Source organism: Leptosomus discolor, chromosome 11 (genome assembly GCF_034619465.1).
Source record: "Leptosomus discolor isolate bLepDis1 chromosome 11, bLepDis1.hap2, whole genome shotgun sequence".
NCBI classification, from domain to species: Eukaryota; Metazoa; Chordata; class Aves; order Leptosomiformes; family Leptosomidae; genus Leptosomus; species Leptosomus discolor.
In genome coordinates, this window is record NC_141401.1 from 22,217,973 (window position 1) to 22,273,404 (window position 55,432).

At 37.7% G+C, this 55,432-nt stretch overlaps 1 protein-coding gene across 2 annotated transcripts; it reads left to right on the top strand.

The window, feature by feature from the left end:
- Positions 1-9,685: 9,685 nt before the first annotated feature.
- On the top strand, positions 9,686-54,122 carry CGNL1 (cingulin like 1). 2 transcript variants are annotated; one of them, XM_086471652.1, is made up of 18 exons: positions 9,686-11,263; positions 11,802-11,896; positions 12,823-12,916; positions 13,948-14,049; positions 14,733-14,881; positions 15,408-15,555; positions 17,501-17,713; positions 33,307-33,513; positions 33,836-33,940; positions 40,898-41,050; positions 41,715-41,885; positions 43,848-44,009; positions 44,783-44,872; positions 49,454-49,537; positions 51,342-51,466; positions 52,043-52,151; positions 53,193-53,356; positions 53,984-54,122. In XM_086471652.1, the coding sequence occupies exons 1-18, from the start codon at positions 9,686-9,688 to the stop codon at positions 54,120-54,122; spliced, it is 3,888 nt and encodes a 1,295-aa protein (XP_086327778.1). The 2 variants fall into 2 exon arrangements, with proteins under 2 accessions (XP_086327778.1, XP_086327779.1); XM_086471653.1 differs by having other exon boundaries at positions 15,408-15,543.
- Positions 54,123-55,432: the final 1,310 nt, after the last annotated feature.

The following is a 55,432-nucleotide window of genomic DNA, read 5'->3' on the forward strand; positions in this document are numbered from 1 at the left end:
GTAAGTTTATCATAAAAATGAGGAAGAATTGAGTGTGGTCATATCACATGTATATAATTAACTCTGAGATAAGTATTTATAAAGTTTTGTTGTTTGCTTGCTTTTTCTATTTGAAGTTTGTAAATGTTAATTGTACTGCAATGGTGTCAGGATATTTAAAGTGCAAGTAGATAACCCCAGTAGATTGGATTCTGTGAGTGGCAAAAAAGAACTTGTGTATGTGTATATGAGCCTGTGTGGGAGATGAAACAGTGTAGTGGTACGAGTACACTGGTGCGGTTATCAATGTCCATATAAAGCAATGTAACTATTGATAAACAAGTATAACTCTTCATCTTCCTCCAGTGGCTTAACTGGTACTGCAGCGTACAGGACCTGGGGCTAGTTGAGGCAGACTGCATGGATTAGTTCCTTGGAACTGTATTTCCGATACAGGTGGACTTCTGTTTTGGTATACTTTGAATGTGCTTTTTGTCTCTGATTCCCTTTTGTTTGTGATTTGGTAAAATCTGGAAACTAATTACTTCAATAAAGAAAAAGAGCTTTTTAATAATGATATAAAGTATGTATCACAGTAGTAATAATTTAGAATATTACATGAGAAATTTGGTGTTTTCTTAATATTTTTATCATTAACAAAAATGAAAGCTTTGATTTCCACTCGGTAAGTAAGGTTAGTAGGTCATACCGTATTTCCACTGGGGATAGATTGTGTAAAATTGTGACAATATGAATTCATACGTAGCAGGTTAAGAAAATGGTCTAGATATTATGTTCTTGTCTTCAGTCAAACTGACGATTTATGAGACCCGAGGATCTGCCAAAAAGTCTTGTTGTTGACCTACAGCCATTGAAGTGGATTTTCCTTTTGCAAAACAACCAAACAAAACCTTCTTGTTGTCACACAGCTGAAGCATTTCACTGGTCTGTCACATACTTTCGTAGGACTAACAAGATGCTTTACATTGAGACAGCCAGACTTTCTCACACACACTTTTCAGCCAGAGGGAGTATGAACCAAGCTGTACAGTATCTTTTGCTCTAACTGCTGTTAATAGTTCTTTCTGCTGACAGTCTTTATTAAATGCAGTTCTTTTCCTGGCCTTGAAAGGGGGCCTATTCATATTCTGGTATATTGGCTGAGCATCTGAATGAGGTGGTTTAATATTTGGGCGGAACTGAAACTGAAATCCTTATCTCTGAGGCAGCAAATCCAAGACTCATCCACTTTTCTACACTGTGTTGCAGGAGAAAGTGACCAAATATGTGTAATCCGTGCTACCCTGAGCAGGACTGTTTGCTTCCACTGACAGCTCTGGAAGAAAAGTGTTATTTGGAATTTTTGTCCTGCAAGGGCTCTATTCAAGGTGGTGGATGTGATGTCGTAGAAAGTTTATAAATAGATTGTGCAGTTCGTTTATATGTAGTGGTTTTGGAAGAATATAAATCGCTAGCTTACTTTTTATGAAATTTGTAAGATTAATTCTGCCTATGATAATAGGTCAGCCCTGTCTTCGAGGCTGAAGAGATACCTTGATTTGGTCTTGTGTCTGTGTGATACCAAGCATAAGTCTTTTTGGTGTAACACTGGTATATGAAGTTCTGAATAATGCTTGCCATGTAGCTTAGGTTACCAGCAACTCAGGATTTTGTTTTCAAGTATAGAATTATTCACAGTCACTTTGATTCCGACAAGTAGGAAGAAGAGGTGGGACATGAAGCTTTTCGGATGCTTTTGAAGGGAATGAATATTTTAAAACTCAGTGCTCTGTTTTCCAGTTCTTCATTTATAGAAATTTTAGGTAGGTCTTTGATGCTGACATCAGAAAAGCTGAACAATAAGAAAATAAATCTCTATCAGGGTAGTTTATTTTTTTTCCCCACTGCTGCCTTCAGAGACTCTGCATATACTGAATTATGACATATTGTAGAAAATCCTCTGTATAGGCCTTTTGAAAATTTTGAATTTTGACCACTGGACAGGGAGTGGTAGTTCACAGACAGTACAAGGATGATAAGAAATCGCTGTGGAAGTTTTATTGTGGTCCATAACTGTCATAATTTTCTTTCTAGTAATTGCGAGGAGTGACTGCCAGATATCATACGAGTGTAATTTTATATAGACAAAAAATATACCTAAAGTAGGAAAAAAATCTTAAACAGGGGTAAGGAATCTACTGGGAAGATGGCAAACTTGTTTCAGACGTCTTTGTGTTGCTGGATATTGTCTGTTTGCTTTAAGTTAGTTTCACTGTCCCTTTTTACAGTCCCATATCTAGAACTTTTCTGCCTTCTGCTGTCCTGTAAGCAGTAGATCAAGTAAACTCAGCTACCCAAGAGCTATCTTCCACATAGACTGAAAAGGACAGCGACCCAGGCCCGTTTTCCTTTTGCAGAAGCCTCAGATTGTAGGTAGGATTGACAGTGATGAAGTTTCCCCTCATGCTTGCAAGGCATGTTTGTGAGATTGTGTTCCACCAAGTGTAAAAATATGACAGTTTTGGTGTTTCCATGAATTATCCTGTCTGCTTCCTTTTCTTTACCCTCACAGTATGTAAGTTTTCCTTCCTCTTCTCTCCTAAAGTTATTTCCTGTCCTTTTCCTACAACACTGTCATTTATTATTTACCTGGCACCCGCTTTGTCTTTGTGTGATACTGCTGGTACTTTCTGAATAGTCAGCTGCACAGATAATCCATTATTTAGCTTAGAGAGCAAGCTCAATGTTGTGTAAAGCTGGAGAACAAATTTTATAGTTCCTTCCTGGCATTTTGCTGTGCATGTGTGAAAAATCTGGAGTAAACATCCCTCTCTTTAAAAAAAGGCACTGATTCAATAATATGGGCATTGATTTGTGTGTGTGTGTAGAGGGTAAGAAAATTGGAAAATAAATTTCATGGAACAAGATGTAACTTGATAATTTAGCCTTTATTAGCTTGAAATTTTCAGAATTCTGAAAGTTCACTCCTCCAAAGAGAAACTAGTGTGGTATGCTATGCCCTAATCTTCCTTTAATGAAAACTCTTCAGCCGATTCAGTCTCAGGAGTCTCAGGATTACGATATTGGATGTGAGGGAGTTCCTGTTTTCCTGTCATCAGGGGAACCAAGGAGGAGTCCTGATGCCCCAGGAAAGGTGCAAAAGTCAGGTGTGTTTTATTCTTCCATATTCTTTCACGAGATATATGCAGAAGGAGCACACATGTAGTGTGAGGCCATACCTGTGGAGGGTCTGTGGCTCTTTAAGCAGGCCAGGGAATTTACCCGCTGGTGGGATAGTGTGTGTCCCCACATGCTGGTCCACCTCTCTGGCTGTATTGTGTATCTCAGGAGCCCTGACTGCCCAGTGCAGCTGGATGGGTCGCATGCTGGAAACTGAAAGCGTGCAGTGCTTTACGGCAAAGGTGGTACAGGCGTGCTTGGTGATGAGGCTCTATGGGGAGAAGGCAGCAGAGCAAGCTGCGTGTGCAGAGCGTGGCATCTAACAGGGTGGGGAAGGCGGGTTTGTTTGGGTTTTTTTGATAAATCTGTTTTGTCAGTTTGGCTAAAGAAGAGCTGAAATGATGAGTGGACACAATTCCGTGTCTTTGTGATGCTGTAATGTTAGGAAGGCTGCATGGCTGCTGAAGGGAGCAGCCATGTCTGGCACAGGAGTATGTTTCTCAAAGGCACTCTTTTCTGCTCCTGTTGGCAGGGAGAGCAGTTGGGATTCCAAATTACAGGAGTTTTCTTTTTTGTAAGGCAGGTCTCGCATAGCTCCTGGTAGCTAGCTTTAAAATAGCTGTGAAAGGAAGTGGTTTGGAGGCATTTAAAAAAAAATGGTTCTGACCTGTTAAACTTTCAGTATTCCTCTCCTGTGGTTCTTTGTAAAGTGTTGTATCGCTGCTGGAGAGCAAACTGCTACGGAAGAACACGCAGAGTATTGGATTTTCAGACACAAGAACCTCCGCGGACAAGTTCTCTTTATAAACAAAATCGTCATAGTTTCTATTTTTGGCAAAAATACGTTGTTCAGAAAAATGAAACCACTTCTGAGTAATGATAAAATATGGGATTTTCTTACCCACTGGAGGCCAGTATTTGAAATGAGTGTTTAAACACCTTTATGAAGGCTTATTTTAAAAAGAAATCCCCAAACTGAAAGGCCTGAACAGCTTTGAGTGCCAGTTTTGTTTGTTTGCAGAAATTTTTAAAGGTTTTTGTCCCTGAAAATGGAGTTAAAACACAAATTCAGTTTGGAATTTTGTGATTGCCTGAAGCAGTCCAAGGCCATGTTGCTGCCAAAATAGGTGATCCCATCATCCCCTGGTGCCTTTCTTGCTGATCTGATACAAAACGGCTCATTTTCTTTGCTGGATCAGTAAAGCTGTGTGGCTGCGTGGCTGTTGGCTCACCAAAGGAGGATTGTACAAGCTGGGATAACAGGGTTCTAGAACTGTTACTTTTGGGGATAGTGTGTTATGGCCTACATTTTTTAAGTCAGTTGGTAACATACAATGTTGAAGTGAAGTAAGCATCCTTGAAACCAACATATTTGGAACATTTAAAAGAGCTTGATCCTGTAGCCTGATGAAACTGGACTACACATGGTTTTCCTGGGACTTCAGAGTGAGGAAGGGCCTGGGTAGCTGCAAAGGCTTAGGCCTGAAGCTTGGTCTGTCCCTGGTAAACTTGTTACGTCAGTTTCTTTCAGCTCTTGACGGTTTTTGAGGAGATACTTGATTGAAAACTACTCTTCTGGTGAAATTTGAAACAAAATAACTTATTTGGGGCATACAGTGGGTACACTCCAGTGATATCTGTAAAACTTAGTGTGTTGCATAGTGGAGTGAATTTGCTTCGTTTGTGCCTGACCATGTTTTGTGGGTCTTTAATTCTGTGTTCTTTTGGACTTGCTTTAGATGATGACTGGATTTACTGAACTTGTTGATCAGTAAATTCAGCTGTTTAAGGTTATATGGTGTAACTACAGAAAATCAGGCTATTTCTTTTCTGGAGTGTTCACAAGTTTTCAGATGAAACTTTGCTGCTCAGTAAAATGTGGCTTGGTATGAACAGCAGCTGGAAGTTATCCAACAGGTGTCCATACACTGTCACTGTTCTAAACTGCAGCTGAATTTGTAATCTCTGAAGGACGTTGATGGTTGTATGTCCTTGACTATGTTATCTGTTGTTTTAGCAAGTAGAATCTATTTTCAGAATAAAGTAATTTATGAAGTAGTTGTTTCTTATATGCTGATTAATTTGTATATGCTGTTGTGATAATATTGCTTCACAAATAGGAGATAGGAACTGATTGTATAAAATAATGACAGTCTTCTACCTAATTAAGAATTTATGCAGCATCATTGCTTCTGTTTTCCAGAAGCTGTATTTTTAAAATCCTCTGAGACAAGACTGTATTATTTAAAATTCAAAGTATGTTTGGCAGAAAACCTGGGATTAGAATTTGTACCTCCCTCTATCTAAAAATAAAAGCTTCTGGTTTTTTTATAAGTAACTGCAAGGAAACCACAAGCAGCTCCACAAACAGGGAAAAACTCTTCCTAACTACTGTTAGAATATCTAACCTCTTTTTGTAAGCTTAAGAGTAAAGAAACTGTTCCGTCATAACATTTAAGGGCATCAGCAGCCTTAAAGAAGATTAAAACCGGACAGTTGTAGCTGTCAGGGCCTCCGCTGTATCAGAGGTCAGAATTCCCATCGTTAATAGCGTGAAACACAAGGGTGATTGTTTTTACCTGAGTGTGCCAGTCTGCAAATTTTTGGGGCCGAGGTATATCAGCAATCAGAGTTTTCAGTTGTTCTCGTTTTTGACATGGTGACGTCAGTCCAAGGAGTGGGGCAGACAGATGGAGGAGGAACAGCTTCAGTCATCTTACCTTAATCTGTTGCTGTAAGCCTGCCAAAGCCCGAGGTGCAGACTGTCCAGTGGGTGTGACAATTAATGTCGTTAGAGGGTTTAGGTTTTCTTCAGAAAGCCTGTGTGTGAGGAAAACCAGCAGCGCCTTTTTTAAAATGTGAAAATGTTTACAATACTACAAAACCAGTGTGTTTGTGTATTGTAAAATCACTTTTTTGGTATTATATCATTCATGGGACTATTATCCGCTGTGGCTTGACATCCTATAAAATAGGAACTCAAAGTAAAGCCTTCAGATATTTGAACAGTAGGGCTAGCTGTCTTATTTTCTTGTAGATGTAATGGCAATTTATAGATGTAACTTTTTTTTTCACAGTTCCAGAAAGATAAAATGTTTTATTTAAATAATTGTTGTTTTAGCACTTCGAATCTCCAAGTTTTTATCCTTTTGTACAGTAAAATTAAGTGGTTTATTAGTATAAGGCACGTGAAGAAGACATACGCTTATTTCTTTATAGCTTTATTAAATATATTAATGGATAATTTAAGGTAGATTGTTAACCTAAATACTGTTTTCACTATACATTAGGGGTTTTGGTGTTTTGTGGGTGCTTTTGAGGGGTTTGGGGTTTTTTATTTTATTTAATTTCTGGTTATTTAATATTTTTAGCAAGTTTGAAAGCACAGCTTTTGCAGTTGCTGGGAATTTGACAGACTGTAATTTCTTGCTTATCTATTCTTTATGCTGGTTGATTCGAATCCATGGGGTTTTTTAAGTTTTAGATTTACTTTTATTGACCCCTTTTCCTTGTGTTTGTTAATTGTTACCACTATTGGCAAATTCAGATGAACCCTGCTCTTTTTATAGGTTCGTTAATACATACAGCTTTAAATCATAGAGCCGTAGAATCATTTTGGTTGGAAAAGGCCTTTAAGATCATCAGGTCTAACCATTATCCTAACATTAACCTGAACATCCATATACTAAGTAATTTGTCTAAACTTATTGGTGGCATTTCTAATCTTGCTGGAATCACTAAGTGGAGAGCCTTTTTAAAGATGTTAACATACTCATCTACTGTGAGCGTGTGCTGCCAACTGTGTAAATCGTGGGTTTCTTTCGCTTACATGCTCCCATGCAAATAGGCCATGAGTGATTTTAGCTTAGAGTAGTATCAGCACACTGTATTCTGTAAACTAGATTTCTTTTTATAAAGTTAGAGTTCGGAATCATTTGTATTTCCTGAAAACATCAATTGAGACACTTCAAACACTGGCTTGCTTTTTAGAAGATACAGAATTTTGTGGCTTTTTTCACAGACTGTTTGGAGTCTCTATTAGTAATTTTCAGTTACAAAATCATGTCTTGTTAATGCTTTTTCCTTAGACAATCATGCAGATTTGATTTAGAAGTCTGAGCAACTTAATTTAATCATTTTTATTTTGCTAAAACTTGAAATTATTTAAATTTTTATTATTTTATTAGATATTTGTAGTAGTAACTTCAGATCAACATCAGGTAAAAGAACAGTAATATAAAAATGGAAAGCATAAAAGCTTCAAAATGCTTACTTTATTTGAAAACAACTTTTGAACTTTTAAAAATACTTTTTTTTTTGTTGCCTTGAGAAAACAAGGAACAGTTTTGAGACACGGATGAATGTAGCTGGACCCACTCAACAGTTTAAAGAACAGAGTGGAGAGCCTGGTTTCTCTTCTACCCCCAGCAACCATTCGTTACATTAGTGTGGTCTGGTTCCTTTAGGGTGTATATTCTAAGTTCTAACCCTGTACGGTGCTATTTCCTTTTCCTTCTTTGCTTTCACAGCCACCACCAGTGCAGCTCAGAAGCTGATTCCAGTGCCCTGGTCAAAAACCTCCTAAATCAAGGGAGATATCTCCATTGACTCTGGGTGATTAGAATCAGCTTCTGCTGTTTTTACTTTGTCATTTTTGTCTCAGCTTATACATTGAAACAGTGTAATTAAGGTGAGGTGTTATGAGTGTTCAGGAAAGGTAAAAATGTGTGGAGAAACACATAGAATGCAGCCCCAAGATAATGAACGGTGCTGGTCCTTGCTGTTTCCTTCCATTGTTCTTGCTCCTTCATTTTTCCACTTCCCTTAGCCTTTTCTGGCTCATCGTTGCTTTTCCCTTGTTCTGTTTCTCTTCCTACTCCAGGAGGTCTTAAATGGAGATCAAATTCATAGGGTCTGTTTACTTCCCTTTAGTAAATGAATTTAACCCCTGGATTTATTCTGGTCAATTTAACTAGTTCACCAAATCTTTCAGTATCTAAGGAAGACTTTGATGGTGAGAGTGCTTGTTTTCTTCATTAAAATAATCGCTTGATGTCTAGCATTGTATGTAGAGAAACATATGCTGATTCCTTCAAATGAAGTAAGCCTGCTGTTGAGGAGGAGCTGGAGTTGGTTTTTAGGGAGAGGAGGAGGTTTTTGTGGGGAGCTGTCCTGCTAGAAGGAAGAATTGGGTGGGAACTGGCATACTATGAATATTGAGCCAAATTTTTTAATTCACTGCCATGAAAAAATTAGAATTCTGCTGTCGATTACAATATCTGAGGGAGATGGTTCAGGCTGAGAAGCACAGGAGAGTGAAACAGAGGTTTGTTTTTCCATGAGACATCCTGTTGTTTCTGTTTCCTCTGGATGATTTTTTCACCATCATTTAGTGATCTTGGTTTTGTCAGGCTTTAGTGATTACTCAACTTTCCTGCTCAGTTCAAAAGTTTATTCCCTCCAGGTTTTGCAACGGTCTGACAGTCTTGTGTTCCGTTCTTTTATAGACACAGAGCTTACTGCCACTGCATTGCCTCTGCCACTAGGCAGTTGGCTTATAATATGCAACAGACAGGAGACTAAAAACTACCCACAAAACCAGCTCTTACAGAAAGAAAGAATGGTATTTCACATTAAAAGTACAGGTATTGTAAATGACAAACAATTGTAATTTATCGTTTTCTAGAACTGAAACAGTTCTGGCACGTACAGGCTGGAGTTGGCATTCCTGTTGTTTCTGAGAGAGGTACTATCAGCCTTGGAAATGTTAACAGTATTTTTCCATTTCTGTTTTTCAGCAAAGTATCTGTTTTAAAATAGCAACTGGAGTTTTCTGGAACAAGTTCACAATTGGAGGATTGTTAAATTAATCTGTAGGAAAGTTTATTCTTATGGAAGACAATAAGATAATAAATGAAAAAGTTCATTTTCAGATGTCTATAGAGTTGAAAACCAGGTACATAAAAGTGCAACTCAAAGGCATGAGTATATTGAGCTTCCTTGTAGTACCTTAGTTACCTAAACTCATAACCAAAAATGCCTGGTTGTGTTTTGCCCTCCTGGGCTTATGGTTAGATGTTAATATGGCTGATACTAATTGCTAGCTGTAAAATGATCATTGATTCGTGAAGGGTACAGTCTTTTCATAAATATGGTGGAGATACCCAAAATAAAAGCTGCTTTGACTCAAAAAATTGTACTAGAATTGCTTATATTTGAAGGAATTTGATTCCAAAGTGACTAGCACCACCTCTGTGTACATAATTTAAACTGTTGTTATTTCTTAACATTTTCAGTCGTAAAATAACATTTCATTGATCCAGAATCAGTCGGTCAGATATTTGTATCACGACGCATTCACTTTGGGCTTCATATAGCTTCTATATTGATTTCTCTGCATATTACTGTCAGTCTTCTTCGTCACCCTGAATGGTGGAATAAATTAATTAATAAAATAATCGAAAGTATTTAAAACAATGACATTTTTGTAATTTTTCTTCTATTCAGCTATAATCCTTTGATAATCATGGAGCCATATTTTGCTGGTTTCAAGCACATGCAGCAGGACTATGAAGTCACTCTTGAACTCGCAAGTGAAGAGCCTCAAAAACCGAGAAATGCACAGAATTCTAGGACGGGGTCTTATGGTGTTAGTATTAGAGTCCAGGGAATCGATGGACACCCTTACATAGTACTAAACAATACAGAAGGATGTTTATCAGAAAATCCTCCTCCTGGAAAAGAGCAGCAGGTCATTTCTCAAGCTGTAAGCAAGCCAGCCACTGACTCCAATGCTGCTTTTACGTTGGAGGACAAAACCAGTGACCACGCAAAGTTTCCTGGAACACAGCACGTGCAACCCTGCATGCCTAAAAGCCTAAAGATAACCAATCTGGATGAAAAGGAAAATGAAATATCAGATTTTAAAGATGGAACAATGAAATCCTCCAATTTGTTGAACTTTCAAAGACATCCTGAACTTCTACAGCCTTATGATCCTGAAAAAAATAGCTTGAACTTGAATAATTATCAATCTTCTGTGTGCAGTACATCTAAATCTTTTGCAGATGAAAAAACTGAAGTAAAGCCTTGGATTTCCTCATCTAAAGTAGTGTCCCTACAGAAAACAAATACATATCTTGCAGAGCCAACCAAAGCAAATGCAAAAAAGATACATTTGAACAGGTCAGTAGAAGACCAAAATAAGCAGCTGTTGGATTGTCCCAGTAACACCGTCAGCCCCAGCGAAGTGTGTGTTTCAGAATCATTTTCACCTGCAGGAGGATCCCCGTGTGTTAGTCCCACTGCTTATCCAGAGACAAGAAAACCGAGACCAGATGTTCTTCCCTTCCGCCGACAAGATTCAGCAGGGCCTGTGTTGGATGACTCACGAAGATCATCGTCCTCATCAGCTACTCCCACTTCCGCAAATTCCTTATACAGATTTTTACTAGATGACCAAGAGTATGCTATCTATGCAGACAATGTTAATCGGCATGAAAACAGAAGGTATATCCCATTTTTGCCTGGAACCGGTCGTGATATTGACACTGGTTCACTTCCAGGAGTAGATCAGCTAATTGAAAAGTTTGATAAGAAAGTTGATCCTCACAGAAGAGGTAGGTCAGGAAAAAGGAATAGAATTCATCCAGATGATCGTAAAAGATCGAGAAGTGTTGATAGTGCCTTGTCATTAGGACTTGATGCAAATTCAGGTTATTTAGGTGAATTCAGTAAGAGCTTGGGTAAGTCAACTGAGCACTTGCTGAAACCATCTAAAGTTTGCCTTCACAAGCAGTTATCTAGAGATCAAAAGTCAGCTTCCAAAGAGATAAAGATTTCTGCTCGAAGTATTGGAAAACTGCAAACGCCTGCTAAAGACACTCAGAACAGCAATTTCAATTCTTTGCAGTACCATAAACAAAATGGAGCTGATACAGAGAGCTTCACATTTAGGTCATCTACACTCCCAGGACAGAATAAGAAAGAGGAAGTTAGAACAGTAACTTCTACTTTGTTGTTGCCAAACCGGATCACAATTCCACCTGATTCAGGAGCCAAGATGATTTCTGTAAAAACATTTTCATCCGTCCCTAATATACAGGTAATTTTGAATTTGCTCTTTTAAGTTGTGATTTGCACTCTAGCGTACTAAAACTGTCATACTGTTGAATGCATGTTTTCTGCTCTTCATTAGAACAAACTCCCATCATGCAATACTTACACATGGGATAGGAGAATTGTTCTGGAGAAATGTAAATACAAAAATTATTCCTGTAGCTGCAGGTATAGAAAACATGGTTTGTAAACTGGCTTATTCTTTTATAGGTGAAGGAAGATGGTGGGGGCAAAGCAGCTTATTGTCAATGATGTTGTGATGATTCTTAAGCATAAATGCACAAAATCAGAATGATGAAATATATGCAACTCTATGCAAAGTTATGTTTTCTTTCTTTTGCTGTGGAGTACGCATTCTTCTTGCAGTAAGCCAAAACTCCAGTGGATCTTTATGAACTTTAGGACTACAGTACGTAGATGTTTTTGTAATAGAATAGAATGGAGAATTTCAATTTTACAGGTTGTATATACAACCCTTATAGGATTTTTTTTTTTTTTTTTGACATTTTATCTTGTCCTTTTAGGCAACTCCTGATCTCTTAAAAGGCCAGCAAGATCTTGCACAGCAAACTAATGAAGAGACTGCTAAACAGATACTTTACAATTACCTTAAGGAAGGGTTAGTAAACATAGTTAACTTTTGGAGAGGACACTGTATTTTCTCAATGTTTATTTTCTATTACATTTAAAATGTGAAACTGTAAAATCAAAGCTATAATTAAATGAAATATAAATATCTCTTTGATAATTCCGTATCTGTCTCAGCTGTGTCCTTTAAGGCATCACAGGATCTCAAAATACCCAGGCAGTCAGGACTTGCATAAGGTATTGTACAGGATTTGATTAAGTGTACTTGAAATTTGTGAATCGGAATACGTTTTGTGTTTTAAATGCTTCTGGAGTGATACTTCATGTGATATGGAGGTTCATGAAGAATTCAAATGGTACCTCATGGGAGTTTAAGCTGGTGGATTTTTTTAAACAGCAGCAAAAAAGTGTTATCTCTTAAAGTTTGACAGGAGCTCTCTTGTTGCTGTGCTTTTAATCCTTTGTCCACCCGTAACCTGTTTATTTGGTGATTTGTAATGATAACTTATTGAAAGATGAAGGAAGGAGAAATTAATTAAAGTATACATGATGCACTTAAATTTCTCTGCATTCCTGATGTCGCAGGTTCTGGGAGCTGTTGAAGTGTTATTTTATGGTGCAGTAGTCAGGACTTGAAAACCTAGTACTAATTATTTCTAATTTCAGTATGTTTGAATAATATACATGCTGAAATCTTGTCTTTCCACAGCTATAGTCTTGTAGAAGAGAGTTGCAATTAAAGAGTTAGGGTTTTTATTTACTTTTAGAAAACATTTGGAATATAAATTTTTAACAGCCTCTCTTTAAAGGGTTTAATGAAAGATAATTTCTGACTGGTTCATACTAGATTTTTTTTTTTTTATGGTGGTGATTTTAAATAGTTTGGACACTGCATTTGTTTTGGCGTTAACAAAATAGTACCTTTGATCATATTGTTGCTTACTGTCTGTGTTTTAGAAGTGCTGATAATGATGATGCAACAAAGAGGAAAGTCAACTTGGTTTTTGAGAAAATTCAGACTTTAAAGTCAAGAGCTGCTGGAAAGATGCAGGTAAACAGGTTTTTTTAAGTTGTTTTGGCTTGTTTCATAGTGATACAGTGTTCAAAGAGGGCTTTAAAAATTCAAATCCCCTCACTGACTCAAATTAGACCATTCTTGCAGTAGTATAGTTTAATTTTAATCATGCACGAGGTGACTTGCAGGAAATATGTTTGTTAACAATTAAAAAAGAATGTAAAGGACTCTACCATGAGAGTTTCTACATTTTCCTTGTACGTTTTAGAAGGAGAGAGATGCAAACATAACATGGACGTCAAAAGGTTGCTGGGTTGAAGAAAAAGCTAATACACATAGCTTTGAAAAACAGTGGTGCAGCATCTTCTCATTATAGTGATATAGACAGATATCTAAGTGGAGAGAGTATTTTAATTTGTAATTTAGAAAAGCAGTAATCTAAGACATTGTTTAAAACCCGTATTACAGTAATAGCATTTGACAGTCTGCCTACCGAAAAGTTTTTTGTTTCCTGCTATATGGAGCACTGTTTTTTCAGTTCTAAAGCAAAATGAGGAAATGCCCAGTTGTTGCAGTGATGGCACAAAAAGGGTTAAATGCTTACTTTTGATGATTATTTTAACATGGGCTATAATTAGTCAAAATGAAAATATAAAATGCATCTTAAGAAATTGCCAAAATCAGTGTTTGAAAATCTGTCTTGACATATGAGCATGGATCCCTTTGATGTCCATTTTGTGTAATTGGTGATATATCAGTCATATTTGGCCCCAAGTACTTGTGATTTAATTCATATGTTCCCTAATTTGAATCTTTCTTTAGGTTTGTACATTTTCTGTGTTATTGGCAACATGCCTTGAGCAATTACCAAGAAGTTTTATGAAAATTGAATCATGGTTCCTTTGAAAATATTAACTTGGCTTGACCCATATGAAAAGGCCCTGGTGAGCTCAGGCAGTTGATGCTACACTTTATTAGCCTTGCTTGTAGCTTTACTTTAGATTTTAAAAATCAATTGTCAAAGAACATCCTGGCTTTGTGGGAATAAACACACTATTTAATTGTAGGTTTCGGATTCTTCAGCTGAAGTAAAAGCATTAGTGGAACAAAAAGCAGAACTTGAAAGGAAAGTGGAAGAACTAGAGAAAAAACTGGATCTAGAAATTCGGGTATGGCACTTTTGTTACAAAGCTTTTGACTGTTTCAAATTACTTTTCTAAGTAAGTGACAACTGATCACCCACCTGAATTTTTTACTTCATGTTCATTTTAATCCAGATATACCTGTGCTTTTACAGAAGACTCTTTATTTTAAATGTAGTTGCTCATAGCATAGTTAACCTTTTTAAGAAATCTCTTTCTTCATAGTATGTGAGGAGTAGTTTGGAGCAGTGAATAAAAATGTTAGGCACGTGTGCGTAAAATTCTTTGGGTATCTGCAGAGGTAAATGTTAATCTGTTAACTGTGGTGAGACAGACATGGAGCGACAGACAAACTATTAGTCTTGTAGCTGCTGTTTATTAATTACAGCATTCTTTTTGAAGCGCTGAATTCAAAGTAATTAGGTACAGCCATGCTCTGGAGATGTGAGAACAACTTGGCTTCTTTCTGTTTGCATTTTGAGTCTATGATAAGATACTGATTAAATAGTACTGAGCAGACTTCACTTCCCACAGTTTTAATAAAAATCAAAAAGCAGTGCTTTGTGTGTTTTAAGAAACATTCCAAACTTTTAATATTGACAAATTAATAAGCACTTCTTCAAGTAAAAATTTTTAAATTCTTGAAACAGCCATTTATGTATTTATGCTTAGTCTATTATCTTGCTTAACTTTTGGTGTACAAAATTCAGAATCAGCAAAATTCCAAAGAAGAGAGAGATGCTACACGAGCAAGCCTGAAAGATCTTCAGTTGCAACTTGATGAAAGTATATGTGAAAGAGAAGCCTTAAAAAAGCAGCTGGAAGAAAACGAGAAGGAACTCAGGCAAAACCTGGAGGAGTGAGTTAATGCTAGAAAAGTTACTAATTTGGATTTGTACCTTTTCTTAAACCTTTTAGATTAAAAGTTCCTGTGGCTTCAGAACATGTTAATGGAGTTAGAGTAATGTTTGTTATTCTAGGAAATATTTCTACTGTTCAAGAGGCATGTTTTTAGAATATCTGGAAGGAAGCGAAAGATTGCTGAATTTAGAGTCTTCCTCTTAGTGCAAATTGCTTTTAATATTTCGTGGTCAAAATATATAGTTCAAGTCTTCAAAATACGGAACCACTTGAAGACTTTAGTCAAGAATATAGTACCGGGTTTAAAATAAAATACAACTTTCCACTTAAATATCTACTTAAGAGTTCTCATTTTTACCCCTCTGATGTTTCATTTTTCTGCCTCATTGTATCCTGTTCCCTTGTGGGGAACATGGAAATAAATAGTTGTATCTTTTTAGTACTTGAAAGAACAAAATAGTATTTCTACAAATTAAAAAATCCTGTCCGATTTTTTTTTTTTTTTTTTTTTTTTTCCTGATGAGGCTTTTTCAAGTGAAGATGGAGCAGGAGCAACACCAGACTGAGATCAGAGATCTCCAAGACCAGCTCTCCGAGATGCATGATGAACTGGATAATGCAAAACATACTGATGAAGGGGAAAAAGAGGTTCTGATTGAGGTTAGTTATAAAGTACTAGAAGGAGGATGACAGATATCAGAAGAATTGCATAAAAAGTGGGAACTGAGATACAGGTAGAAGAAATACACGTCTTAGCTTTTCCCATTCTGTCAGTCCAAAACAATATACCATTATTAGGTGACCTACAGTAACACGAAAAGGATGCAAAATATAAGTAGAGTTGTTTTATAGAATAGGATAAAAAAACCCCCATAATGGTTGAGGGACAGCCGAGTTACGCACTATTACCAGATAATCATCAGTCAGTTTTAACAATTAGATAGGATTTTGGGTCAGAACAGGGAAGATCAGTTTAAAGAAGGTGTACATATTAGCAAGGCCAGATGAGACTCAACTAAGAAAATTAAAAAAGCAGTTTCTAAATTATTGAGACTCTATTAATGGGACTGGGGAGAGAAGAGAAGGGATAGATTCTGAAGAGGAAGAAGAGACTTACTGTCACCTTGGGATGAAAGAGGAATTGGCTGTAGCCCTGGTTATAGCGATACACTGATGATGAGATAGAGAATACTGCTTATTAAATTTGTTGATAAGGGTGTGTAAGAGTATCAGCGCGTGATGGTTTAAAAGGAAGGCTGGAATTCATAATTATCTTAATACTTCGTAGTACCAAAACAGTTAACTTCTCTTAATACTAGTGCAAAGAACTAGCTTAAGAAATGGAAGCTAAATGTTAAAATGCATAATAGGGAGCAAAAGAGTAGACAATAGATCTCAGGAATATTAAAGGTGTTTGTATGCCAAGACATACTGAGTAGAATAACTGCCTTGTTTTGTATAGGTGAGCTGTGATTACTCTCTTAAATTACTGCCTTAAATCTCAAGCCCTGCAGTTGAAAGTTGTACGTAAGTAGGGGAATATCACCATCCGGTGATAGTACTGCAAAACATTACCTATGAAGAAGGACTGTAATCTGAAAGGAGGAGTGAGGGAAGAGCCAAAAGCACATCTTGTATAATGTTCCTATAAAGGAGACAGTGATCAATTTTTCTGTGTTGTGTGGGGGTAGAGTAGGAAGCGAGAGACTTTGGGGATAGAGTAAGAAGTGAGGGACTTAGCTGCAGAGACTTAAAGTAAGTGTTAGAAAAATTTTCTGTCGATATGGGTAATTCAACAGTGGAACGTGGCTATCTGGGACGGTAGTAGAATCCCTTTCATTGGGTGATGTGTGTCAGGAATGGTTTAGATGTACTGATCCTGCTCCAGTGCAGGGGAAGATTACATTCTTTTTGCAAGTGCAGTTATTCACAGCTTGAGAAATACCAAGTTAGATAATTCTTGAAGCTCTACGTTTTTGATTGTTGCTAATATTTTATTCTGTGTTTGTATACATGCGTGTGTGTATTTATTCTTCAGACTCACAGGCTACGCACTTCCTTCCCAACAATTTGGAGAGGGGAAATGACTTCTAGGGTGGACACGGTGAGAGGAGGAAGGGTGTAAAGGCATGGACTCAGTTGGGAAGCACTTGTTTTGTCTTCAGCACTTGCAGAAGCAACTTACTTTATTCTTTCCAGCAGAAAAGAGAACAAGGAATTATCGTTGGGTTCACTTCTCTTGCAGTGTGGGGAAAAAGGAGTTTTCTTTGTTCTTAGCTAACTCTTTGCTACAGAAGGTAGGACCGAGGGAGTTGTTAAATTGCAACCTTAGTTTGACTCCTGTTTTAGTTACAGAAAGCATAACATACGACATCAAAATCTTTTCACAGTTTTGCAGCATCAGATGTGTTGACCCATTATATGAAACATCAGCTATATGTGATGCTTCTAATAATCTTAGGGTTTAGTGAATTTTAACTTTCTATAAAAGCTGCAAAGAATACGTCAGTCATACGAAACAAAGTTGGCCTTGGGGAGCTTATATGCTTTCGTGCTCTGAAACAGAACATCCATTGGAGCTATTTGTCATGCAGTTGTGTTTAACTGTGTTCTTTAGGAGCTGATGCAACTGAAGCAGGATCTCGAAGAAGTATTAATAGCGAAAGATCAACAAGAAGAGATTTTGCGAAAGAGAGAGAGAGAGCTTACAGCTTTAAAAGGAGCACTAAAAGAAGAAGTATCTAGCCATGACGTGGAGATGGATAAACTTAAAGAGCAACACGACAAAGAACTGCTCAATCTACAACAGAGCCTGGAGAAAGCAACAGAGGTGAAATAAGTGATTACAATTAATCTTTACAGGGAAAAATCATACCTCTCACAGATGTCAGATGCTTTCAGATACTACTATTTTCTTGGCAAAATAAATAGATAAAGATTTGGGCTAAGAGATTGTTAGCTGCTGAGAATGAGTTTTATTTCACACACTTACATAATGTTTTGATTATTTGTCACAGCTGAAGTTGTGGCCCTTTCTTCGAGCAGTTTTTTACTACATTTGCTTCATTGCAAACTTTGAGAGAGACTAAATGGGAGTATAGTACAGAGGGCCATTTGCTTGTCTTGAATTAAATGGAATCCCTGGAACCTTGAGGATGCCCTGCAGAAAGCCAGCGTGCTTTGCCAGTGATGCTGTTGAAATCGTAGTTTTGGAGCTTCTGGCAGTTCTGTGCAGTTCTATTCCTGCCTTCAGCTCCTTGTGTCATGTCCTGTTTCCTGGTTACGGTCCCACCTTGTCCCTTCAACTCCTTCCTACTGGTTTTCTTTTTCTTTAGTTTTGTGTCCTTTTCAGTGATTGAGCTTATCTTGTCAGAATGGTCAAATGAGTGCTGGCGCAAGGGAAACAGCAGGGGCTGGGTGTCTGGAATCAGGCAGGAGGAAAACAGAACTGAAGGAGTTGCCTTTGCGAGGAGAATAGGAACGGTTTTCAGATGTGCTTATCTGTTACTGTTTCCAAAAGATGTCCTTTGTGAAGTTGGCTTTGCAGAGACAGCAGCTAGGAATTTACTGAAGGACTTTTTTGTAAGGGGACAATTCTCATAAAATTTTGAGTATTTTTTTTTTCGCAATGACAGTTATTTCTGTCTTTTCTGTATCCCCTTCCCTCATTTATTTCTGTCAAATATTAGAGAAAATTTCTACAGGCAAGCTGTGCTTGACCAGTGTAACTCAAAATTGTAGGCCCAGTTTTATGCTTAGAAATGTCCATGCTAATTTGTATCTTTTACTTAGACATCTTTGGTGTTAGGTGAGTTGCAGTTATCCTGTTGGTCGTGGCTGAAAACATAATGTAGAACTGAATTAAAATTAAGCTTGAGACTTGAAAGAAGTTTCCAAAGCTTTATATGCTTTATGAGCAAAAGAGGAGCACATATAGAAGATGCTGGATAGTGTATGGCTGAATTCTGATAAAGACTATTCTTTTAAAGGATTGTTTTAAATGTGCGATTTTCTTCAGTGGTTAGAAGAGTTTATACACACAGATTTGTTTATGCAGTTTAGGACTTCGACTTGAGATTGTTTGGCTTTGCTTAAATGTGTTGTTTCTTTTTGTTTACATCATCGTGAAGATATTTCACTCATCTGAGCTGCTTGAACTGAATTCTTTTTTTCTTTGAGAGAAAAGTAGAACATTTAAATTATCATTTTTTATTATACAGTAATTGTAGTGACAGCTTAACCTTAGTGAACCATCTTTCAAAGTTACTGCCTGGTAATTTACTGTATTTCAATTATGGAACTGTAATTACGGCTGACAAGAAATGAAAGAGTAGTCTGTTTGGCATAACAATAACATAGTCTGGGAAATGGCTCTATGACTGGGTTGCTGTGGCTTGGAAATAGTTATAAATAGCATTTATTTGCTTGCATGACAGAGTCTATCTAATAGCAAATTTAATAAGATGTTCAAAAGTGAAATTTAATTAGTTAATGTTGCTCTCAGCACCAGTTCTGCTCTTCTGATTTTACTTCAATTCATTTTAGTTGTTTTTGTTGTAAGTAAGACTTTTATCATGCTTAATTGGAAGTGTGGTGGTTTTAATTTTTTAATCTCGCTAGTATTAGTACCCTTAATGATTTTTTGCAGCATCTCTGTGCCTGCTGGCTGATGCTAGTTGTTGAGGTTGATATGTTCTCTATCAGAAAAGCATAACCAGCCTCTGCAGGGAGTTAGATGAGTGGTCTGCTGTGATCTTATGTATGATGTTCATTATTGGTTTTATAACTAATCTGGAATACTTAACAGTGTGTGTGAAAATCATGTTGTGTACAATTGAAGCTGCTTGACCTGTTAAATAATTTTATTATTTTTTTAATATTATTGCAAGCTGGAAAGATGTAAATCTTTCTAAAAAAGAAATTTACATCAGAGTAGTGGAAAGGGTCAGTCTATTGTATTTAATGAGGAAAACAGGTGTGTAAATCCTGTTAATAGTGGTTTACCATGCAGAAAATATGGATACTAATGTTTGATAGATCAGAGTATATTTGACTCTGTACGTACAAGGTTGTTAGTTCTTACGTTGCTTCTATCTCATCCCAATCACTACACTGAATAAAGGTGATTTGTGGTATGTGTTAGGCCAAAAAAAGAAGTTTTTGCAGGGAGAAAGGAAGTAATTTTTGTGCCAGTGCTAAATCAACAGAATTTTTCATCTGCAGGAGGTGTCAGGTTGGCAAGTAAGGTACAGTGCATTTAGTCTGTGTGGTTAGAGTGCCACATAGATCTACTTTGAAACCATGTTAGAAACAAATATCAAGGTTATCTGGTAGCAGAATAGAGCGGGGTTATTCACCATCTGTGATCCTGTTCTCATGCTTACTGATGTGGTGGTAAGTTTGGGGGTTTTTGGTTGTGGGTTTTTTTTTTAATAGAGATTTTTATATAAAGCCACAGATACTAAGATACTAGTTTTCTTTGCTGCAGTTTACCTTTTTAACTCATTTTTGTGTTATGTCTTTTGCTTGTGGTAGTCTTGAGATGGCTGTGATTGTTCTTAACTTTGTTGCTTCTTTATTAAGACTAAGACCAGACTATTTCCATTTAACAGTAGTAAAAGTTTTACTCTTCCATAACATACCTCTGTGGGGTAATAATTTCCTTTAATAATAAATGAAAATTTTAATGTCTTTCTAATTAAAAATTGATTCTCCATAACTGCAAGTGCTCAAGCAGAAATGAATATGAATCCTCTCATGGTTTTAATGTAGTAGAAAAATTTATATTATTTAATATGACCGTACAACACAACAGACCAGAATTGCACTACTTAACCATGAGTGCTCCATCACTGTAGATGAATTGCCACTGTTTCAGTAAAATTTGTAAATAGCTTTTGGAAGGTAATGCTATGGGTAAAAGGTTGTTGCAAATTGCAACTGATACTGTTCAAAGTCCTCTGAAGTTGTGTCAGCTTGGGAATGCAGTTCCAAACTGCACAGCGCTGTCAGGCTTGTGTCTGTTCGGAGAAGCAGTCTGCACAAATGTTGTTCAGAAAAAGCTGTAATCATCACATTATGAAGAGGCTTATCTGAGCCTGGCCTTCACTGATTTATTTGGAGTTTATCCTACTTCTGACCTTCTCCTCAAAATGATAAAACAGACACTCAGAAGCTGATTCATTTATCAACACATTTAAGAATGCAATGTAGCTTGTGGTCATGTGAGCTTTAACTGACATGTCTGTATTAAGACATGCGGTGTGATTAAAGAGGAGAAGGAATTTACTGGAGCCAGTGGTAGGAACAGGAAAAGACAGTGGTTACCTTCTGCACATTTTATGAACTAAAAGCATAGTCCTTTAAAATAAGAAAATAATATAAAATTTTGAGCATTGTAGATAAGAAGCAGTTCTGGTTTTGTTTTTCTCCATCTGTATGAAGTGATTGTGAATTTAGGGGAATCTAGCAGAGAGCTGTAAAAAACTTTGAAATGGAAGTGAATTATTGAATCTTTTTCTACCTAACTTGATGATATGATATTTCTTCTTCAAAGCTAATAAAAATCTCCCGCATAGAGGAAGCTTAACAAAAACTAGCTTAAGCATTATGAAATGATACTGATACATACTGCATATGCCTTTCTTGTAGAAATGGCTTGGCATGGGAAATATAACTAAATTTAATATATTCTGAGAACCTATTTTGAAATAATGCTGTACAAACACCAAACAGTGGTTCCCCAAGTTATATAGGGTAAAGCGAAAACATAACTGGTAGTGGAGCATCGCAGGCACTTCAGTACGTAAAGTGATAGACAAATTTGATGTATATAACTGTAAAATTATGGAAAAATATATGGGAAAAAAAAATCGGATCCCAACTACCTTGTACCACTCTAAGGTAGACAAAAAGCTGGATGTGAACCAGTAATGTGCGCTCGCAGCCCAGAAGGCCAGCCCTGTCCTGGGCTGCATCAAGAGCAGTGTGGCCAGCAGGGCAGGGGAGGTGATTCTCCCCCTCTACTCTGCTCTGGTGAGACCCCACCTGGAGTCCTCAGCACAAAAAAGACAGGGACCTGTTGGAGCAAGTCCCGAGGAGGCCACGAAGATGCTCAGGGGGCTGGAGCACCTCCCCTGTGAGGACAGGCTGAGAGAGTTGGGGTTGTTCAGCCTGGAGAGGAGAAGGCTCCAGGGAGACCTTACAGCGGCTTCCAGTGCTGAAAGGGGGCTGCAGGAGAGGTGGGGGCAATCGTTTTAGCAGGGCATGTTGCGATAAGACAAGGAGTAATGTTTTTAAACTGAAAGAGGGCAGATTTAGTCTAGATATAAGGAAGAAATTTTTTACAATGAGGGTGGTGAAACACTGGCACAGGCTGCCCAGAGGGGTGGCAGAAGCCCCATCCCCGGAAACGTTCAAGGTCAGGCTGGACGGGGCTCTGAGCAGCCTGATTCAGCTCAAGCTGTCCCTGCTCACTGCAGGGGGTTGGACTAGATGTCTTTTAACGGTCCCTTCCAGCCCAAACTGTTCTATGATTCTAAGGTGAAATCTTGGGGTTACAATAAATAGTTCTATAAAAACATTGTCTTGATAGCAGTAAAAGAAACAAATTATGTGATAGGAGTTACTTGGGCATAAGAACATCATTATGCCCTTATACACATACATCTGTAACTCGTCTGAATCTGCATCCTGAATGCTGTGTCTGAGTCTAGTCCGTTCACCTCAAACAAGATAGACAACAAATGGAAAAGATTTAGAGAAGATGAACCAGGATTTCAAATGCCACTGGTGGGATATTCCTTTCCTCAGCTTGCCTGAGGCAGCCTTTGCCATGTTGAAATAACCCTTCTTTCTGTTTCAGTGGTAGAAGCCAGTGGGAACTGATCTAAACTATATACAGAATAGTGGAGTGACTGGTCCAAGTCAATGTTTCTTCTTTCATGACCTGCCCCCGCCTCCCCTTTCATTTTGTGCCCTCATTTACCAGCCCTCTAAAAGCCTGGTATGTTTTTGACTGATTTCCAAGTGTGGTGCTACAAACACAGATGGAGTGGGGGAAAGAGAGGGAGGGTTCACAGACAGAAACCTGATGGTGGAAGGAAGATTGCAGGCACTCCTTAAAATAGGCATTGTTATTGGAAACACGTATTTTAGAACTGTGTATGGAAAATCTGGGAGACAGATTTTATTTGTTTTGCTGTAAGTGTCTGTTCTGTACATGGAAAGGAAGTTGTTTGGTGATAGCATCGTGCATGTTTTTAGGCACCCATTAAATGAAATGCCAAACAAATTATGGAATTTTAGCCGTGTTGTCCACAAGAAGAATAAACCTGCCTTTAAAGCACACTGAAGAGGTAACTTGGTGACTTTGTCTTCGGTGCTAAAGCAAGCTTTTTAAGTTCCAGCTCATCTGGTCTTTCATTTCCATGCAATTTACTCATCCATTTATTTAGTGGGGACATGTGTGTGTTTGGGTGCAGACAGCACCATGAAACTACAACTGAGTGGGTTTTATACTGTATGTATAGTCAAGAAAGCCTCTGAGCAAACTGTCCTGCAAAGTTCTATTTGAATTATATCTAACCATATCTAAACAAGACCAAAAAGAAAAAAAAATCTTGTTTTATCTGTAATAGTCATTTCACCATTGTGAACCTTATTCAGCCAGGACTATTTCAATTAGTCTGGGTTGGGAAGAGGAGTCGTTTGTGGGTTTTTTTTTTCTCTGGAAGTTGGCAAGAGCCTGTGCTGTCAGATACTTCTTTAATACCATCATGAGGATCTCTAATCCTTAGCAGCAGAAGACAGTATATGTATGTTCAGGAGGTTTGTCCTGTGAAAGTATATATGTTTGTGTGTGAAGTGTTTGACTAAGTGTATTCAGTAGGGTACAATGTGAACAGAGAACTAGTTAATATTTTACTCTAGTCTTTGCAACAACTTCTAACCTTGAAAAAACTGTTAGTATAAGCCAGTCTGAGTATGTCATGATACATAGCTAGGAGGAGAATATGACATTGCTATCGCTACTGGTAGAGAGGTTAATACTTTCCTGGCTCTGGATTTAATAACTGTGTAAATGTTAGGTCATGCCTATACTGGGAAATGTTCTTTAATGTGCTCTGTGTAAAACAAAAAAAGGGGGTGCAATCTTAATTTTAAGATGTAGGTATTTAGATCAGTGAAAACAGTCTTGCAAGAAAACAAGTCTTGTCTCTAAACTGCCACAAGTGAATAATCTTAAACCAGTTAATAGAATGGCTCTAGCTGAAATGGAAGCCAAGATAGTCTGATTTCCTTGTAAATTTGTGCACTTGTTTACTGAATAATCTCGTGAAGTACAGCTGAAGATTCAAGTTGGTTGCAGCATACTTCACCAAGAGATTAAAGCACACTGACCCTTTTAATAGGTAACTGATAATAGTTAACTTCCAAAGGCATAGCCATGTGTTAAAGTGGGCTAGGCCTCATTTTGAGATGTTGGCAAGAATTAATATAATCAAAAAAAGCAGTAAGTAAAGCTGTTTAGTCTCTTTTCCAGAAACTTGTGGGTTTTTTGTTTGGTTGGGGTGGTGCAGCGGGTGTTGGTAGCCTAACACTCTGTTTTGTTCTTAAGGAGCTTTCACATTCCTTTTTTAGAGGAATGAGATTTTATTATTCGTGCTATCCAGTGTTACTGTGTTATTCATCCCAGGGCTTCCAACTGCTTTAAGAAATAGTGTCTGAGGTTAGAAAAATCGCCTAAAGGTACACAGTGGGGAAAAATACCGGAACTACAAACAGAAATTAATACCTGTTATTTGCATTCATGAGCTTTAAAAACTAGATGACTATACCTGAATAATACTGATTTCAGAAGCTCTCTACTGAAGAGCTAATAAGGATTAGAATTAAAGGGCTGTCCCTATGATGAGACTCACTATGTTTGTCTTTTTTTCCTTGGGTGTCAGTCTTTGAATGTAGGTTGGTTTTGTTTTGGTTTTTCTTTCTTTGGAAATCACCTGCATGCTACCTGGGGATTTAAACTTGATTTGTTTATATACAATAGAATGGGATGTACTATCTCTATCACTGCTACACCCTCAGGATCATTTGAGGGAGATGGGTAGATAGGAGTCCCTGAAGTCACATGAAACTTTTTACATGTAGTTCAAGAATTCAAACAACTAGTCTGGCATCAACCTAAAAAGATGGCGCATGAGACTTTAGAGTTGGTTTCAGCAGGTAGTGTCTTCATTGGTACCCTAGGTGTCCACACCAGGAACAGAATGAAGTGATCAGCCACACCGTTCCCTTTTCTTCAGAAAGTTTTGGAAGAGTAGCCTGTGGCTAGCAGGTTGAGGGAGGTGATTGTCCCCCTCTACTCCGCTCTCATGAGACCCCACCTGGTGTATTGTGTCCAGCTCTTGGGGCCCCCAGCATAAGAGAGACATGGACCTGCTTGAGTGGGTCCAGGGGAGGGCCACAAACATGCTCAGGGGGCTGGAGCACACCTCCCCTATGAGGAGAAGCTGAGAGAGCTGGGGTTGTTCAGCCTGCAAAAGAGAACAGTATTGTGACTGTCAGTACTTAAAGGGGGCTGCAGGAAAGATGGGGAGGGACTCTTGATCAGGGGTGTGGTGACAGGACGAGGGGTAACGGTTTCCAACCGAAAGAGGGGAGATTGAGATGAGATGTTAGGAAGAAGTTCTGTCCTGTGAGGGTGGTGAGGCACTGGCAGGGGCTGCCCAGAGAGGCTGTGACTGCCCCCTCCCTGGCAGTGCTCAAGGCCAGGCTGGATGGGGCTGGGAGCCACCTGGTCTGGTGGGAGGTGTCCCTGCCCATGACAGGGTGGATGGAACTAGGTGGTCTTTAAGGTCCCTTCCACTCTGTGATTCTATGATTATTGTCTCATTTACTTTGATTCCACAAGTATGAACATGGAAAGAATATTTGAAAGTCTGTTACTTCCATTAAAAAAATTTATATTTGTGCTCCAGCTCTTTTTGAATGGAGAGTTACTCTTTAGATTTGTACTTCAAGTATGGTAATTAAAGAACAAATAGTTAATTGGTTGAATTCAGTTTTACTCAGTGGAACTTATTCTGAAAGGAAATGTAAACATTTTTAGAAAAACTGTCTGAGTTGTGCCTAATAAACGCATCTAGCCAAAATTTCACACTTCTGATAAGCTGTGAATGAGATACTTGGCTTCCACTTGCTTTAGCTCTTCCTGTATTTCATAAAAGGACTCTAAAGGCCCCATACTGTGCAGTCACTGCCAAAGGGGAGTTTCACCAGCTGAAACACTGAAGTCAGCCAAAACCATTTTTAAATGATCAGTTACACAACCACTGTCATGTCTTTGCCAGTGTTGAGGGTGTGGTAAAAAAGGTGTGGAGATACAGAACATTTTCTGCATTCCTGTCCAAGAGGTTTTTTGCTGTATTCAGGTTGAAATAGAATATTTCGTTTGCATCTCAAGGACCCTGTTTGTGTGTTCTGACCAGCCTCTTTATGCAATAATGAGTGATGGGAAGGATTTTGATGCCTTTTGTACTAAGCTTCATCTCCTATTCTTTGAATCTGTTCACTTCTTGCGTCAAAATGGAGAGTAGAATAGTATGTAAATATATTTTCTTTACCGAGATTTCTGCAACAAAGGAGTAGGAACAATATTTATTGCTTTATTTAAACTTGGTCTTGACTAATTTTAATATATTTAAAAATATTTCTGGACACTGTACAACTATATACAAGGACACAAACCCAAATTTTATGAGATTCATTTCTTGTTAGGCAAAACACCTGAAAGGAGCAGGATGAGAAGTGAGGGACTTGAATTTCACTGCCAAAGTTCCCTTATGGAGAGTAACTTCCTTAGGCCCCGAGCTGAAAACTAAGTTCTGCATGCATATGAACTCCAGCAGCTGTGACTAGGGGGCTCAGATAAGCAGACCTACACTGGGTAAAACTTTATAAGTCAGATGTACGTGCCATGTGAAATAGTACACATATATATGTGCATGCATCCTCTCACTTTCTCTTCATCCATGTGTTATGAGTTCAAAGTAGCTCTGTACTCACTTAAACACAATGTTAGAATATTTCATATATCAGTGTTTTTCAGACTTTAGTCTGTTTCTGCACTCAGTACATACTATTAAAAACTTCTGAAGAAAGAATTCTACTGATTATTTCACAAACTTTAATTCCTTTTCTCAGCATAGCTGCAAGCTAATGAGTAATGTTATTCCCCATATTAAGGAAACTAAAAGGTGGAGAGATTACTGTCAAAAGGATCCGTCAGCGTGCAATGTTTCAATCCAGGTGCCTAGGTTAATGTAATGTTAACCATTATATAGTCCTTGGTATATCCAGGGTACGATTTTTGCTGACTTCAGTTGAAACTGTGCACTTTGTTTCCAAAAACTTTGGAAACCAAACCCTAGTGTCTCAAGTCAAGCACCAAGGAAATTAAGGAGCATGCAGTTATTGATCACCTCTGGAAAGTTTTGATTGTGTGACTTGCCTCAAGAGCTCTTTGGCAGAGACAAGACTAGACTCCAGGTTCTCTAGGGCTGTATTTGGGTACGTTAGCTGTGAAACTGTCCTTCCTAACAAAGGGCAACAGGCACAAGCTGGAACACAGGAAGTTCTGTTTGAACATGAGGAGGAACTTCTTTACTCTGAGGGTGGCAGGGCACTAGAACAGGCTGCCCAGAGAGGTGGTGGAGTCTCCTCTGGAGACATTCAAAACCCGCCTGGACGCGATCCTGTGTGACCTGCTCTAGGCTGACCTGCTTTGGTGAGGGAGTTGGACCAGATGATCTCCAGAGGTCCCTTCCAACTCCCGCAGTTCTGTGATTCTGCAGCACTCCTTTATTTCTGCAGCAACAGCCTCTTTCACTGTAAACTCTTGACTTGTTCTCAAGTTGGTTGACTAATCCTTTAAGCTTCAGGATTAAAGTGTATGAGAATTATTTAAAGATTTCAGTGGTTCTTGACCACCGTAGATTATTTTCCTCCATGTGTGATGGTTTTTTTATGGTCAGAAATGGATTTTTTGCAGTGGACCTTTCTTTTAGGATTTGGTAGCTTGTTTTGTTCATGGTGTTTTGAGTCTACTGCTGGGCTAATAAGTAAAGCTGTTGCATGTGCACTGTGGCACAATGGCAGTGTCAGAATGCAGAAGCTTATCCTCAAGAAGTCATAGAGGACTTTGTATTGTGGGACCTCATCATTATAGCTATGTTTTATTTCTTCTAGACAGCCTTCTCTGTTTTTCAGCTTTTGTCAGAAATTTGCAACCTATTTCCAGCTTTTTTTGCCTAATCTCTGTAGTTTAAGTCTGCTGATAAGGCTTGCTCAGTCTTAAATCATGAGTTTAAACATGAGAAAATTTGAGAAAGCATAATAAAATATTTAATTTATTAAAAAAAAAAAGAAGATACAAGTGTGTTTAGGAAGTCTGCAAGAATGTGGATATTAAGTGGAAGGTATTATTCCTTCAGAGATTGAAGAGATGGAAATGTGAATGTGAAACAGGCTAATAGGTAATAGAAGGCACCGAATGTCCTGTAAGACAGAGTGAGGACAGACAGATTGAAAGCAAATGCAGGCAAACAGATGTAACAAGGAAAATGCTATCGGGTTTTTACCTTACATATATTATATTATGGAATTATATTTAGTAAAAAGTTGGTTTACTGAAATATGCTGCCACAACTGACAAGTGGGAGTAAAAAGAAATAAGAGTGGTTTATGTGTCATAGGGAAGAAACTGCAGTCTTGGAACTGAGATATGTCAATTTTAAGATCCAAACAGCCCACTTCAATACTTGATACAATTCCCCGCCCTGTTTTTTGGGGGGGGGTTGGGATTTTTTTGGTTTCTTTTTTTTTTTTGTGTGGCAAATATGTCTGAATATACAGTATTTCATTCCAGCCTTTGTCTTCAAGAATCTTGTTTAACCACTTTTGTCTGTTTGTGTGTCTCTGTACACAATCTCTTTCAATTCTCTGAAGAGGCTGATCCACAATTCTGTGAACTGAAGATCGTGTTATATTAACAACATATTTGTTAATGTTTCATATTCAACTCATATCATTTTGTGACCTTTACCCAGTTCTGTTACTGTGGGTTAAATGTATATGAACTTAGTTAAAATGATTGACAAAACTTTACCAACATCCCCAAATATTAAATGTAGCAATGTAAAGGATTTATGAATGGATACCAACAGGAGTCATTAATTGATGTAGTGTCATTAAGCTTTAAGGACCTTTTGTTAGCTCACACTGTTTACGTCCAGCACCACTACAAATAAGTCATGTGTGGGCTGAAGGATATGGATCCACAGTACAATCTGTACCTGTGAGTTCCGTGTCTGGATTTTTTCCTCATTTGTACTTACTAGCCCTATGGTGTTCAGTTATCCTTCTGCTTTCATCCTCATCACTCTAACCCACTCTTAATTCAGTGCTTTTGCATGAGCCAATCACTGAATTTTAAATGAAAGCTGTGCCTTCTTGCTCATGTAGACAGACCCAAAGAGAATAGGATTACCACTGGCTGTTAGCAAATACCATCTGTTGTACGGTTTCAACTGTCTATGCTGTTGCCACTTTCAGTTTTAGCCTATGAAGTGCAATAATTGGCCTCCAGAATTTATTGGTGTACACAGTAATTTCTGTGTAACTTCAGTGCAGTGGTTTGCATATGTTCTACTGGCATGTTTTGTTAGGGGAATTTTATGCAGAATATAACGAGCCATTTCTAACGACAGAGTGGTAAATTTAACATATGGTCTCTACATGAGTAATGTTGCCTTCTAATTGCTCGGGGCTGGTTGAGTACGCTGCCTGTGTGACAGGGTTCTGTAGTCAAAGGACACAACAATCTATTTCTGCTTCAGCAGTGTCCATGTATGATTTGATAGCTGCTGGCCTGAACCTCCTGTAACTGTGCAAATAGATGGGTAGGGATCTCTCCCCTAATGGTGCTGCTACACGGTCTGTCAGAACTACAGTTCAGAGCTTGTTTCTACTCAAAGAACATGTAAATCGTATTTGTGTGGTTTGACTTTGTTTAAATTTCACTATCAACTTGAAGGTACTCATGTATTTGTTTTCTAATATCATCCTGAATGATATCCTGAAGGTGATCTTCCATGCCTTATGTGTATAGCACGGCCGTGTAAGGTAAACTGATAGAATAGATACTCCTGTGTTTCTTTTCAGTCTTATCTGAAACAAGTTGAAAAGGTGGTGAAACAATAGCGTACAGTGAAATGTGCATTGTGAAGAAAACTTGTCCTGCTCTCCCGAGAAGATAGATAAGAAAAATGCCCACTCTCTAACTAGAATACAGTAAAGCTCTCCCTGTACACTAAGAGAGTTTTCCTACCATCTTGAAAAAGGGTGTGAGTGTATGTATTTAGTGTGGGTATTTTACAAGATATACCCCTGCCAGGTGAAAGAAAGGAATTTTGTACTTAACTTGTTAGAGAATTTGTTTGGGCACAGTTCATTCATGTGAAGGTCTAACCCTTGTAATGATGCCCAGGTCGTTAGAGATGTGTGTCGATCTGCAGGTTAAGTGCTGGTCACTCAGACAGCTGGAACTTTAGGCAGGTTTTACGTATATACCCAATTTATGTCCAAGGTTTTAAATTAGGTTAATAAAGATAATACTTGCAACTTGCCCTGTATACTTCTGTACCTTTTGTTATATATTCACCTGGCATCTTGCTAACTTAGTGAAATACATAGTAAAAAACGAGAGAGAACACCAGTTTAGTTTAATTTCAGTGACTGGAACAGTGTCCTAAGATACATAGAGGAAAAGGCAGGCGGGAGCAGATCTGTAGCTACAACTGCATCAGTGTAGGCTGCACTTAATTTTGAACCTGTTAGGTTAAATACATATATATGTGTGTGTGTGTGTGTGTGTGTGTATTTATATACATAGATCTGGGGTGTTTGTTTGGTTGTTTGCTTCTGTGTGTGCATGCATGTACTTCCAAGCAAGTAATGCTTCCTGTGTTGGGAAAGCAGAACAAACCATGGTAGATGAGGCAGTGGAATCTTCAGGTACCTTGTGAGTCTGCTGCAGTCCTCTCTTACTGTGCAGCCCTGTGTAGGCGGTTGGATGAAAAAGAACAGACAAATCAACATTCCTTTCCCTGAACTCCCCAGCATGCCTCAGCTGCTTTCACTCAGCTCCAGAATGGGGAAATGAGACAAAAAGGAGCCACGGGGGGAGTGCTTGCTAATTAGTAAAACTTTGCTGTATGCAAAAAGCAAAAATTAGAGGAATATAAAAATGCTATTGAAATTTCAGTATGTGAGAACTTAAAGCATCAACAGAGATTTATTTCAGAGCTTTTAACTAGTCGTGTACTTAGAAGAACAAGTTTTTTCAGTATTTTCAAAAGACCAGAACTTGTCAGCCTGCTTATGCTGCCAGTTTTTGTATAATAAGTTCATTGACCCTGTAGACAGTCTGAGTGTTTTCTGAGTTACCACTTTATCAATCTAATTTGCATGATTTTAGAGCTGCTGCTTCCTAGAAAATAATCTAGTGAGGGCGCACTTTGTAAACCCCCTTTTATGTAACTTTGCTTATTCCTTTTGGGGTTGGGAAGGGAAAAATCAGGAGCTACAATCAAAAATAGCGTAACTGAAAAGTGATTTTCATGCTTCAGTAAAATATTTCACAAACTAGTTGCTTACCAAACCACTCTGTAGGTTTTCTTTTGTTTTCACACAGATAAACACCATTTCACCTGCAAAAATGCTATACTTCAGTAATTAATGTGTAGTTACCTATTGTCACTAGATAAGAAGTGACAAAGCCAAAGGTATGAATGGATTCAAAAAGGATTAGAGAAATTAATAGCTGAAAAACAGTGAGAGCTGGGAGCGTGTAATGGGGAAAGGACAGCCCCGTCGTTGTTCCTCTTTTTGTCCTAAACATCAGCTCTGGCCACTGGAGAGAATACTGGTCTAGTACTGACTCGTATGTCTGTTCCGGTGTTCTTACTGTTGTTGAAGGTCTGAAGGTAGAAGGCAGCAGGCCTGTGCAGGAGAACAAGATCTTTGTACAAAGTACTACTTTGTATCAGACCCTGAATGCCAAAGAGCAAGAACCACAAATTATGTCTCAGATTCTTTTATGGTCTCTGGAGGGGATTCTGACTGACAAGTCAATGAAGAACAAAGATTAAATCCTTCTCGCTCTTTACTCCACAGAATTAAATGTTTCCAAGTACATGCCTGGTCTGTGTTGTAGTTTAACAGTATAGATAGTATAACGTTATGGACACATACTTTCATTCATAGTTTCCACAATAACTGGTAGGGTGGTTTAGAGAGGGAAAGTGGTAAGACTGAGGTGATGATTAACTCTGAGAAGTTATGTGTTGCAGCCAGTTGCTGTCCCAAAAAAACCCCCCTGTCACCACATCTGACAAATTGTGATAAGTAGTTTATTATAATTTATCTTTGTGCTGTATATTGACTTGAGTTTCTGAAAAAACACCAAGTATATCTTTTTGAATACAAGTTGAACTCAGTAGCTGAACTCCTTCCATCCTCCGGCAGTAACTGAAAAGGAAGCAGAACTTCTACTGAGTAGGTGCAGCCCAAAGTGCGGGCTGTATGATACGCAGGTAGAGCTGCACCCGGACCACTGTAAGGTACTTCCAGTCTCTATTGCTTCTTCATGCCCACTCACCATCTGTTTGTGCTGGCACAGCACTTTGGGAGACCATGTTTTGAAATGGATTGGGACTTTTTTTCCAGTAGCACCCCCTCCCCCTTTTTTTATTTTCTTTTTAGAGTGGAGATCTCTTCAATCTCTTCATATTTATCTCTGTGTGTATATAACTCAGTTGATCGTCTTCCCTAAGTTGGTTTACTCTGCAGCCTCACAAATAGTTGCATGGATGTAGTGTTGTATGTTAGTGCTTGGAATAAGCAGTGGGATGAGACTGCCTAAATTTGGTGTTGCTCTGGAAGACACTCTTCATCAATATGTTCTTCTGTGAAGGACCATATGGCTTTCAATGTCTGTTAAGACTTTTAGATTACTTGGAATTACCTAACAATGGGATTTGGTAATGAGAATATTTTAGGGCAATAAAGAGGAAGATGTTAACGGTGAAAATATGCGATGGCAGGCATGAGAGTGTTCAGGTGTGGTATGTTACTTTAGCATGTAGGTATGCCTAAGGAAAAAAATGCTCCTTATATGTTCTTCCACAGCAATATGAATCATAAAAATGCGTGTTTGTAATGCACACAGACTTCAAGTTAAATTATTTGTTGACATTTTAGTGTTCTATCCTAGCTATATTTGCTGTGGTGACATGAAACTTGTGTTGGAAAAACAGCATCAATTTTTTTTTTAAACATGACATAATTTGTTGTCACTAGAGTGCTGCTGTCCTTGCCAGTGAAAGAAACGCTGCACAAGAGGTGCGAAATAGTATAGAAAATCAAGTCAAAGAGCTGACAGAGGAGAACGAACAGTTGAAGAAAACGGTTGATGAGCTAGAGTGTAAAATTGAAGAGTTGCAGAAACAAATTGATAATATGAAAGGAGAAGAAAATTTAGCGAAGGAAAAAATGAAGAGATATGAGGTAAGTTAAGAAAACAAGCCCCTTAAGCAGTAACCTTCCTGTTTGCAAAGGGTACTTTGTAGAACAAAAGCTGACGAGGAGGAGGTTGGGCAATGTCATTAGGAAAGCTAAGCAGAACCAGCAGGTTATCAAGAAGTAGGATGCAGTTTGCTGTTATGTATAGGAAAGATTTCCCCAATGAAAACCAGTGTGAAAGCAAGTCATAGCCTGGAACTGGGGAGATCAGTGACAGGCCAGAGTGAACATACTTTATAGCTCAGTTTCCTTGTCAGTTTAAAGGCCTGGCCGCTATTCCTAAATGTATCAAATCGTGTCATTGCAGGAAGAGAAGCAACGGTTAGAAGCAGCTTGGAAACAGGCTGAAAAGGAGGCAAAAGAATTGGTAATGTTAAAAAGGTCTTTGGAGAGCCAAGTAGAAGATCTGCAGGTAAGGACAGAGCAATTTGGAATATTTGAATTTTAAATTTCCTGTTTGTTTACCTGAGTCACCATTGCTTTCTGCAGAGTAACATCTCATTCTTTTTGAAGTACACTTTGTTTTAAAGTCCAGACCTCACTGCAATATTCAGATGTTTCCTGAAAGCAGAGCATCATCTAATTAAAAGTCTTTTCTTGCTCAAGTTGTTTTTATTTTATTTTTAGCTTCCATGGATCTAGCAGAACTTCAAGGAAATTAATTGCAAAATAAACTGTCTTAAGGTTTTATAAATCTGTTTTATTATTTTGAATGATCACTCAGCTCTGGTTGTGTGTAGGCATTTACATGTAAAAGAATAAAAATATGTACTTGGATATAACTAAAAACATTGGTAGTAGACAAATATCAGGAAATTTGCTTCTCTTTATTTTTTACATACCTGTCTTCTTCGTGAATGTTTCATAGAACTGGTATATTTCATCACAAACCCAGAGAAATTTGTCACACATATCACTAGAACTTGCAGCCTCTTAAACTCTGTGTGAAGTCCTCTTTCCACCTTGCTCCTTAATCTACTCAGTATCCAGGAAAGGATATGCTTTTTCCCAGATTAGTCCAAAAATTAAGCGTATGGAGAATGCATCTACTCCAGAGCAGTGGAAAGGGATGTTGACAATATTGTGTATGAGTAAAGATGGAATGATTCAGATGGAATGACAATTCAGATCTGTTTAGTAAGGAGATGAATGTGTATTAATCTTAAAAACTCTTATTGACATCGTATTCTGTATCTGAAAAAGTTGCAAACCTCATCTTTCCTCTTTGATAATTCACCTTTTACATGTACTGAAGAAGCATCTATTTCTACAGTATCAGTTTAGGATTCTCTTAGTTTTGCTTCTAGAAGCAAAGTTTTTAAGTGATTCTGTCAGACTCAAAAATGAGATACATGTACATTGCTAGCAACCCTTTTTTAATTGAACAGATGTTTTCCCTTGTTGTGTTCAACACAAATTTTACATTACTGTTCTGAAAATCTGAAAATGAAACTTCTCTATAAGTGAAATATAAACCAAAGGAAGATTGTGTTAGCCAGCGTGTTCGCCTAGTTCAGTTAATTATGGTAAAAAGAAAAAAATAACAACAAGAAGAAAATAATTCTATGTCTTTCAAATGGAATGTGCTTCAAGAGTATAAAGTTTTAACAGTATGAGTAAGGAAGTTTTATTTCTACAAAATGATGGTTTTAAGCTGATGTTCCTTGTAACTGCATCAGTAAGAGTTTCATCTGAGGCTTTTGGTCAGTTGTGGGTTTTCGTTTTTTTTTTCTTTTTAAATCTGCTTATCTGTTCTACCTCACTGATTCTCCAAATTTGCTTGTACGTGTTGCTGATAACCTGCACCATCACAGTAGATGGCCCGTTGCTCATCACTGGCTTGCATTTAGCACTGTTCTCTAAGAACTCCCTTCTGTCACAGTCTGGCTTGACCTTCCTGCACAGCATGAATCCATGCACCATATGCATCTCCTGCATCTTGATTAGCTTTGGGTCAAGATGCTTGAAAAGTGTGTGCTTTCTTTTCTGTTTCTGCATCCTTCAGGGCACCACGCCAAGGAATACTGCCTCCAGGCTGAGTCTCCAAACTAAAGAAATCCGGGAAAGGTGACAGATAGAAGAGTATGTCTTGTCATTTTATTCACAATTTGTGTCTAATTTCTGGCACACCAAATGCATCCTTTTTCTGATTCTACGCTCTTCTTGTCCGACGCATACAAGCACTAACGGACTTCAGGATGTAATCAGCGGGCCCTTTTGTTTAGAACAATTCGGCCTTTCTGTCTTTAGCTTTTTTTGCTTGTTTTAATGAATAATGGTGTGCAGTAGGCTGATTTGGCCTCGTGTTACCTTTGACAATTTAGACGACAAACTTTGGCACAGTAATAATGCTTATCACAGTGGAAACTTAGTTCCTGACTGGCCCATCTTGCTTTTTACATAATACAAATTACTTCTAATGGTGGACTAGCATAAGGAAGACAATAACAATAAGAATAGAACTGTAACAGTTACCCTAAACATAGCGAAATCTCTTCCTCCTCCATCCCAAATTTCTACTCAGAAAAGTTAAGCTGGAATACACTTAGTTATTACAGACAATTTGTTTCAATACTTTTGTCTTAAATCATCATAGAATCATCATAGAGTGGTTTGGGTTGGAAGGGACCTTAAAGATCATCTGATTCCAACCCCCTTGCCGTGGCAGGGACACCTCCCACTAGACCAGGTTGCTCAAGGCTCCATCCAGCCTGACCGTGAACACTTCCAGGGATGGAGCATCTACAACTTACTTAGGGAACCTGTTCCAGTGTCTCACCACCCTCAGGGTGAAGAACTTCTTCCTTGTATCTAGTCTAAACCTGCCCTCTCCCAGCTTCCCACCATTCCCGCCTGTCCTGTCACCGCAGGCCCTTGTAAAAAGTCCCTCCCCAGCCTTCTTGTAGGCCCCCTTTGGGTACTGGAAGGCTGCTCTAAGGTCTCCCTGGAGCCTTCTCTTTTTCAGGCTGAACAAGCCCAACTGTCTCAGCTTGTCCTCGTAGGAAAGGTGTTCCAACCCTCTGACCATCTTGGTAGCCGTCCTCTGGACTCGCTCCAACAGCTCCGTGTCTTTCCTGTGTTGGGAGCTCCAGACCCCAGCAAATCAACCTCAGTATGTACTGAAGTTGTCTTTATGGATGGTCAAGCAAGTAGTATTTTTTGTGGTGTCTCATGCTGTGTTATAACCTCTGTTTTCACGTAGCCTCCTCTATGTAGTCCACTGTTTCAAGGAATGAAATACATCTTAACACTTTTGCAACATTGAGAAGACTTTTGGAAGTTTCTTGGGAAAGGAAATAATTTAATATAATTATTACGCACCTTAACCATAGCATATATGCTACTGCAATGTATTTAAAAATATCAATTATACCAACATTATGAATGGCAGTGCCAAATATTCTGTGCTTTTTAAGTTAAACAATCAGAATACAGGATCCTTTCCATGGGTGGAAGGATATGAAGCTTATCTTTTCATTGTGGTAAATAATGGTAGGCACATAGAATTAATGTTGCAGAGCACTATAAGTTGAAATACATTCTTAATTCTTATGATTCTTAATTTTCAGCTATCAGTTGAAAGAAATTACTAATTTTGTAAAGAGGAGGTTCAACTAATATTGTTTGGAAAAATAGGAAAATATCACAATAATCTTATAGGTTGCTATGGAACAAGTTACTACGTTTTTTTTTCTCCCATTTTGTTTCGTTTGGGTATGTGGAAATGTGAGCATGTTCTGTTGTTATTTTATGACTCCCTGTCTTCTGGACCACTGTCTGTTCACCAACCTGAAATTGAGAAATGCTGCTGTAGAGTAAGCCTCACTTGTGCTGAAATAACACTTAAGCTTCTTCACCAAGTACTTAATTGTCACGATAGATTGGCTTTAAATTGGCAACTGGCAAACTATGGGCTTGACTTGTGGTTGCACTGTAACTGCCAGGCCAGACAATGCCAGTGAAAAGTACTCCAGGATCTTTGTATGTGAAGGGGACTCAAGTTAGAGGTTACACTTGAGACGACTATTGAAGCTGTCCTATAGGACATCCTGAATTTCAAATATTGAAGTTCAGTGTAGTGTATTGCCAAACTAGGTGCTGAGAAAACGGCAGCATTTGGGTAGTTGGTAGCAACATTTCCATTGCATCATGGTTTTGAATACCTGAGTTAAGAAAAGTGATATAAATGGAAGCTCAGTTGTTTCTAGCATGACACATTAGTCTACCTCGAATGTTAATGTCAAGCTAGACATGCTAATTTTATCAGTATTTTTCTCTTTTATCAGCTAGTTTAGAAAAAAGAAACAACATCCTAATTTGTGTTGCCCAAGGAAAATGGTTGTTGATGAGAAACTGCATATGACATGTTATTTCCCCTGAACAGTATTACAAGAATGAAGTAGCATTTGTTGTAATGCAGGGTTTTTATTAAAACAAAGACAATTTCTGTTGCAATGCTCAGTTTTCAGGAGAAATGTTTTTACCTGTTATCAAGTTTCCTACTAGCTACACTTGAGCAAAAGAACAAGGACCTTATTATTCTTTAGTGGTAATTTCACTATTTGAAGAATAAATTACGCTATGGCATAGTTACTAGGTAAATAATACAGATCCTAATATGGACACCTTTTAAATAGATTTTTGAGAAGAAAATTATGCGGAGTGGTGGAGTAAGAAAACCACCATTTCCAGCCAAGTAGAATTCACCAAGCCCGTTACACACTTTTCCAAAGAGAATGATTGTGCATATGAACCATCTGATCGTGCATTAGAATCAAGACTACTGTAAATTTTTTTCCAGTCTCGTACTTTCTGTGTACCCAGAGAAGCCTTTGATTTCTTCAGTCCATGATAAATGTGGTCTACCAGAAGGGGAAGCTGGAAAGTCACGGGAACGTAACTGCATCCAGGAAATGCTTAGTTCTGTGATTCTTACGGCACATCAGATGGCTCAACAGTACTGATGCATCACAAGAGGGACATGGGCATGAGAGATTTTAACAGATGTGGGGGGAATGAGAGCATGAAGCACCTGAGCTTCGGTTCCCCTGATACTCTGAAGCAGCATTGCCACTGTCAGTTTATTGTTGAACCAATTAAAAATAAACTCGGTAAAGCAAATTTCTCATTGGAACAGGTCAGTTATCTAGGAATTGCATTTTCTATTAAAACAATTATGGTTACAACTTCACAAAGCTTTCTGATTTTTAGTGATGTGCTTAGTATTAGTTTCATTATCATTCTTAGTAACAAAAATTAAAAATATATTGATGAAAATGAGGAGATGCAATACATGAAAAGTACAGATTTTTCTTTTCAGGATGCCAGAATATAACTAAAAGGAAGTAAGCTAAATTTCAGTCTTGGGCATCTTGGTCTGCTATGTATCTGAAAATCAGGCAAAAGTTAGCATGGCCTGATGAAAATTGACGTGATCCACTGCTTGCATCAAGCCCTCTATTATAATCTGCTTTAAAAATTGTAATTATTCTACTTATTAGTACTTTGGCAATTGCCCTAGTTAGTAGATTCCATTTGTTATATTAGTGATTGATTTTTTTGTGTAGTTGGTTGTTTTTTCGTTTTTTGTTGTTGATAACTCTGAAGTGGAGTGCCTAGATTCACTCTAACGTTTACTTCTCAGCACACTGGAAATGCAGAACAGCATCCTGCCGGCACCATTATTCTTTCACAATGTGTTTCACCGGTCTGTGTCTGTGCAGTTTGTTTCTCAAGGATGTGTAAACAAATAGTAAAGTTGAATGATCTGTGAAAGGCCGATGGAGGGGGGTGCTCATGAGGGTTTTACTAACCTGTTCGAATACGGCACTTAGTGGAGTCCCAGGATTTCATCAGCTTTTAGAACTGAAGTGCTAAAGTTGAACCTTTGCAAGTTTCTTAAAATCCTTTGGTGTCAGCTAAACTGGTTCTGGTGTAGAATTAGGTTTTGCAGAACAGCCTCTATTAGCCCCCAGCATGTTTTCGGGTTATGTATACACTTCTTGGGCATCCACCATAACTCCTCTTTCTTGTATCAGAGGTGGGTTTTGTTCACAGGTTATACAGGAATGTAAGAGAGACAACAAATCTAAAGAAATCTCTAACTTCCAACATTTGATGATGTTCTTTCTTTTCTATTGTAACAGGACCACTTTTATTTTTTCAATTCTGACTGTATTGCCTACAGAAATACTACTGTGTTTTCACATTTAAAGTTTTTTGAAATGTAATGAAGTAAGCATCATAGGAATTACATAGTCAACAAAACTTTGTATTTCCAATGTAAAATAAGGTTTTGGAATGCTTTTTACAATTTATGATGATTTTAATTGTTTACATTTTTCTGTTGGAACGATTTTAACTGTCCATAATCTGGTTTTAATCAATTTAATGGTGCCTTTCAGACTTCATAAAAACAATGTCTGGTCTTGTAGCGTCTACTAAATTGAGTAGGGGCAATAAGTTATTTTATTACGGAGGGAGAAAGAAGAGGTGAGAGTCCCACCATGCAGATGGAAGATAACCTGCCTTTCTTGTATTAGAACGAACTGGTGACAGTTAGTTATTCTCCTGATGGATAGTATTTAGCAGTTGAAGGGTGGTGAGTTCTTAAACATCCTGAATGTGATAGCAGGAACATTTGGAGCTCCTCTAGATAAGCATACAGCATAGCTCTGCAGTTCATTCAAAACTTAATCCAGATAATGAAGGCAAAAACTCGTTCAGGAAGGGGATTTCTGTGCTGGGAGCTGCAAAGTTCTGTTTGCACAGCTTCTGTCACAATGAGACATCGTCTTGATAAGGGCTTCTGGGTGCTATAGAAGCACAGCAACAGGGGGAAAAAAAAAATCCCCACTAGTTATTTCTCACTCATCGTAGGAACAGATTTGTTTGGGGTTTATTTTTTTGTTTGTTCGTTGGTTGGTTGTTTTTCTTACCTAGGAAAAAAGTTGGTGTTGAGAAAACTTTTAAGGGAGCATTAAAGAGAGCATATAAGAAAATGCGAAACCTGAAACGGGTATTGAACTTTGTGCAGGAGGTAGGGTGTGTTGATATGTGTGCAACTGCAGAGGAACGTATGCTCTGCGTGTAACAGAATAATGGAAAGGGTCTGGGTTTGGTCCTATGAATGCTGCTGCAACAGTGTTTCAGGAATTTATAGGAGGGATACAGCACTGCATCGCTGAAATGTTTGTCCTATGCTGGCTGGCAAACTGTAACTCCATACACTTTTTTTAATTTAAGCTTGTTTTCATGTTACAACAGCTGGTGGTATTACTGCTGCATAGAGTATGTTAGATAACGTTCCTTTAAGGTGTTAGAAAAGAGGGTCTACATTTCACTGTGTATGTGTTTTAATCTACTGCAGGAGAGCATCCGTTGTATTTCGCAGGAACGGCAACAGTTAACTCAGCAGTTAAAAGATGAAACCCACCAGAAGGAACAATTAAAGCAGATAAAGAATGAAATGGAGAATGAAAGATGGCAACTGAACAAGACTGTTGAAAAGTTACAGGAGGAGGTATGAGTTCGCTCCAAAGAGGCTGCAGGAATCTGAGTGTGTAACAGACAGAAGTAAACTAGCTGCCAAATTGGAAAGATTTTTTTTTTCTTTTTTTTAAATGTGTAAAAGAAAGTGAAACGCAAACTTTACTGTTAGTGTCTTAAACCTAGAGACTATCAATAAAAGCTTTCATGGCTGGAGCAGTGTTTGGAACACTGCTCTTTCAAAATACTGCTGTAAAACGGTTCTGTTTTGTTTAAACAAGATCCCCGATTTGAGTTCAGTTCTAATGTATGCTACAGCAATATTTCAGAGTTTTACAGCTGATTCTCAAAATGCTACTGCTTTAGACTTCATTTTGCCGTCCGTACGTAAACTGTACTACTTAATATGGATATACTGAAGTGTGTGCAGTTCATTACAACAGTCACCTGGAAGAACTGCTGACAGACAAAGAGAATAGTCTTGCCACACATACTGGTAGAAAATAACCCTATTGTTTTGTGTTTTCACTGTTCTGCATAGAAATTCATTTGTTTGGGAACATGTTTGATGAATTTTCCATTTGAAAATACTGAGCTGAATAGCGAAGCTGGAGAAAAAACCTTTTGGTGTATTAAGCGTGATAGTATCTTTTGTAGCACTACCTTAGGAAAAAAATTTATATGTACTTTTTCCCCAGATGTCTGAAATAGTGGAGGTCTCAAGAACATCAACTCTGGAGCTTCAGAACCAGCTTGATGAATACAAGGAGAAAAATCGCAGGGAGCTTGCGGATGTGCAGAGACAATTAAAAGAAAAAAACCTTGAGGTAGAAAAGTCACGCCTGGCAACCATGAGAATGCAAGATGAGGTAATGACTCAGAAGTTCAGTGACAAATTCTAACCTTTGCCCTAGAATTCAGATCAGACAGTTTTCAAGACAATGAATGTTTGCTGTCATGTTTTGGTGTACTTCCTCATGAGAGACTGATCTCCATCAGCATGCTTTTGGGTTTCATTCTTCATGATGGTGATTAGCCTGTTACTTCTGCCAGGGAAATGGGGTTTCCTGTTTATGACAGATAAATGTAGTGTTAACAAATGAATGTATCTTGAGTGATATGACAAGGATTCCGTTGACGATCTGCTGCTTTTTTAATGCTTGCTACTGAAGGAATTGAGAGTGTGGAAATATCCTTAAACTAGGAAAAAAAAAACACCTCAGGAGTTACTTAGGAAAAAACCCAAACAAAACAAATCCCGTCTCCAAAGGAGTTGACATACATTCTGCTTTTCCTTCATATGAGCCAAGTTGCAGATTTAAATGACAAAGGTGTCTGTGCAACGAAGAATCAACCACAGTCTTGAAGCGTCTGCATCCTCGCATGTAAATTTTGCCATGAAGGCAATTCAGTCTTTTAAAGATCTGCGTATACTTGTTCTGCAATTGGAAAACCTATGAGAATACACTGGTCACAGGTGTTTTCTGTATGTAGAGTATTTTAATACTTTGATTTTTGCAGTTCAAAACTTCTCTTTCATTGCCCTCTCCCCTTAACAAATTTGTGTCCTCCTTCTGTATTCCATTTGGGGATGGAAAGCCTTTCTAAAGGGATGGAGACTTATAATGAAATGTGAAAGATAAAACTAGGATATTGAGAGCCTGGCTTTTAAGTTGATTATATAAGATTAGGCAGCTTAAATATAAGATAAGTATATGTGTATGCAAGTATGTATACACACCGTGTTTACAGTTACTATGAAAAGTACTTCTAGTGTTATCTATTACAACTACGAAACAAATACAAAGAAAAAATTTCAGAATAAAATAAACCTTCTTTGTCTGACAAAAAGATAATCCAAACAACTATATAAAGTACAAAATATTACTGGTTGTGGAATTCTGTATCTCCATGAGGCAATATTTAAAATCCTAGGGCTTTAAAAATGTAATACGGCAACTAGTTGCAAAAGAGGAAGCAAAATCTGCAAATAAAAAATAGGCAGGTTAACTAGCAGACTTTCTAGATACACTAAATATTCAGGACAATCAAAGGTCTTTGTTATCTCTTCCTCTTCTGTGTTTAACAAGTAGTACAAATAGGTAGTCCTTCAATTCAACATGAAAGATTCTGTGCCTGTCAAAATCCTCTTGGGTAGGTATTATAGTGCACAAAACATTCTTTTTGAGAGTCTTACGAAAAGCCAAGTATTGTCATGATCTCTTTAGCCTGGAGAAAACTGAGAGGGGATCTTTTCAACACTTATCAATACCTAAAGGGCAGGTGTCAAGAGGATGGGGCCAGGCTCTTCTCAGTGGTGCCCAGTGACAGGACAAGGGGCAACGGGAAGTTCCGCCTGAACATGAGGAGCAACTTTTTTACATTGAGGGTTGCAGAGCCCTGGAACAGGCTGCCCAGGGAGGCTGTGGAGTCTCCTTCTCTGGAGATACTCAAAACCTGCCTGGATGCAGCCCTGTGCAGCCTGCTGTAGGTGACCCTGCTGTAGCAGGGGGGTTGGACTAGGTGATCTCCAGAGGTCCCTTCCAACCCCTGCCATTCTGTGAGTCTGACAAATAACAAACCCCACTGCGTATGGTTGTCACTGCAAAACCTGTAGTGTGAAGCATCTCTTTAGAGCTGATATTTAATCCAAGTTTATTTTCTTGGTGCCATCTGGTGGATAAAACAAAAATTACTGTGAAAAGCATGTAACGATGCAATTCCTGTCATTCTTCCAGATCTGTCATGTTTGTGGTCAGTCCCGTTTACTGACATCACTTATTTATGGAAAGTACGGTATCAAGTGTATTCCCACAGTGTTATTGTTTCAGATGCGTCTTATGGAAGAAAACTTGAGAGACCACCAGAGAGCTCAGGATGAGGCAATAACAAAGACTCAGTTGCTAGAACAGACTGTGAAAGGCTTGGAGTATGAACTGGAAGCTAAAAACCACTTAAAAGATGATCGGACAAGACAAATCAAACTAATGGAGGTAAAAGACATTTTTAAGGATTGGTATCTTATCAGAATCTTACTAGATTAAAATAATTCTGGTATTTCCCATGGGTTCTACCTGGGAAGAAAGAAAATAACTTCAAGTTGTTGAAAATCCAGGTGCTTCTACTGCTGGAACTATTCTGCTATATTGTAAAGGGGATCCTTTAGCATATCTGTTGTAGCATGATGTGTTCTAAATGGCAATTGTTCTTTCATAATTTTAATTTTATTTTTAATTAATTTTCTCTAGAGTTTATCACGCAAAATTGTATTATTTTCATAGATAGGCCCGTCACTCAGATCTTCAAAAGTATTTAGAAGTGTTAGTTCTATTTAGTATCTAATATCAATTCATTTCAGGAGCCTAAGTGACATCATTATTCTAACTCTGTTGTTACAGGGTTATCTTCATAACTGTTCAGTTCAACTAAGCTGTCATATGACTTTCATAAACACTTTTATACCGTTAAACCTTAAAACAGTCTCTAGAAACATTGCAGAATTTCTCTTAGATGCTTGACATTAGTGGGAGTGATTAAAAAAGGAAATGAGTTTTCTATTTTATTTCTGTCAGACAAACAAATTCACTTTAAGGTCTTATCCACCTGCCATCTCTTTTTCTAGATTCTGTATGTGTTTTCAGAGGTAGTTGCAAGTGTAGTCTTTCAGACAGTTTGAGTCCTTGAAGTTTAAGGAAGAATGCTTGGTAGCAATCTGAAGAGGAAGGGAAAGTAGTGTGTTGAAATTACTTTTCTTTGTTCCGCTTAGGACAAGTTATCTCACCTGGAACTTGAGCTTGATGAAGAAAAGACTAATTCGGATTTGTTGTCTGAGAGGATCAGTAGATGCAGAGAACAGGTACTTAAACAAGTTTTCCAACTGTTGTATAATGATGAGAAAACAGTGTTGTTGGGATCACATTAGTGGTCAGTATTATGCAAGTTTTTGATTAGTTCACAGAAAGGAATATGGTGATGTGGCCATATTGGAATATCATGGCCTAGACAATGTTCTTTGCCTTAGTTTTACCTTCTGAAAGATGTGAAACAGATGCATAATTCATTACAGCATATCTACTCCTGTAGCTTTACATTTAGTACTATACCTCATTAGTAATTTCCTAAAAGTCCAGGAGACGATTTGCATTGAGCTGCAACCCGTTGTAATCTGTTCTGTTTTCATTTCTCTTTCTTTCTCCAGAACACAAAAATTGCTGACATTCTTTTGAACAGCTTTAATTTCAGAGGGAGAACAGAAAGTAAAATCTTAGTTTCTGTGTCTTTTCAATGAATTCGTATATTTCACTGAGACAGCTGGAGAGTTTTAAAGTGCGTGAGAGCTCAGCTTGCTGTCATGCCCCCTTGAAGCACCAGGGCACCATTGCTACTTGGTTGTGACTCGGGTTACTGACATCCCATTTGATTGCAATAGAGTCTTTTTGCTGTTATTCCATTGACATTGTGCAGACTCTGAGTCAGGGGGTGAAACAGAATGTAAAGGGCCCATAACAATGTGGGGTCATGCTACTGCTAAATCAGGAAGCCTTGAACGCTAGAGTGTATGCCTGGTTGTAAGCCTGGGATGAAAGAACCTTAGTCATAGCTGCACTGTGGATACTATAGGTACTGTAGTAAGGTAATTTGCTAGCTGAATGGAAACCTAAAGTACAGATGGGTGACCAAAATGTTACATAATGGGTGAAAGACGTATTTATTTTGAGGTCTGGAGTTTCTCATTTCACACGTGAGTTACAAAGGTTACTTTGTTTTGATTTTATGCCAGAATGACTAAGTATTTCAGGGTCTGCTAAGCATTTATAGTGACAGAAATTGTAATGGATTTGTTTTGGTGATATCTGTATTTCTGTAAATTTTTTTTTTTTTTAGTTATAAATCTGTTACTTTAATATACTGATAATGAACTATAATACTCAAACTTCTAATAAAAACTAATTGAAGCAACTGGTTCTATTGTACATAAAGCTAAATGTTTGAATAAACATTGGCAAGGCTAATAGTTCACATTTCATTTACCATGAAATGTTATCCTTTTTTTTAATTTAAATACCCTTCTGAATCTGGGAATGGCTGCATGAGATGCTGTTCTCATCTCCCCTGTCTTGTTCTCGAGGAGTACCACAACAAAGTGGAAACAGTGAAAAATATTGGGGGAAAGGTGGCTCATATCCTGTTAGGTTTTAACTGATAAGGTATTGGCAACTCTGGAAAGAGCAAAATGGTCAACCCACACACACAATAGAAAGCTGGAGTGCTTAGCTGCTCTTTTGAGTCTAAAGTGAGCAGGGACAGGGCGCATTTCAGTACGTGATTTATTTATTTTTTTGCTACAAACAAGTGAAATGAAGTACCTCTTGCCATTTTGTTTTTCTAAACATAATGGAAAAATACTTACACCTTCATCAATTCTTGTATTCTGTGAAAATGGAAACATGAGTCTATTGACTTCAGGGTTCTTTCCAGTAAGTGTGAAAAATGGGACTAATTAGTTTCTATGACAATTTTAGGATAAATACAGAAGGATAAAATTTCATTGTCTGAATCATTCACTTCCTTTTGGTAAGGCATTCCCAATGGGTAGCTACATACCTGCTCTTTAGCTGGCAGCAGATGTGGGAAGCGAACAAATGAAAATGTGGACATGAATGTTGCTTTTCAATTATGAAGGATCAAAGGGGTTTGTTTGGCTTTAGCTTGTTTGTTTGTTAAACATTGGGTTTTGGTCACATGCGTGAGAATTGTGTATTTAGTATATATATGTGTGTGTGCATATATATGCATAGGCACATATAGATATATATTTGAGTTTTCCCTGCTTAGGTATTAACAAGAAATGTAGGCTGTGAACCTAGTGTGGGATGGTAAACAATGGCGATCGCATCTAAAATAATATTAGAAATCAATTGCTTTCCCTAATAATGAATTCAACAGCTGCTGCTAATCCTAAAGCTGGCACAGAATGCTCTTATGTCTAACAAAGCTTTGTAAAATCTGATACTATTGCTTTTCCCAGTTCTTTGTTGTTAGCATTCTTCAAATCCAGCTGTGATAACAGTTTCCTTAAGCTGAAGAAATAGTTTATTCTGTTAACATAATTAGAATATATTAGATACAGGAAAGGTAGAATGTGAAGCACAAAGCTCCACATGGTACATACCTGGAGCCTATCGTAACTGGTGTGAAATAAGTGAAAAGTCAGAGCCCATTTTGGCAGAGAACTGCTTTTTTCTTTTGTGCGTGTTGATTTGTGTTTACTAATGAAAAGTACAAGGAGGTAAGTGAAAAGTTTCCACCTCCCCCAGCAAGAATTGAGTCCTGCTGCCCTTCTCTTTTTACAAGCTCTTGCATATATTTGCACATAGCTTTCTGATCCTAATCAGATATAGTACTTTTTCTCTCTCACACCGCTTTTCTGTGAGGTTGCTTTTACCTTGAGTTGTCCAACGACAGTAGCAGTCATCCTGGAAATATAATAATTGTCCTCTAAATAATTCCTTAATTTGAGATCTTGGTAAGGTTGCAGATATTTGTCGCAGCCTTTGAGCACAGTAAAACTTGGGAGTGGTCCATTAAGCAAGTTCTAGATACAACAAAAACCCTTTCTTTGGTTAACAGTTGCATTTTTAATTAGCCATTCATTTTACTACAGATTTTGCTTTATTTTTTCTGTGTCTGTCTTCATGGTTAAAGCAATTACAGTGGAAAAAAAAAAAATCCCTCACATTACAACTTTTTTATATATTTCATGAATAAATGTAGCTATTGTATACATGAGTTACTCTGATTTTTATATATAAAATAATATTTTACTATATAATGTATAAAACATTATTATTATTATTATTAGGCTTCTGTGTGACAATGAGAGCTTTTAGGAAATTACCCAGCTGTTGAGAACAGAGCCACATGCTAACATTTGTAGTCCAGTAACTGTTATGACCTTAGTTTTCAGGAATGACTTCTACTGTTCTGAAACATAACATATGCAACTGCATGCATTGCTACCATTGTTTGCATTCATATATTCATTTCAAAGCTACAGAAACAGTGTAAATTACTTCTTTTAAACACGTGATTAACTAAAGATATATCTTTTAATATCATAGTGTGGTAAAAAAAAAAGGCCTAAGGTAAAAATTCACATGCTGTATTTGTTTAACCTTCACAGTCTTAGGATTGCTTTTGGATTTGTTTTTATGCAAGAGCTCCCAATGGCTTTTGAGAGACCTTTTAGTGAGATAAATCTGTAACTTAGAGCTGCTTAACTGTGATGGTGCCCATTCCTGTGTAACTGTTGTAAAGCAGGGAAGAATGCTGTGGCCACTGACACCTTGGTCGGTCTTTTTGCAGGTACAGTAATTGGCACAGACGTTTTCTGGGTGTTCCCCAGGTGATACTCCTCATAGTAAACACCGTGCAGGGAACGGCACAAGTGCTGCGGTAACAACAGCTGTGCCTGCAAAGGTGTTTGAAAAGACTTGAGGGCAGACTGGGCAGGAACGAGAGGCAAGAAAAGTATTTGGCACCACAACTTTTTCCTTTAGCCCTGAAGTTTCAGTAGCAGCTGTTAAGCATTTTAGAGTTTCTCTGTGATCCTCAATTTTTTTTCCCATTTTTTTCCAGTCCAATAGTGAGATAAACAAACTGATTCTGTATTCTTATCTTGATTCTGTATTGATCAGGTAGTTTTTTAATACCTTGCATATGGAGAATATGCTTTCCTTTTGGTTATTGAATATGCAACTGAAATATTTAGGGAATCTGTAGCAAAAATTTTGTTTTAACAAAACCAAACCACCCCCTCCTCAGATTCAGAAGTCGGTGCTTTCCTGGTTTGACAGACATAAAATTAACTGGAGGAGGGGAGCAGTGTTCATATCCAGGATGCATCAGAGTCTGTGGAAAAAGAGGTTTTACTAGTCTCACAGACCTAGAAAACTTAGTTGTCTGTAGGGTGTCTCTCCACAGTTACAGGTTTGTGTTTAATAAAGTGAAACATTAAAGTAGACTGGTCAGCAGCTTAAAGGTCAGGTGCCATTTCAGAGCTTCAGACTTAAGTATGAAGAAAGCAACCGTGGAAGGTGTTTGAAGACTGATTTGATGTTCCCTGCCACATGATATGTGTCTCGTGCAACATTTTAGAGTTCAGTTGCCTGCTATGGAATACATCAACAATACCCAGTGTGGCTGGAAGATGCCTGGAACAAGCACTGGAAATAACATGGGCTTCCCAAAGTGGAAAATTTTGTTCAAGATTGTAATTGTAAACTTCAGATGAAGTCATGCGTATGGCTTGAGCTCTAAGGAAGAGCAAAGGTGTATGTACTTGATGTATATGTGTATGTACGTACATACACATGATATATAGATAAATGTAAACTAAATCTTTTATTAAAATTTCTGTCTTTTCTTTCTATAATAGATTGAACAAATGAGGTCAGAGCTACTTCAGGAAAGAGCTATAAAGCAAGATTTGGAGTGTGACAAAATTTCGTTGGAAAGACAGGTAATTATGGCAGGCATAGCATCACACTAGCAAGGTCATAGGCTGGGTATCTGCCTTTGTTAGGAAATTCAAATAAGTGTTTCAGGAATACAGTATTAGCTGGCACTGTGCCACCATAGTGTGGTGCTGGAAGGATGTGTTAGTAAGAATAGATTAAAAACCATGAGTATCTGATAATGACGAGAAAATATTATAATCTTGAATTAAGTCTTCTCTTAGTATTTTTTTCTTTCTGGAACCTCCCATTTTAGCTTGAAATTTGTCAGTTTATGTATTTCATATACTAAACACTCATACTATGTATACATCTATTTATATAATAGAAGACATTTTTGTTGTAGTGAGTGCAGACATCTCTTTACCACATGAATTCTGTCTACGTTTGAGGATCAAAGACATTAAAAATGAGAAATGTGACAGTTGATATGGTACACTTGTTTTAGAATAGAACCGAGATATCAATACAGAAACATTTAAAAAGCACATATAGAGAAAAGACTACAGAATAGCAAAGGCACTGTTACCCAGTTTAGCTGTAAATCCTTGGACCACTTTTGGAGGAGCTGTTCTTCAAAGTCTAACAGTACTTCAGGAATACTGTTAAAGGTAGATCATAATTTCAAGCAATTGTTATTTTAGTGGAATATTTTCTTCTGTAGGAGCAAACAAGTAAAAAAGATGGCTTGCCTCTGAAAGAAAAGGTACAGATTTGATGGAGAACTGCTAACTCTCTGTTGTCTAGGAAGGAAGACGACTCATGTTTCAGTATCTGTGATGGAAAATACATTAAGAATACTTTCTAAGTTTTTACAACATTTTATTCTGCAGCTCAGTGGTCTTTACAAGCAAGTTTTCTATCAGCATCCCTAGCTGAGGTCTAGAGGAAAGCTATCTTAGCAAGCGATAGTATTATTGACAGTCTCAAGGTTATAAAACAGATTGTAATGGGAATTTAGAGAACGTATTTATACCAGACACCTAATTTGGTGCCTTAAATTATGTGAAATTAATCTCATCTTAACTGTTTGAGAAAAAAGAATGCCACCTACTGGTATCCCGTGTGCATCCTTATACTGGCGTTCTGACATTTCTATCGTAGCTTTTTTAGTGTTTGAGATCCGAGATCATGGTTTGAAATTCTGTACCAAAGAGCTTTATTTTCTGTTCCTCATCTAACTCTTTTTTTTTTCTCTATCAACTTTATCATTAGGTCCCCATTGAAAACCTGAATTACTAAGCCTCGTAAAAATTAAAGTGTAAATCTGAGCAAAAAATCTGCTTTTACAAATCATGCAGCTTGCAAAGTTTTTCAGACTATTATGTAGTAGAGGGAGCATTGGGAAAGGGGGGAAAGAAACCCCAGCTTTGATAGAGTAAAGCGATATTGGATGCAAGTAATTTCTTTTTCTACTTGTTTTAGCCATACACCAGTGAGTTACAGGGGAAGAATACAGAATTTGACAAAAGAATTGTGTGGAGAGTAAGACAGATCCAGTGCTATTTCAAAAATTTTGGCATATTAAAAAATGCTGTTGGAAGTGGCGTACAACCATCTGAAGTTCAAGGGCCCATTTACGCCTAAAACTTTAACTCAAGCGTAACACTAAATTCTTTTTAATAAAACACAGTAATAGATTTATTTGTAGTAAACAGTAAAATCTCGCTCTCTTTTTCCATATTTACTGAATTAAAAATATACTGATCACCTTACGTTTGTCTGGAGAAATTTATTTGTGTTAAGGTGATAGTTGTTACTATGAGCCTGTGAGCATGTATGCAGTAATCCAGTGTGTTCCAACTGTAGAACAAAGACTTGAAGAGCCGAATCCTTCACCTGGAGGGTTCTTACCGATCCAGTAAAGAGGGACTTGTTGCTCAGATGGAAGCAAGAATCACAGAGCTAGAAGAACGACTTGAAAATGAAGAGAGGTAACACTAGTTATGTTAAGATCCAGACATGCATGTTTATGTTTGTTAATATGGCCTCTTGCTAATATTAAGTCTCTAATACAATTAACTTGATTTTTTTTTTTTTGTCACAAGCACCGAATTGAAATGGTCACTGTTTCACACAAGTATTGCAAATTTACTTGTTGACGGAAAGCACACTGGAGGTTGCCTTACAAATTTAAAACTGGGCACAGTGCTAACATGGTTCCATACCTCATGTTTTTAATCAACGTCTAATATCAGTAACAGGCTTATAAATATTAACTATGGTTTAACACTTCCATTTTCATGTTGACTTCATTGTTTAATCTTGGAGGAATGTTTTGGCGTTCTTTTCTAAATGTTGCTTTGGAGACAGAAGAAATTCCTCTAAGTGGTTCATACTTTTGAACAGATTTCTTAGTGTGTTGCATGGAATCAGTAAATCAAAGCAGAGGCCATTATTATTTATTTAATTCTTAGAAGATTGCTAAGGAATTATGTCAGCAGGATTGGAAGAATTTCAGTTCCTTTTTTTTTACAAGCCTGTCTTTTGGTTGTTTTATTTTTTTCTAGGGATAGAGCTAATTTCCAACTAAGTAACCGCAGACTTGAGAGAAAAGTGAAGGAGTTAATGTTGCAAGTAGATGATGAACATCTCTCACTGACTGATCAAAAGGACCAGGTAGAGGAAAAGACTAATATGCAAATATCTGATATTATTCCTACTAGCATAAATTATATATAAAAGATAGAAGAATATAGGCAGATACTGATTGTGATGTTGTTTATGAACTCCCATTTAGTGAGAATTGCAGCTCCCATTGTCGTCATGTTCTTTTGTCTAGTACTAAATTGTTATTCATGTCTAAAATTATGAGAAGGAAGCACTTAGTAGAAGCAATGCCGTAACTATTTTAAGTAATGAAGCCAGTAACAGACATTATATGATCCTATAAATACATACACCAACGTATAAATGGATATGCCAACATATGATCCTATAAATACATACACCAACAAAAAATATATTCTGTTTTGCCACCATAAAATTTTGTTTAGAGAAAGAAGCTGTTTATTGTTAAACATAGGCTATAAGTATTAAGCATACATTGATATTCTAATGGCAATGTGCTCTACCATTGCTGTGGTCTTTGCTGATTCCTTGCTTGAAGCATGGTTTGTTTCAATACATGAGTCAAATAGTTAATATTCTGCTTATATCATAGAATAGCTTGCATTGGAAGGGACCCCCAAAGGCCATCTAGTCCAGCCTCCCCTGCAGTGGGCAGGGACACCTTTAGCTAGATCAGGTTGCTAAATTAATAGTATATTTTAAATTGCAGGCATCTGTTAAGGGAACAATCTTTTAAAATCCTCTGGATTTTTAAAACGTATTTTATAGTATCTGTCCAGTAAAGCTGCTTAACTTAGACACACAAATAGCTCCAGTCTTCCCTTATTGATAACTGTCTCTTGCTATCACATAATACTCTCTTACTCTACCAAAGCTATGTTTGCTTGTTGCTGGTTTTCTACTTAAAAAGTTGTATCCCATCACTTGTCTCAAAGTCTAATGCTGACTTTTGAATATTTCTGAAGCATAGGATTACAGTGTCGCTACACTGGCAAAGTTGTGTCTTTATTCTCCCTCTCATAGATGCTGGAAGAATAAAATTCCTTTATTAAAATAGTCCTCTAATCAGCTGACATGTAAATATTTCAGTTGAGTTTGCGTTTGAAAGCAATGAAACGTCAAGTTGAAGAAGCTGAAGAAGAAATAGACAGACTGGAAAGTGCTAAAAAGAAACTCCAGAGAGAACTAGAAGAGCAAGTAGACGTGAACGAACAATTGCAAGGACAGCTTAACGCTGCAAAGAAGGAATTAAGGTAGGATGACTTGTCAGACCTTACAATTATGTATCACACCACCAACCACTCACAAGGTTGATCTCTTGCTCCTTTAGTCCATAAACTGAGGGCTTCCTCTAACCAACAAGTTTGTCATAAGCAGACTAAGTTTAAGAGGCAGACCTGTGAAACTCTTCTCATTTCTTTTCTCTACAAGTGTTCTCCAACTCTTTCCAGGGTCCTGTAGGTGCCCAAACCTTCTTCCCAAGGTCTGCCTGCTGAGTAGAGTCATTGAGGCAGGGAATAAAGAATGGAAAAAGGTGGTGGGACTCAACACTTACCATTTGTAGTAATACAACTTTCCTGCTAATGACTGAGAGGTACAGCTATTCTGTGTTCGTTTTGCTCAGCCATCTTTGAACAGCTCGGTGTGCAAAGTGTACAGTTTCACCTTGCTGTGACTGCAGTTAGAGGTGCTTGAAAACATGATCGATAGATCTTCGTTCTCTTGCATGTTTCTTTCATGTAACCTGTAGTCTATGATAAACTACAGCTATTGGTCCTTTAAAAATGTAAATCCTACCTGTCAATGTTTTAAACTTTGCATAAGTGTTCGTCATGTAGATGTGCAGTTTTAATAGCAAAGACTCATGTACTTTTTTTTAGTAGGCTGAAGAAGTCACCAAGTAAAGTGTTGGCTGATTCTGATGATGATGACGATGATGATTTCAGCACGGATGGTGATAGTGTCTGTGAAGAATCTTCAGGAAATAACTTTTTGAAAGATGATGACACAAAAATCTAAATAAGTATTGAATCTGTGATTCCGTGAAAGTACTGGAAGAATAACATAAATTATCAAGAAACTGGATATTCTAGAAGCCAAATGACATAAAGGGATTTAAGAGTTGGGAATATAATGTTTCCATCCATACTGTGCCATTTTCTTATTTAGATCTCCACTGCTTATTATAAAAAACAGGATTGCGTTATAAAACATGGATATATATCTATATCTATATATATAACTGCGACTGAAAACGTGGGGATAATGTTTCACATTGGAAATGTGATTTTGCTAAAATGCTGTTTAAGTAAAAAGCCATTTGAAAATAATTAAAAATTAGTTTGTAGTTATTAAAAGATTTTCCCTAAAATTAAGGAAACTGGAGATTATTTAATAATTGTAAGTAGGGGGAAATGATGTATAAAATGTAAATATTTTAAACCTGATCTTTTAATCAACTACTTTAGTACTGTTTTGTAAAGCTTCAAATATTATATAAATCAGTTTCATTTCTAAAGTACTTAAATTTATACTGAATGCTATATTTGAGTTTTAACTCAGCAACACAAATGAAAGTGAATACATTTTGTGCCTTACAGAGCAGATTCACAGTTCATGAGCCAGGAAGTACATTCCCATTTTAAAACCAGTGCAAGTTTTATTGTACGTATTCTGTACATTGGAGATCAATGCTCCGCAGGGTTAACACGTTGGCATGATGAGCGAGGCTTGCCTACAGCTTTCCTGTAAACTTTTGTTTGGGCAGCTCTGTGTTCTTAGTAGGGAAGGGTGAGAATGAGGTCAGTTACTACTTGGCATCTTTTATTTCCTGAAGTGGACTCCATACTGCCAGGGGCAGAACATTGTAGGCCTGCTGATTTGAGGGCATCAGGCCAGGCTTATCTTAAAGTCCCTAAGGAGTCCCACTTGTTTGAGGACAATTACTTGTGGTCTTTGAATTCAGTAAATGCTTAAATGTGTTTGTTAATTGATCCCAACATTTTATGCACCTGGCAAGAAGGTGCCCCAAGGAAACACAAAGCATGTAACCTGATTTTTCTTTCAAAGCTGTTCTTGAGCATCCATTTGTGATATATTGCAGTGTATGGTCAAATATGCAGATATATATTAGTATTTCATTTTACAGAATTATCTGCATTTTGGGTGATCCATCTGTCCCAACAAACTCTGCGGGACATCTAAAAGAAAAAAAAAAAGCATTGCATATACTATTTTAAAAGCGTTTTTCATTTTATTGCTAAAAATATTTTTTGCTATTTATATTACACCAGACTGGTTTTGCCTCTTTGCAAATCTAGAATTCTAAG

What these genes read in the sequence shown, in the direction of transcription:
- CGNL1 (XM_086471652.1), top strand. Translation starts at nt 9,686, where the DNA reads ATGGAGCCATATTTTGCTGGTTTCAAGCACATGCAGCAGGACTATGAA. An exon ending in AACTGGATCTAGAAATTCGG is followed by an intron (nt 14,050 to 14,732) that starts GTATGGCACTTT and finishes TACAAAATTCAG; the next exon opens with AATCAGCAAAATTCCAAAGA. An exon ending in GCCAAGTAGAAGATCTGCAG is followed by an intron (nt 33,941 to 40,897) that starts GTAAGGACAGAG and finishes AATCTACTGCAG; the next exon opens with GAGAGCATCCGTTGTATTTC.